The 55,314-nt window shown below is 32.9% G+C and overlaps 3 protein-coding genes across 5 annotated transcripts; 2 read left to right on the top strand and 1 right to left on the bottom strand.

Annotated features, from left to right (window-relative positions):
- The first annotated feature begins 9,272 nt into the window (after nucleotides 1-9,272).
- LOC122721821 lies at nucleotides 9,273-12,709 on the top strand. The gene is made up of 2 exons (XM_043950761.1): nucleotides 9,273-9,459; nucleotides 12,405-12,709. The coding sequence occupies exons 1-2, from the start codon at nucleotides 9,277-9,279 to the stop codon at nucleotides 12,642-12,644; spliced, it is 423 nt and encodes a 140-aa protein (XP_043806696.1). The 5' UTR covers nucleotides 9,273-9,276; the 3' UTR covers nucleotides 12,645-12,709.
- Nucleotides 12,710-15,392: 2,683 nt separating this feature from the next.
- On the bottom strand, nucleotides 15,393-39,061 carry LOC110599831 (protein PHYLLO, chloroplastic). 3 transcript variants are annotated; one of them, XM_021736411.2, is made up of 28 exons: nucleotides 38,718-39,061; nucleotides 38,432-38,632; nucleotides 37,158-37,372; nucleotides 32,868-32,985; nucleotides 32,582-32,698; nucleotides 30,878-30,979; nucleotides 29,910-29,969; nucleotides 29,684-29,752; nucleotides 28,484-28,588; nucleotides 28,224-28,418; nucleotides 27,676-27,774; nucleotides 26,919-27,488; nucleotides 25,444-25,668; nucleotides 24,494-24,793; nucleotides 23,874-23,941; nucleotides 23,451-23,609; nucleotides 22,850-22,975; nucleotides 22,615-22,746; nucleotides 22,399-22,516; nucleotides 21,498-21,653; nucleotides 21,100-21,339; nucleotides 20,776-20,943; nucleotides 20,318-20,461; nucleotides 18,112-18,573; nucleotides 17,333-17,632; nucleotides 17,094-17,251; nucleotides 16,887-16,994; nucleotides 15,393-15,852 (listed from the first exon to the last, which is right to left on the bottom strand). In XM_021736411.2, exons 1-28 carry the CDS (start codon nucleotides 38,880-38,882, stop codon nucleotides 15,564-15,566), a joined length of 5,169 nt encoding a protein of 1,722 aa, XP_021592103.1. In that variant the 5' UTR covers nucleotides 38,883-39,061; the 3' UTR covers nucleotides 15,393-15,563. The 3 variants fall into 3 exon arrangements, with proteins under 3 accessions (XP_021592103.1, XP_021592105.1, XP_043806137.1); XM_021736413.2 differs by lacking the exons at nucleotides 38,432-38,632; nucleotides 38,718-39,061 and having other exon boundaries at nucleotides 32,868-32,996; nucleotides 37,158-37,294; XM_043950202.1 differs by lacking the exons at nucleotides 30,878-30,979; nucleotides 32,582-32,698; nucleotides 32,868-32,985; ... (1 more) ...; nucleotides 38,432-38,632; nucleotides 38,718-39,061 and having other exon boundaries at nucleotides 29,893-30,787.
- A 13,841-nt stretch (nucleotides 39,062-52,902) lies between these two features.
- LOC110631318 (basic leucine zipper 43) lies at nucleotides 52,903-53,732 on the top strand. The gene has a single exon (XM_021779093.2). The coding sequence runs from the start codon at nucleotides 52,990-52,992 to the stop codon at nucleotides 53,587-53,589; it is 600 nt and encodes a 199-aa protein (XP_021634785.1). The 5' UTR covers nucleotides 52,903-52,989; the 3' UTR covers nucleotides 53,590-53,732.
- The last annotated feature ends 1,582 nt before the right edge of the window (nucleotides 53,733-55,314 follow it).

Here is a 55,314-nt window from a genome sequence, read left to right on the forward strand (position 1 = left end):
TGAAGCCACTAAAATCTTCTCTCCATTATCCACCCTCCACCTTGTACCCCTCTGAATCAACTCCCTTGATGCCATCACACTTTTCCAAAAAAAACTAGCACCATTACTTATATTGGCAGAAAATAAATCACCATTTGGAAAGTACTTTGCTTTAAACACTCTATAACAAAGAGTATTAGGATTTGTTAAGAACCTCCACAGTTGTTTGCCAAGTAAAAATAAAATAAAACTCCTAAAGTCCCAAAACCCCATACCCCCCTCCTTCTTCCTACTACACATCTTCTCCCACGCTAGCCAATTAATACCCCTCCCGCCTTCTCTTTTACCCCCCACCAAAAGCCATTGACCATTCTATGCAATTCATTCAAAATAGTAATGGAAATCAAGAAAATATTCATGCAATATGCAAGTATAGTCTGCAATACAGATTTTATGAGAACCTCCCTGCCTGCTCTAGATAGAAATCTACTGCTCCATGAATTAATCCTCTTCCACATTCTTTCTTTCAGAAAACTAAAAATTACTTTTTTGTTTCTCCCAATAAGAGAAGGTAACCCTAGGTACGCACTATGACTCAATGGTGAATGAACATCCAGGATATTACTGATATTAGACCTTACAGAGAAGACCACATTGGGACTGAAGAAAATGCCAGATTTGTTGAAGTTCACTACTTGTCTAGAAGCAGCCGCATAGGTATTGAGAATAGATTTAATACTACCTTCTTCCTCCAGTCTAGAATTAAAAAATAGCAGAGAATCATCTGCAAAAAATAAATGTGAGATCTTTGGGCATCTAGCACTTGCTCTACAGCCCTACAACCAGCTCCTAGATTCAACATCTTTAAGTAGTAACGATAAGCCTTCCGTACACACCAAATAGAGATACGAAGAAATAGAATCCCCTTGTCGAAGACCTCTACCAAGCACAATAGGACCAATCCAATCACTATTAAAATTGATATTGTAAGAGACTTCCAAAAAGCACATAGTCAATCACCTAATCAATTGAGTAGAAAAATCAAATCGTTCCAGCATGCCTTTTAGAAACTCCCACTCTGCCATATCATAAGCCTTAGAAATATCAATTTTAAGTGCACAATTACCATCATTTTTGCCCTTATTAGTTTTCATATTGTGTATCATTTCAAACGCAACCATAACATTATCGGTAATCAACCGATTAGGGATAAAGGCAGACTGATTCTCAAAGATAATCATAGGAAGGACCCTTTTAAATCTGTTCGCCAAAACTTTAGCCACAATCTTATATAACACATTACATAACGCAATTTGACGAAAGTCTTTGACAGTTTCAGGGTTATCCACTTTAGGGATCAAAACAATCAATGTTTCAGAAAGAGAAGAAGGAAAAGTACCTTGTTGAAGCCATAGACGAAAACTATCGAAAACATCATTGCCAATCAAGTGCCAAAATCTCTGGTAAATGCAGGATTTAACCCATTCGGCCCAGGTGCCTTGTCTGGATGCATCTGAAAAAGAGCAGCTCTAAATTCATCATTCAAAAAGGGAGCACAAAGATCAGCATTATAGACATCACTAATTAAGGGCGACACCAACTCAAAAATCCGTTCACAATTCATAGAACCGCCATAAAAAATAGACTGGAAATAATGCATAACATGATTTTTAATTTTCTGCTCAACCTCAATCCAGGTACCCGACGAATCCTTTAATTTAGTAATACGGTTCATTCTTCGCCTACCATTAATTTGTGCATGAAAAAATTTTATATTTCGGTCTCTATTTTTAAGCCAAAAGCACTTTGTCGGCTGTTTAAGTCTAGCTTCTTCTTGCTCAAGGAGAGGATTCCAATCTTCCTTTAAAGAGGCTGAGAAACATTACTGGGCCCATTATCCAATAATCTCTGTATAATCTTCTTCTTTTGCCAAAACTCCCTATTTCTACTCCTACCCCACAATGAAAGAGCAGAAACTAAATCATCACATTTCATCAAAAGGTTGCGTGGTATAGAATTAACCCAAGCTTCTTTAACAACCTCAATCAGACCCTCATCATATAACCATGCATTATCAAATCGAAATCTCCTTCTATCTCCCCTATTATCCTTAGGAGATGTATTAATCACCAACGGTTTGTGATCCGATCTAGAAACATGAACAACCGAGCAGACAATATTAGTGAATTTACGAGCCCAGTCCTCAGTAGCAAGGGCTCTATTAAGCTTCTCTCTAACCAGATTATTCAACTCCCTGCCATTCTTCCATGTGAAGAAAGAGCCAACAGTGGGTATTTGAACAAGATTATTGTCCTCAAGTGCCTATCTAAATCTCTGCATAAGATAATTTGGCAAAATTGCTGCTCATTCTTTCTCATCTCTCAAGCATAAATCATTAAAATCTCTCAAACAAAGCCACGGAAGAGAGTTTCTACGAGATAAAGATCAAATAAGGTTCCAAGACTGATGTCGTTGTTGCAATTCCGGAAATCCATAATAACCAGTAAATCTCCATTGAACATTACCTTCCAAAACAACCGAATCAATAAAATTTGAAGAAAAGCCAACTACAGAAACCGACACATGACTCTTCTACATTAACGAAAGACCTTCTCCCAATCCTTGTCTATTGACTGAGAAACAACCATCAAAATGTAAAAAACTATGAAAAAATTTCATACGAGAACTAAGAGCTTTTGTTTCCATCAAAAATTAAATGTCTGACTTGTAACTAGTAACCAAATCCTTCAATGCATTAACTGTCTGAGAATTGCTGAGTCCTCGGCAGTTCCAACACAGGACAATAATTGCTTTCGATTATCCCGACCTTTGACGGGATGAGCCGCTTCACTGTTACCTGTCAAATTAACATTCGCAGGGTGTTGTTAGAGGCATCCTGTCAATTGACGCAAATTATCTTCCATGGAGGAAGGAAAAAGAAGAAGTTAAGTTTAAGGAAGAGGAAAAGGCGAGAGCATCGAGGCACAGAGAGACCACAAACAAAAAATAATTTTAATTAGTTTTTATAAGTTAGTATTTTATAGATATTTTATTTTATTTTATAAGAAAAAAACATACCAATTGAATCTTGAAGAGCATCAATTTCAAAGAGCAACAAGAAGTTATATAAGCATCAACACAGTTGTGTCACAGTTTATATCGCTCAAACTGCAAACTTATTTTAATGTGCAGAAAATAGGCAATTTGTAATGATAACATGGTAGGCTCTTTTATTCTGCTAGGACAACCTAAATAGTCTTCCTCATTTCACGTGGAGAACACAAGGGCTGCCGGAACTTCACCAATAGAGATTCTTTGGGCATGAATTTCATTCTTCTAAGAGTTCTTCATTTGGATTTTTCTTCTCCTATATTAATTTTATATTTTCTTTGTTTTATCTTAAGATTTTTTTTATAACTACTGATTAGTGAATAGATTTTTAGATATTAGAGATGATGTATGTAATACTCTATTTTAATTTTGAATTTAAACTAATTTCTATCAATGGGTTTGTACTAATTTCTAATTTTGAGTTGGGTATTTGATCTTAAATTTTTTCTTTGTGCTTAATCTTTTGCTTTGTGTTTGGCCAATCAAAATAGTTTTTTAATCATTCATTAATGTATTTAAAAATGAAGATTAGTGGTGAAAACTTAGAATTAGAACTTATATTCTTAGAATCAAAAAATTAACTAAGAGTATATATTCTTAGAATCAAAAAATTAACTAAGAGTATGAGAGGATTTTAAAATTAATTAAATGATTCAATAGATTTTTAATAAATCAAGAGGCATGAAAGTAGAAATTGATTTAATTAAGACACAAAATTAATATTTTGAAAGAGAATTAATGGGATTTTAGAATTAATTCTTTCAATAAAATACCCATAAATTGATAGAAATCCGAGAAAATTTAAATTAATTGAAATATAAATTTCAAATACAACCGGAATGGACGGTGGTTTGTATCCAGTTTAAAATCAGACTTGAAAGAATTTTCATAACATTAAAAATTAGGTTAATTTCATTTTGATTTTCAAATCAAATCAAACCAGTTTAAAATCAAACTTGAAAGAATTTTCATAACATTAAAAATTAGGTTAATTTCATTTTGATTTTCAAATTAAATCAAACCATCGAATCCAAACCGAATCTGGCAATTTACTAGGCCTACGTAGGATTATTCAGTTTATATTCAACATTATTATAAATTATTTACATACTTCATATGAATTAATAGTATTAAATGAAATAAAATGTTGTATTTTTAATCTATAAAGTTTTATTTTTTGATATTTTTAGATTTTCATTAATCTATAATATGTATATGAGAATAAAAAGACAAATAATAGAATTAAAAAAAATGATATTGTTAAATAAAAATATTTATTCTAAAATTATTTTATTAATCAAATAAAATTTTATAAATTATATTATCATTTACGATTAACTTTTTAAACTTTAATTTAATTCTCTAATTATAATAATAGCAAATTAAAAATATTTGGTTTATTGTAAAGATTTAAAGTTTTTTTACATAAATAGAAATTTACTTTCTCATCCAAACGGCTTTATTTTTATTAGCGATTTATATTTATTTATAAATGATATCTATTAATATATACAATAAAATTAATTTATTTATATGTTCACATTAACCCCCTAATTCATATAATATTATATTATATATTTTCAAGAAAAAATATAATATATTAAATGTTAACTTGTTTAGAGAGAAACTAAATCTGACCATAATAAATTAAAATCCCGTAAATTACCAAATTATTATTCTTATTTTCTGAAATTAACCAATCAATTGATTATAACTATTATAAAAATCTAAAAATAAAACAACTATGGATTTTTCAAATGATTTACTACACTTAATATATATACCAACATATCAAAATTAGTTCATACCTACCAAATTTAACTATAATTTAATTAGAATAATATTTATATCCTTTATCTTAAAAATTAGATAATTTCACTATATATACAGTATGATTTTTAAAGGTAAATATACACTCCTTTTTATCAACCTAAAATTAACCTAAAATATCAAATGACATCCACTTTTTCAAACATGAAACTACTAGCTTTTGTAGTTGCTTTAATAGTGATAATCCTTTCATGTTGTAAGCATTTCTCTACTCATTTTTCTCATATTAATACATTTTTATAGTAATAATAATTTATCTTTATCATAATAAAGTAATTAAAATTTAATTTGTATATGCAGGTGATTTGCGTCTGCAAGTTGCTGCTCAAACAGATAGAGCTCCAATGTTTAGTCTCAGATGCAATACAACTGAAGAGTGCAAAAGCCCCACCAAATGCTTGTGCCCACCTTGTACATGTATAAGGAATATTTGTGAGTGCAATATTACTGCTCCATTTTTAAGTGGAGAAAAATTAGGCCGCTTAAAATACTAGTAATTTTGTTTAGTGATATGTGATTGGCAGTCCTCTTATTAATTAAATAAAATATGTAGACTAAATATATAGTCTAGCATAAATTGCATATGTTGAACTTGATATATCAAAGTTTAATATCTCTTTTGTCTTATCGTTGTAATTAAAATTATAAATAAAATAAAACATATTATCTATGTTTTATTTACATTAACAATCATAATATATTATTGGTATTGTTTTTTCTTTTTTTATATATGTATTAGTTTCAAAAGTAATTTTATAATGAATTAATATGAGTCGAGATGTATAAGTAGGAAAACATATAAAATTTATTACTTTTAATTGTATTAAATATATTTTCTTAATTTATGAAAAAAAACTAAATACTCTTTTTTTTATCGGACGTAATGAGTACTTAATAAACTTGTTTGTCAAGTGATATACCATAGTATATATATAGATTATTAAGTTATTTTATTTTCGAAAGGTGAAGAAAAGAAGTTACATGGTGAATCAAAACACATGAAGTATGTATTTCTTGTCATAAGAAAGAAAAAATATGAATAAACAAAAATCAACAACTTACGGTTATATTACAGTTTATGTCACTTAAGCTGCCAACTCATTTTAATGTGCATAAATCTACAACTTATAATGATAACATGATAGTCTCTTTTATTCTATTAAGACAACCTATCTCGTATATTTGCGGAATCACAACTAACGTCCATAGCTTTATTAGCTCACAATTAGCCGCTAGAATGCCTCTCCATCTAATTTTTACTTGGTTAAAATTTAACAACTAATTTTTATAAAACCTACCTTTGTATTACTATTATTATAACCTTTACAAAGATGTAATTATTTGTCACATGCAAGATTAGACTTGGTCAGACCGTGAATCGGATTAATTGAGGTGAGACCAATCAATTAGTTTTGATTTCTAAATCAAATGGAAAATTTATATTAAGAGAGTCAGTTACCGACGTCTTTTTTGAACAAAAATTGAGATTGATCGATGCAAACCGATAATTTGAATTGATTTTTATTTTTTTAAATAAATTATCTAATAAAAATTTTATCACTTAAAATTGATACAAACAATTTAATTAATTTATTTTTTTACTTATAAAGTGTATTATTTCCATTGAATATAATATCATTTTATTTTTATGTTATCCGAATGTACATCTTTTGTAAAATTTACTTATTTATTCAATCATTAATTTAATAGTATTTAAAATTTATGTCTTTTATTTTTTCTAAAAATTCCATCAAAGTAAAATTATTAATTATTTAAAATTTAAATTTAATCGAAACCATAAAAAAAATAATTTTACCCGTTTAAAACCAAATCAAAATAATTTTTTAACTTATTAAAAATGAAATTGATTTTAATTTTCAAATCAAATCAAATCAAATAATCAGTTCTGAACCAAAGCCGGTGCTTTACTAGGCGTAGGTAGGATTATTCAGTGTATAATTATATATGAGAGCCCCTCTAATTACTTGACGTTGCCATTCGCATCAAACATAAAACAACCTATAAAAGGATGTGCTTCCTAGTTAATATAGATCTGCTGTCATAATTCCAATGGCCATACGGCAAAGCTTGAGTTGAGATGATATATCACATGTTACTTGTTTAAAGGCAAGGCCATAATAAATTAGAATCCAGTAAATTGCCATATTATCGTTCTCACTTTATGAAATTAACCAATGAAAATCTACAAGTAAAACAACTTATGAATTTTTCAAATAATTTATTGCAATTCATATAAGGTAAGAAAATCAATTCCTCTGTCCGATCTATCAACATACCAAAATTAATTCATACCTATCAAATTTGACTGTAATTTAATTAAAAAAATATTTATGTCCTTATTTTAAAAATAAGATAAGTTCACTATATATAGTATGGCTCTTTAAGGGGAAATACACTTTCTTTCTTATCAATCTAAAATATTAGATGGCGACCACTTTTTTAATAGTGAAGCTACTAGCTTTTTTCGTTGCTCAGATAGCGACAATCCTTCCATCTTGTAAGTATTTTTTTATTTATTTTTATATATTATTTATATAGCGATAATAATCTATTTTTATTATAAGAAAATAATTAAAACTTAATTTATATATGTAGATGATTTACACATGCAGGTTATTGCTCAAGCAGATAGTCCAGTGATTGATCTCAAATGCAATACTACAAAAGATTGTAAGAGTCCCGCTAAATGCTTTTGCCCACCTTGTACATGTATAAATAATATTTGCAATTGCGGTGATAAGCTTCCGTCTGTAATAGTAGAAAATTAAGTCGCTTAAAATATTAGTGACTTAATTGATATATGATGAACATATATTATTATTAATTAAATAAAATATAAAAATTAAGGTATAATCCAGTACAAAATGCATATTCTGAATTTGTACAAACCCAACAAAAATTTCCCTTTTTCTTATTGATACAATTAATAAAAAATTATAAATAAAATAATCCATAATAGCTTTCCGTTATTTATAATAATAAAAGTAATATTTTTTTCTGATAATCTTATTTTTTTTAGTGTATATTAAAAAATAAAATTTGTTAGTTTAAGAATAATTTTATAATAAAGTAATATGAATAAAGAGTGTATTAATAAAGAAAACATAAAATTCATTGTTTTTAGTTATATTAAATGTATTTTCTTAATTTATGTAAAAAAAAATGGCTTTTTTTTTTTTGGAGGCTGAAGCTGTGGTTTGAACGTCTTGGACTTGTCCTAAACCTGGGTTGTTCTTCCTCTCCTTTGAATTGAAGTAATAAATAAAAATGTAAACAGTCAAAGGAGTTATGGAGATAGGAAACAACCACTTCATAATTAATTATAATTTTTTATTTTTGGATTGGGATTATTAGCCATAAATTTAGAATGCCTATAGTTATTAATTCACATTTTGCATCTCAACAATTTTACATGAAACTGATCTCATTTTTACTTGGTTAAAATTTTTTTTTTAAATAGAAATTAAAAATTAGAAAAATAAAACTTGAAATCTCTTATATTTATTCATATACACTTATAATCAGACTAAAATTATGAATGTCATTTAATTAAAATTTAACAATTATATTTTATACAAACATAACTATATATAACTATTATTACAAGTTCTAAGATGTACTTGTGGGATTAACAGGGAATTGTACGATTAATCGATAAATTTTGGTTTTCATTCTTAATCAAATTGAAATTTTTTATTAAAAATTTTTGTATTAAAAATTTATTATGAACGCTATTTTTAAATTAAAATTAAAATCGATTGATTAATTCACGGTTGAATTTAATTTTAAATTTTAAAATAATTTATCTAATAAAATATTTACTCTACTTAATTATCAATAATTATAATACAGCCAATATAAACAAAATAGTCATATTATAAAATTTCTGGACTACTTGCCATTGGCATCAAACATAAAAACAACCAATAAAGCTATCTGCTTCCTAGTTAATATAAACATCCTGGCATGAGTTCAATTGCTATACGGCAAAGCTTGGACCACTAAGAGATCTTGAGATGATTTCATGTTATAATATAATCAAGGCATAAATGCATAGCCGTAAGAGCCTTAATCTTAATTTAAAGTGTGTTCATTTTATGCTTTGGCTGCTTAGATAATGAAGTTAAAGTGAGGTATTCTTGAAACAATTACAGGTTGTCCGATGTCTAAAGGACAGCTAATTCTAAACATAAATTATTATGGTTGTAATTTCTATGTCAAATTTGTAGGATAACGTTGGCGATTATGTCTTATTGAGTGTTTTTATAACACTTGAGGCTTCCTATATAATAGAGAAAGATGTGCATTGTATGTCCTCCTCAGGACATGCATGTTATGTCCTCAACTTGGTTTCCTTGCTGTTTTAGCTTTTTCAGTTACACTTACTGTTTGGGATTTCTAATTTGGTTTTATGCTTCTCTAACTTGGTTTCCTACAAATTTTCATTTCTATATAGTTATTTTTACAATTTCTACATTGCTTCATCTCTCAATCACATCATTTTCCAAGGATGCAAAGGTGCTAAATTTTCTTTTCCAGGAATATAAAGATACAATTTTTCCATTTTTGTTTGTCTGATATTATAGGTCAATTTATTGATTAATTTTTTAATATTCATATTAATTAATATGTACTGAAAAAGTAAAATTTATTAGTTTTAGAAATGAATTAATGATGAAATAATTAATATGAGCGTATGGTATATCAAAAAAAATATATATATATATATATAATTTATTATTTTAACTATGTTAACTATATTTTTTTTAATTTATGTGAAAAAATAAATTTATTTCAATATATGACCTCACTAATAAATTTATTTCAATAAAATTGGAGTTGTTTTCGTTGCTACAAGATTTCTAACGAATTTCAGTTAAAACTAATCACATAAAAAAAGATATAGTGTATTTTTCTACTCGATTAAATTAAAAAAATTAAAATTAAAATTTTGAAGTATTTGATTTAGATATTGTATTGAATACATGTAATAGTTTTTGATAGATATCTAAACGGTTAGATTAAATATTTGATAAAATTTTAAAAAAATTATAATGAATAACAAATAAACAACTAATATGATAGCTGTTCAGGTAACAATTTTAATTTAGATCATAGTACTCTTTTATAATTTATTTATTATAATTTTTTAAAATTAAAATTTTTATATTAATATATTATTTAAAATTACAACATATAATACATAAATTAAAAATATTTTGAATAATAATTAAACTAGTTATAATATTTATTATTATATAATAAAAATTATACATGTACATAAAAAATAATTATATTTTAAAATTTACTTTTAATTATTACATAATTTAATATAATAAATTAATTTTTTTATATTTATATTATTAATATAATAGATTAATATATATCCTTATTAATCATTTTACGTACTAATAGTAAATATAATTTATCAAAACATCTAAAATATATTAGTTAATATCAGTTATCATCTATCGGTTATAATCAGGTATTTGCTATCAGTTATCAGCTAATTGTAACGACTATTCAACAATTAAATCAAATAAACAATTTATGATTAAACATCTATAGATCTCAAGTTAGAAATTACATTCAAATATTTTTTTTACTGAAATATCACTTTTAAGTTTTGGCTGACTTCAACAGCGTACAAATATATATGTATATACATATTAAGTATACATCCTTCTACTACAATTTAAATTCGAGATTTAATATAGTATTTGCTAAAAAATATGAGCAGAGAAACAGGAAACTGAACACTGTATATTGATAATTCTTCCTTATTTCAAAAGATTTCAAAATCAGACACATTCCAAATATTAAGCCATACAATTACTTCCGAGACGAACTCCGAATCCACAGGTTACTGAGCTGCGTGAAGATGACATGTCCATTTAGTACATATTTTGAAGACACTTGCGAGACAAACTCCGGATCCAGCTCCATGGTTGGCAAATACACTGGTAAACCAGGGCTCCCAATGTCAGAACTAAGAAAACCCACGGAAACCAGTTGAAGTGGGGAGGTAGGAGTCTCCACGACAGGACAGTGAACGAGAGGACCAAACCCACAAGGGATAAGCAACTAAAGATTTTGGCAATACTAGGATGTTTCTTGCTCAAGATGAATCCAATGACAGGAAAATAGAACACCATATTGATAACCATCAAAAATAGCAGATACGACCACGAGTTCTTAAATGTTTGTGGAAAAAATTTTCCATGAACAACTGAAAAATAGGAAACGCTCAGGAGTGCAAGCAGGGCAGTAAAAGCAAGAACAATAGCGATTCGATCCCATTTTTGTGAGTCTTTTTTACTGAATAAGCTCATGTCTGTGTCTTCAGTATCGTTTCTTGATGAATCACAGTAACTGGACTCCATGGGAACCATTTCAATCTCCTGTTTATAAAATCTGTCCTTAGCAGAAACAAATGAGTCGACAGTGCTTGCAGAATCCTGGAAAAGAACAAAAATTCATTTAAAGATCACTGTGACAAGAAAGGAGCAGCTTAGCTGGGCTTTCTTACCATGTAAAGCAGGAAGGAGGGGATGCGCCAGAACCCTGGAGAAAGAACCAATAACCAAGATGCTTAAACGCACCGCTTCCTGTGAAAGATATAGAAGGTGGCAGACAAGTCTGCAGCGTTTATCACCAAGCAGAGTTTCAGAATCAGCTGGTTTCTGGTCGTATAAAACAATTAATGTCATGACAACACTCTCACAATTTCCTGTAACTTGCATAAGCCAATATTGAGCGTAGGATAACATGGACAAATTGGAATTGAAGCCTCATAGAAATCGCACTCTGAAGATTCTGTCTGAGAGTTCTGTAATATATTTGAAAGCAACAAATTGCACTTTCTTAGAATTAACGACAAGGATCTTCTTGTTCTATACAAAAAAGGGTATATATCTGTAGGGATTTTAAATCAATAGACTAATTAATAAAAGGACTAAATAGTTATTTTTCCAATAATTTATTATCCTTCTCACCTTTGGCAAACAAATCAAACCTTTCTTATGATTGGTATACAATCTGACATTAAAATCAAATCTTTGTTATAATTGGTATAAAATCTAACATTAAAAATTATGGATTTCCTTAATCATTTACCATGAAATATAACGTAAGAAAAGTTGTCTTTCCATATGAGAATACAATGCCAACCCAAAACTTTATGGCATCATATATATATATATATAGCTCATGAACAACTTCATCAACATATATAAAATTCAGCAACTTGGATCACAAAGATATACACATCAACATGTCTTCATTCAAATTGGCTTTCGTTCTTTCATTTCTGCTGATTGGTTCTTGTTAGTCTCTCCTCTTCTTCTTCTTCTTCTTCTTCTCTATCCATGGTTATTTTGCATTATTATTACATCTTTTTTTCTTAGTATCCATCCAAGTATAATTTGATTTATCTTATGATGGGTATTAATTTACTGTTGCAGGCATGTCATTGTCCAGGGCGTCAGGGGGAAAACGGTGTCTCTCTGATGCTGACTGCATATCAGTTAAGTGTCCAGAAGGGCTCAGTGATGCTCGTTGTTTCCATAACGGCTACTGCACCTGCAAGCCAACACAAGAAGGCTCTTCTCAGTTTATTGATGGAAGGAGCTCCAAAGATGCACAAGCTTGTAAGCGGGACAGTGACTGCACCGGATTTTGCCCTCCAAAATGCAAATATGTAAACTGCGTTGGGGGTGTATGCTTTTGTAGCTGTTAAACCTGCTGGAGAAAGGCTGTATTATATATTTAACCAATAAGAAAAATTATAATAATAATAAAATTTGTATCCATACTGGATATGTTATCTTAATTGATTTGCAGGCTGCTTCTAATTAAATTTCTGCTCCGCTTGTTTTAAAAAAGTATTTTTCATATTTTTTAATATTTAAAAAATTAAAAAAAAATTATTAATTAATAAAAAAAAATCAGACATTTTAAAAATAACGAATTTACTCTTTTTAAAAGAGAAAATTATTTTTAACATTTTAAAATTTTTATTAAAATTTTTACGTATAAATTTATTAATATAAAATTAATTAATAAAAATTAAATTATTTTGTTAAAATTATTTTCTGAAAACAAACTGAAGCTAAAATTCCAAGCTAAAATTCCAAATTATTTGCAGGCTGCTTTTTAATAGTAAAAATAGCTTCACAACAACAAAGTCTAAATATGTTTCGTAATTGAAAAAGAATAAAATAATCTTTATAACATATTTAAATTAGAATAAAAAAATTTCAGTAATCGATGAGTTCTCGTCTAATTTTAATCTAAATAAGAGGATTGAATTAGTTGTGGACAATTAGTGTAACTATACTGCAAACATTTCGTGTTAGATGCTAAGAGAGTAATAAAAAAGAGAAGTTTCAAAATACAAGTCATTTAAAAATGAAGGAAAATATGAAGAAGAACCTGGAAGGGAGATTGCCCTAGTAGATTTTATATAAAATGAATATATAAATGTTACATTTTTATAAAAAATGAAGAAATTAAAATTAACATATATTAATATAATATATTATAGTAATTTAGATTTAATAATGTGATTATTTAATATTTTTTAATTTAGAAAAATAATAGGAAATCAAGAGATCACATGTTAATAGTGATAATAAAAATAATATAGTGTGCTTATTAGATATATAGTAGTTATTATTTTATATTGAAATGAAACTAAAAATGTATGAAAATTTAAAACTCATTTGTGTTCGGCAAATTTAATGGTACACTTCGCAATTTCTAAACTTAATTAATAATTTTATAGTTAAGAAGATAGAGATGTGATAATTTTTTATTGGCATTTTAAAAATACAGTCAGTTTTTAATTTTAGATTTTTTAATTATAATATATTTAAAATTAAAATATAAATTCATTTTTATATAATTTTGAGTTTTTATATTTATATCACTTGGAAAAATGTGATGACATTTATTATTATTATTTATAAACTAAGTATTTATGTTTAGTTTAGAAATATTAAGAATAATAAACAAAATAAATTAATTTAAATTTATTATTAATATTTATAATAGTTAAATTTAATTAAATTCATTCCAAACAAAAAAAAAATTTCTTTTATGTTTCTTGCAAGAAATTTATTTTAAATAAGGGCTAATGGATTGGTTGATGTGCTTAAAAATAAAAATGCCCATCCATAATGGGCTGATGAGATTGGAAATGTCCATTTAATAATCTATTATCCTTTTTTCTCATTTTGTCGAATAAATGAAACCTTTATTATAATGGGTATACAGTCTAACATTAAAAATTATGGATTTCCTTAAATAATATGTAATATAAGGTAAGAAAAGTTGTCTTTCCATATATATAATTCATATGTATATATATATATAGCTCATGAACAACTTCATCAACATATACAAAATTCAGCAACTTGGATCACAAAGATATACACATCAACATGTCTTCATTCAAGTTGGCTTTCCTTCTTTCATTTCTGCTGATTGGTTCTTGTTAGTCTCTCCTCTTCTTCTTTCTCTCTATCCATGGTTATTTTGCATTATTATTTCAACTTTTTTCTTAGTATCCATGCTCATATTAATGAAGCATAAATTGATTTATCTTATGATGGGTATTAATTTACAGTTGCAGGCATGTCATTGTCCAGGGCGTCAGGGGTAATGGAAGCAAATGGGTGTCGCTCTGATGCTGATTGCACATCATTTGAGTGTCCAGAAGGGCTCAGTACTCCTCATTGTTTAAATGAGGGCTACTGCACTTGCAAGCCAACACAAGAAGGCTCCAAAGATGGAAAAGGTTGTCAACAAGATAGCGACTGCATCGGGTTTTGCCCTCCACATTGCAAATATGTAAACTGCGTTGCGCATGTATGCTTTTGTGGTTGTTAAACCTGCTGGAAAAAGATTGTATTACATATTTAACCAATGAGAAGAAATAATAATAATAAAAAAATTTCGAAATCGATACTGGATACGTTATCTTGATTGATTTGCAGGCTGCTTCTAATTAAATTTCCTCTTTAAGACGATATAATATAACCCAAGCTATGTCGATTCTATTGTCCGAGTTCCAACAATATTGAACAGCATAAAGAGAGCAAGCATACACCATTTAAAAACAAGTGAATTGGATATGTTTATGTTTCAAGGTCCAAACAGGAATGAAGTCATCTCTAATTTGATTATAATTTACAACTAAAAATTTATACTGAAGCTATTATATTAATCTTAGTTCGGTTAGTAGTTTACGTGATTTAATAAAATTTAATCATTTGCAAATTTGATTTGTTTGGAAATATGATTTGATTATATATAATTATTTATAATTTAATTGAACTAATTAATAGATTTGGGAAAAATAAAAGAGTTATATAATTTTGAAATTTTGATCTGAAAATTTTATAATTTTATAATTTTAACTTGTTTAACTTTACTACTATATCATTGAGTTGGAGTTAAGAAGTTAATTAGTAAAATATTACAATCCATACATAATTCATTCAATTTTTGCCAGTAGTGAATTAGTAGATGATTCATTCAATACGATAAGACCTCAGAAGGGCTTAAAACATGAAGGGACATGAATTGCATTACAGCCATCATCTTTTACCAGTAGTGGATTAGTGCATGTTTTCAGTGTGCTCCAGAGTGGAAAACTTTCTCAGCTTGGTCAGGAATCGTCTCAATTCACCGATAACAGGAAGAGGATTCTCCAAATGCACAGCATGCCCACAGTTGGGAATCTTAACTATCTCAGGAACATTAATTCCCATGTCATCTTCTTTGCCCTTTTCAAATTGACAAATTTCAGAGTACATCTTTTCGGCAATTGCCTGGAACTTCTTGTCTTTCTCCCCAACCATGAGTAAAAGGGGTATATTGCATTGCTTCAATTCTTCCCACAGTGGCCTGTCATCCATGTATGTAAGATTTAAATAATAGTAACAACTGAAATCAACTCAAAATAGACAACTGAAAATCCAGAAATGCAACCAATAAATAGTGTCCTTTAGAAAATGTCTGTTTCAGTGTCTGACATCCAAGTTACAGACAAACTAGTGGTCATGCCAAATTAAGTTCACTCACAATCTTCCAACAGCTATCCTCCAATGTTCACAGGGCACAAGCTTGTTCCAGAGTACAGGGGAAGTAAACGGGTAGCTTAAGCATCAAGGCCTCAATCATGAAAAAAAAATTTTCCCCTGATTTTATCACTTGTAATTCCAAAATTACTTTCTACCCAACAATAATACGTTCCACCTTACTGATTCAAAGAATTTTACTACGTGCGTACTTCATGCCAAGTCCCTCTCGGCCTCTCCAATAACATGGTATAAATACGAAACCTATGTCCCATAACAATGAGCTGAAATATTTACCGATAGCAACATAGAATAGTTTGCTTGCAAACCCTCAGAAAATGATTGATTAACGACAACAAAGGAGATGGAGGTGTGGTTTAAGATGAGGAAAGTCAACAGTAAATGGACATGAAATTTTGATTGATGTAACACTCCACAAGATGTAGTTGAAATACTAAAAGAAAAATGCACCATACCCTTCGAATTAGAATTCAATAAATTTAAGGCTCTGAAAAATTGGATCCAGACAACTTGACGAAAAACGGCTGGCCTAAATGATGTCTAGTAATTGGGTTTGGGGCATTTGGGCTGCTGAAATTATGATTCCCCATTGATATGAATTTCTTTAAGCAAGGATATACAGGGTAGTTCTTTGACATAAATGGTTTCTGGAAATTGCCTTGCAATGAAGGGTTGCATTTATAGAGTCCTGTAGGTGCTAAGGCCAGTTATTTACGTGATCTTAGCTTGATTACAGTCTTTCGTTGTTTCATCATGCAACAAAAGAATATCAAATTAATTACGTTCACCAAGAACCTCAAACCTTGCATGAAAAGGAAAACTAATTCAAGCCCAACTTACATTTGCCTACCAACACTGAGGTCAGACAGAACCTTTGCAAGGCTGTAAACATCATCATGCAACATGCGGCTGGCAACTATTTCCTTGAAACGGGAATGGCTTCTCAAGCTGTTATCCAGGTGATAATCAATGCAACCAGCTAGTGGCTATTAAGCACAAGGAAAGCTCAGAAAGTAACAACTCAGAGAAGGAAAACTGCAAAAATACCTGTTCCAAAGCTCCCCAGCGTACCAGGAATCAAGAAAGAGTTGCAGCCCATAATCCATGAGTGTGCGAGACCTAGAAAAATCTCTAGCCTGACGAATTTTTCTTTCCTGTCCATCTTTCAATCCGGGGCTACCAGATATTATAACAGCTCCACTGACCTGCACAATTAGAGCTTACTTCAGTTAACCAAATAAACATAAATGCTCAAACTCGAATAAAATGCCATGCAAACATTCTACCTTATCAGAATGTCTCAGTGCCATCCGCAAAGCTATCCTTGCCCCCATTGAATATCCAACAATGGCAACCTTTTTAGGAGTTATGTCTGGAATCAACTTATATAATATATGTGCAACCATTTCAACTGACAAAGTTGCTTCCTCTTTGGCTTCTTCACAACCACAATTTTGAATCTTTGATCCCCCATGGCCAGGAAGATCAATTGAAATGCATCTTGCGGATCCTGAGATGGCCTTCATGATAGAGATCCAGTCTTCACCAGTTCCAAGAAAACCATGAAGAAATATAACAACATTATCCTACATGGAAAAATTATGAAGTGAGCAATTGAATAGAGTACACACTGGAGGTGTTATATTAATCCGTATACCATGGCCTAGTAATTAGAACACTGCCCTTGTTAAGTAAAACCAATAGCAAATAAGTTTTCAACTGAAAAATTATCCACCGCACATAATAAAGAGGTTTTTGTGAGATTGAATATAACACCCAACAAAGGGTATATGGATTAAATTCACAGTGTGCTTACAGAAAACTGAAAACAAAATAATCAAACTAAAAATTCTAATCCTGTATTGACAATTTACAGCTATTCATGCTATTGGTGCATCTTTCAAATCAGGAAGAAAAGTGATTCAAGTATAAACAAAATCATCAATCAGAAATACCATCCATGGGACTCCTTATTTTATGTAAGATCCAACAGAAGGATACTATATGAGCAGAAACAGAAAAGAAAAACTAAATGAGAAACAAATGCTTGACTTCCTGTACTTACATTGTTTTTTTCTCCAACCTCATGCACTTTGATGGAGCAAGTGAAATCCATTGAACTCACAGCTAAATTGTATCTGTGAACTTGATCCCCTGTAGAAGTTCTGTAAATAACATTGTGATTGATTTGAAACATCTGCAAGAGTTGAATGTTATCAGCAACAGATGCCCCCATGAAGCCGCTATGTGGATGACGACGGATCTCCAGAGGTTTAGTTGTTACGTCTTGTTTAAGCCATTGATAAGTTCCGAGACCATGGGCTATAGATGGCCTCAATTTATAGTTCATAACTCCGCAAATATCTGCATTCTGCAGCTCTAGGTAATATGAGAACTGAATATATGTTAACAAACTTAGACCACTTTCAAATGCAGCACTGACAACAGCCATCTTTCCCTGCCGATGGGCCCACTGTGCAATTAATGCTGCTCTTTCAAACCCACCGACAACACTTGGTTTGATTACCTAACAAGACCGACAAAATAAATCCAAATGAGCATCAAAAAGGAAAGGTACTTCCTGTGATCATATATTGTTCTATAGGGGAAAAACATCTCCCAGATGATTATGGCCTTTTTCTGCAGCTGACAAATTTTTAGTGATTTCTTTTATATTATATGTAAGCTGTACTGATGATTCTAGCCTGTATGGAAAGGGAGATGGTGATGCACTCAGTGGCGGAGCTAGATGATAATATTTGGAGGGCCAAACAAAATTATAAATAATATAATAATTATTTTGATTCACTCAAAATTTAAAAAATATGTTATTTATATTTATAAACACTTAAAAGTATTTTACACAAAGTACTTTTATGCTAAACTACACTTGAAAATAATACAAATTCACCATGTTACCAATTCAATTAATTTTTTTTTTTATCAAGTAAAAATTTAATTAATTTGATAATGGTTACTATAAAATATTTATATTGATTTATACTTATAAATTTATAATTACTAAAATAGATTTTTATACATTAAAAATATTAATAAATGTAATTTTAAAAATTTGAACTAAAAAATTTAAAGGGGTGGAGAGGCTTTTTTTTTGGGGGGGAAGGGGTCATGGCCCCTCTAGCCCCGAGCAGCTCCGCCATTGGATGGACTGATATGATGATGGTGATGGCAGTGGATAAGTAATGATGAGGATCTAATTGAGAGATGAAATGAGCATAAAACAGTCTAAGAACCAGCAACACTCACAAGAAGCTAGCAGCTGATATTTAGAAGTTAGCTATTCAACCATTAACAAATTGACTTGAATAATACCAAGTGGACAAACATGCATTTGAGTGGTGTCTGCTGACCCCACTAAAAATTGAGAGGAAAAAAATAAATATAGGTGTCACAAAAATATTGAGGGGTATTTACTAAATAGACCCAACTGAAATTATATTAAAAAAAAACACAAATTTATGATCAACTCTATACTTTTGAAATAAAATATGTCAAAAGTATTCAAATTTAGACTTTATAATTCTGTATGGTAAACTTAAAAAACTGACTTCAAATCTTATCTTTTGTCCTTTAAAAGGTATGCAATCTAGCAATTTTTTCATTGTTCAAAAATGATTTTATGAGATAAACGTATTCTCATTCAACAATCAAAAGGTTTATTGCATTATGCTGCCATATTAAGTACAATCTTACATTTTAATTACCTGACATGCTCATTCAATGGTAATCTAAGCACTAATGTGGAATTGGTTTGCCAAAACCGCACAGATTAGGTTAAAAAGAGGCAATTAGATATAAGAACATCTAATGCGTTGATCACCAATGAATAAGTAACACACATGAAGTGGGATCCATAAAAAAATAATTTAAAACATTACCATGAAAAAAAAAAAAGTATCTAAGTTTCTACTAATTTATACAGACAGATTAGCTGCAAACGCAGGTTAGCATTTATATCAGCATCAATAGAACATATAAGATGCCCAACTTCTTAACTTCAGCAGTTGTTCCGGTGACAAGAGATTAATTATTTAACTATTCGTTGTTCAAGTTCTTGACTACACAAAATTATCATCTGGAGACCACAATGGAAAAGCTGTTTGGGGGGAACATCTATACTTGTGCCACAAATATGCCAATGCAGACAATAAACTTTGATAAAAATGCAAACTTGTGCTGCTAATGCCTCCACTGGCACTGCCACCACAAGAAAACACAAAAGAACCAAGTGATTATTCAGTATCACTTACCACAGCAACTATTCCAGGGTGAGCATACTTCATGAGCATATCAAGTGGGTTTTCACAAATTTTGTCAATAGTTTCATCAAGTGCCACAGGTAAGCCACTTTCTTCACAGTACTTTATAATATCATTTTCATCCTGAACAGGTTCCTGAAGTATAGGAGCATTGTAGGACTGTCAGGAAAAAATGAAACACCCAACAAAAAATGCTTGCATCAATAGCTCACTAATATGCATAACTACCTAATTCATATAAGATCCAAATGGCAAAAACTGAATACTAAATGGTGACAATCAAAACTTTATATAGACAGCTTACACGGATTTCTTAATAAATGTCTTTTCTGTCCCTTTTGGCTGCTTAAAAGAATTTGTATGCAATTGAATTTACTAAATCTACAATTAAACCCCGAAAACCAACAAGCAATATAATTGTACATTGCCAATTTTCCTGCAAATTATACCTCAATGTACTGGAGGTCACAATCTTTCACCAGAGAGCCAAATCTGATAGCTTCTTCGTAGGACCAGTTTCTATTGGCATCCACACGAAGTTCGATCTGCCTGCCAACCTTTTTTCTTACTTCTTGTATAGCTGCAGCATCTTGAATGGGATCTATCCGACGTGCAACCTGTAACAGAAGAATTTACAGAAATCCAACTTACCTCCATAGCCTAGTGGGAACTTATATTCTAAAATGAGTTGCTTCACAAATGACAATATAATGGTAGAGTAAATTAAAAGAACCATGGAGAGTATTGCAATTTTTATTCCTCATCAGCCTTACTTTCAGCTTTAATGCAGAAAATCCCTCTTCAACAAGAGCAGAAGCAATAACAGCAACCTCAGCTGGAGTCCCAGTAGAATCAATTAGGCCACATATCTTAACATTTGACTTTTCACAAATCTTTTCTGTTTCTCTCCAGGGTTGGATTATGTTTAGTAAACTGCAGCCTTGCCTTTCTGCAATAGCATTGAGGATGGCCATTTCTAAACCACATCTGACACTAGGAAAGATTGAATTTTCCTGTGTAGTATTAATGGATAACACTGATGGATTAAATTTTACTCATACAAAAAGACAAGAAATATAAATAATTAATAACTTTTCCTTCTGGAATTTTTCACACTCGACTCATCAAGCCTATGAAAAATGTTATAGAGAAATGCGATGCACAAACTTACTGGGATTCCTAGGTTGTTCCATATCCAAGAAGAAAATGAGCCACTCATCAGAGGAAGGGATAAACTAATCTTGGTTCCTTTAATCACATGAAGGAGAAATTGGAGTTGCTCTTCTACATCCAGCAAATTTTCTTTGTGGATTTCAAGAGGTGCAACCTGTTCAAGAACAGTGATGCAGCACAAATTAACCCTCAAAACTGGGAAGTAGGTAGTTGATAAACATCAAAGAAGTACATCAATAGGGGATTTAAGCAGCATTTATTTATTTTTGAACATTCAAGGTATCTAGATAAATTTACTCTCATCTAAATGTACTTTATGCCATTCCCACTTTTTTAGATAGGAATAAATACCTTTTTGGTTCACTTTTTTCCGCACCAGAGACCTATGCAGGAGGCCTTTTGCACAGACAAACTCTTTACCTCTTTAACCACCAAAATCAGTAAATACTTCCAAGAAAAATAACATAGCGTTCCAAAAATTGCAGTTATTTTATTCTTCATATCATCAGGGGATAGCAACTGAAACAATAAATTAATGCTGAACTGATTGCACTTAATCCATGTGTATTCCATTACCTCCAACTGTGGAATAGAGACAAGTCCTACACTGCTAACAATTCAAATCTATTTGTTAATAGATTCCTAGTAAATGAAAAGATCTCATACAAGAGAGTATGCATGTGAAAATCCAAACCCAACATAATTAAAAATTCAGAATGAAATTCCACCATTCAATTTAGTAATTATTAAAAACTGGGATGATGAAGCACAATTGGGCAACAGGAATACTTCCTAGACTCTTAAGTGTAGTGTTACAATATCATCTGTCCAGTTAATGCAGGCTAAGAAAATAACAGGAAAATAACTGGCAAGAATTAAAAAACTTAAGTAAAACCAACCTCACCATATCCGACACTTCCATCTTCAAGAGACAGTGATAAAATGTAGCCTTCCTTATGGAACTTATTACAATCATGGTCTACTGAAGATGAAGTAGGAGGAGCAGAAAGTTCAATTCTGTTGCAAGAGATGCATGAAGGTGAGAACTAAATACCCCATAATTAGTTAGGTTGAGGTCATTTAAATTTAATTTCTTTGCATAACCACAATCCAACCTGTAGAGCGAGTATTCCATTTTGAGGATCTTGCAAAGAAAGAACCTATCTGAAACTGAATATGGAACAGAAAGCCTTGAAAGAATGCTTAGAGCCCGATCTGCTGCTTGGCATCCAGATTTTCTTAAAGTACTGCGTAAGAGCCATAATTTGTCAGCAGACCACATTTGTGATAGACTGGGAACTTTGAAAGGCACACTCACATATATATAATTGAAAGGCAAATCCAGACAACCTGTGGAAGATTGCATTGTCACTAATGCTGCTCTCCACTTCAATTACACAATCTGTTTTCTGATGCTGAGATGCTACTAAAGCATCTTGAAGTTCCATTTTTGTCTTCACATGTGAATGTTGCACACTGCACTCCATTTAATCAGCTTGTATTGAAGTAAAAAAGAAAACATGTTTGTGGCAGCAAAAAAGATAAAGCTAGTGAGACTCATATTCACTCTCTCTAGTGTGCTCAAGGTGGATTTGTATAGAAACCATATACAAAGTTGATTCACTACAGTAAAACCATCAAATCTCATAGGCATATTATAGAATAACTTTCAGCAAATACATCATTAAAAACTTTCGAATATAACAGATTTTTACTTGACTTTTTATAATGACCATTACTTTATAAGCCAAAGTCTTGGGACACTTTTTTTTTGCAGTCACAAAATCATATAAAATTTAAGGGGTTAAGGCAGCAATATTTTTTTTTATTTTTTATTTGTTAAAGAAGGCAGTGATTTTCATCTCACATAAAATGTAAATCATATGGCTGCCATCCATCACTCTCAATTAACATATTTCAAATATAGCCAGCTAAAGGATGAGGTTTTTACCTGTGCGCCATACATAACTTTTGAATTGAAATGTTATGGGAAGTGTAGAAGTACTGATTCAGTGTCCTTTGATCAGTACCATCTGCAATAGGAAGGAGGCTGAAGATTGCTCCACCATGATTGTTTATCACAATTATTGTCATTGGCTTTCTTGACATCCTTCAGACAAAGTGAAACTTCATAAATATTGAAGTATAAAAATCTATATGAACCGTGTTCTGGTATTAGGCAGTAAAGATAAAGTGGTGGGTCAAATAGCATATAAGATCGTATAAGGAACAGAAAACATTTAGCTGTTTATCTAAGGCATGCCATCACCTGTAATTTTGTCACTTGAACATCAATTATTGAATATTAAGAAATTTCAGAAAAAAAAAAGGTTGCACAATTAGGGACCAATTTAATATAAACAAGATTATCTACCTTGGATTGAGAATCGACAAGCCATTCGAATCATGAAGGAAGGAAACATCTCCAATCACACAAAGTATCTAAACATAATAACAAAGAAGAATCATGTAGCTAGAAATTTGTAATTACATAGATATATCAAGTCAACTGATGCACCATACAGGATTATAGAGTACAGGAAAAGATGAACAAACTTAAATTTATAAAATTCATAGAAAAGAAACATAAGGATAACTATTCAAACCCCTGCCATTCATCAGGTTTCTAGAAAACCTAAAGTATGAATAGCACACCTAAAATATGGCTAGCACAGAAATTTTGTTCCTAATCAAAAGGAAATTATTTCCAAGAAAATGAAAATCAGTTTTATTGACTGGTTTTGCAGAATTTCAAGATTTTACTAACCATGATTGTTAATCCCTAATCTTGTATATAATAAATTTATTGAGGTTGTCTTGTTAATAATAACAACAACAACAACAACAACAACAACAATATTAATAATAATCACATTTATCCCCATAAAAGATTAAAGTAGAATAATTGATAAAATAAACACATCATTCTCTTAATTCTTGAGTGAGAGGGATATGAAACTAGTGTAGAAATCCAAACAAATCCCAGATTCTTACTCTCTTGTTGCATCCAACTGCAAAACCAATTGCTGTGCTAAGTAAGCCATCAATGCCACTAGCTCCCCTGTTTCCAACCACCTGAATCCCAAGACCATGATGTTCTGAGTTCAATATATCTGCAATGCGATGAATATGGTGGTCATAACTATATCCATACATGTCTGCGTCACGTATCACCATGCTGTTGCCAATAAAAAGAGCAGAGCCAGCTGAAAGTGCTCCTGAAATTACATGTGCAACATGTGGCTCAGTCAAAGAGTTCTCTACATGAATTTGAAAAGATATGTCCCGTGCAACCTACAGGATATGGCAAGAAAACTTAGAAGGGTACAACCAGAGGGATAGATATTCAGTATATCTGCTGCAAAAATAAATATGAATAATTTTCAAGGAAACAACGTTAACAGCACCTAAACAGCTGGAACCAAAAGCTATCTCTTATGAAAGAAAAAACACTGTAATTTGATTGATATACAAGGTAAACAATATTAGAGAAGCATCAAACTCTAAATCCTCTATTTTCTAGCAATGCACCAGTAGACTGCAAAAATGAGCATGAAACCATAGAGTTGTCTCTCTAGGGGGAAGAAAAGGGAAGAACAAGGACATTAAAATCAAGCCTATATTAATTTGGTACATTAAAATCAAGCAGAAACCACGCAAAAAAATCTAATACATTCTCCAGATAACAAAAAAATGAACCAAATGATTGCTAACATTTGAGAAAACAACAAAATATTATACAGCAAGCTGGAAAAGTGTGATTACAGCATACTATACGGAAATTAAGGGCATCAATTATCGATTGATCTAAGATGAAGCCATATCTACATCTAAAGAGCTAAAATACAAGGGCACTGTCATTATATTCATCATAGTGGAGAAGGGATTTAAGTTACTATGCTAAACAACTAAGACAATAGAAGTGTGTCATAGGGCTCAAATACCATCTTGTCTAAAGCTCCCAGATAATCACACCATATACTGCTCCTACATGGAAATTGAACTTTGTTTAAACTGTCGACGAACTGAAGAATGGAGCACTGCACCCTGTGAGATACAAAATGTGATGGATCATGACGGCATGGATGATTGTCAACTAAGATATATGAACATGGGCAACAATCTTCCAGCATCTGAGAAATGCGTTTGCTTGTTATTCGACTTCCAATCTGCTCATAATTCATAACAAGATAGTAAAAAGAATGCAACACATTATAATAAAATGTAGATACTGCAATCTAAACAGGTTAAATATCTTAATTACAAGAACCGTATACCATAATAGTGATAACTTGCTGTTTGCTTCAACTTGCTGTCAGAACATATTTCTCATTTCTGGTCAAGGTCTGGTGGCATAAGACAAAGCAAAGACACAGCAACCATGGATTTTTCAGATATTTTTATTTATTCATGCTAAGTCCAAAAGGTGTTTCTGGCTACTTGTGTTTCTTCCTCACATTATACTAGGAATAGTCTATAAATGTTTATAAAACCCTTTTGCTGAATTTAACATTTCTCTGCATAAACGTTTCTTCAGTCATTAATCTACCAAAGTGTTTTTCAAATAGGAAAATAATTTATGTTTAACCACTTTATTGAAAGTTCCAAAGTTCTATGCCAACAAAACCTCAAAGTTACTTAAGAAAATTGTCAACCACTTCAAACTTTTAACTATCATCCAAGTAGGTTAATCAAAGTTTTCTTAATGCATAATAAAATTTACAATTTTATAATTAATAATATTTATAATTAATAACAATTATGATAATATATAATTATATAATTGATCCATCATTGAATTATTAATTCAAAAGAAGCCAGCAACGACTACTTCCATATAATTGCTGTACAACCAGGCATTAAAGTGCAACTTATGGTTTACCATCTGATATTTTTTCTAGACATCAACAGTTTTACCAAAGCTAAAGATGCAATGCTAAAAAATTTACATGTTGATCCAGCTTTCATTAGAATGTCCTATCTCTAGCATCTTTCAAGGAAGTTCTCATATGATTTCCTTAATAGGCTACTTATCAAAGCATCATATTCATGTTCTAAAAAAGCATCACTACCTATCCTTTCCACTATGCCTTTTTCACCTATGCCTTTTTCTCATATCTGATAACGACATATTTTAGATTATCCTCCATAATGGCTAGTTCAAATTTTACTCATAGAACTTATAATGAACTCCTTATTAATGGGAACCATTAGAATTGGGACTTAGGCTGCATTCTAGTCTCCTGGAATGCAACTCAGGAACTCGGAAAAGAGTTCAGATGTCATGTAACTTAGAGCTGAAATATAGCCTGCCATCATCTTGTTGAACAACTTAAGATATGCAAGACATCTACATAAGCAAATCACATGAACACCTTAGGCAATAACTGAGAGAAACACAAATATAAATAAGTTATACCTGAATAACTACTTCAAACCGCACCCAACCCTTGACAAAATCTGAGAGCAGAGCATGGTCTAGATGATCAATAAATAAAACATTCTCTTCATCTTTGGGAAAATAAGATGAAAGCCTTCTTAATCGTAAACCTGACAAGATGTCAGCTACAACCGGCCAATTAAGGTGTTTAGCCAAGAGAAGAGCTGCCCATATCTCATCTTCAGTATGAATTGCACCAACAAGGAGAAGCCCTCTTTTAGCCTGCTGAATTATTTCAATAACTTGTTTCATTGAGATAACAGTATTTTCATAGCATGCAAGGGAATTTTGCATTTGAATATATTTAGTGAAGGGCTCCGCACTAGACATCCATTTATCTAAGCCCTTCAAACAACTTAACATCCACTTGCTTGGAGAATTATCCAATGGCTCTCTAAAAGGACAGTTAATATGAACAGGGCCATATGGTGAAGACGTTGACCAATGCACAGCAGAGTCAAGTGTCGTAAGCACCATCCGTGCAGGAATATTATCAGTAGGTGCTGGAAGACTGAAGAAGAACCTTACAAAAGAACCAAAATGGTTCACCTAACATCAAAGTAGATCAATATGCTTAGTAAGTGCTCCAACAAAAATGTTATTGCAACGCACACAGCAACATGCACATATAACATAAAGCATTCCTACAAATACATAAAATGAGAGGGAAAAATGATGAGCATAATCAGTTGCAAGCATAAAATATCCTTTTTGCATGAATTTCATTGTTCCATACCTGATTGATAGATTGATTTGCCCCAGCATTTTGAAGCTCAGGAGGACGATCGGCAGTTAGTAAGAGAAGTGGCACAAAATCTTGACTGGCTTCCACAACCTGTGGATTGACAAAAATCAGTACCTAAAAATAATTTCATACATCATCTAAAAAGTTCATAAAACATTCCAGGTGTCTGCATACCAAAAATAACAATCAAATAACCTGAAAACGAAAATAAAATTACAACAATGAGAAAAAAGTTGCTCGTGCATACAAAATTCATTTTTTTAAATCATAAGAGGGAATATGCAAGTACATGCACAAATAAAGATGGGGGAAGAGAGAGAGAGAAATTCTCCGTCAATAGCCTTTGGTAGCTTAAGTTATATGCCACAACCATAAACTTGTTAGACAGAACTAGCCTAGAAGATTAAACACAATGCATATATCCTTTAGGCGTGAATGTGAAAAACATAAATAATCCTAAAAAGCCATTAGTTTGCAGAATGCCTTTTCAACACTGATAAATGAAATCCTCAGTACCGTACATATTGTGCAGAACTTACAGCAGGAAGGAGATTTGACACTGCAGTTCCTGAAGATGTTATAACAACTGCTGGTCTATGAGAACCTCTTGCATAACCAACAGCATGAAATGCCAACGAGCGCTCATCAAAGCAAGCAATACATGTTGTTAAGGGATGAGTGGAAGCAGCAATGGCAAGAGGGGATGATCTTGATCCTGGAGCAATGCAGAAGTACTAGAACAAGGAATTAATCAGACTCTTGGAAATTTTGAAAAGTAGAAGACCAATTAGAGTCTTACCGTTAACCCAAGACGTGAACATTCTTCCACTATTAGTGATGCCCAAACTTCATTGATGTTTGCACAATCTAGCAAGGAGCAACATGCTTCACTGGCATGATCCAACTGATGGTCAAAAGAGAGCACTTGGATAATCATCATCTAACTTTTTGCCTTCCTAATGTTTTCAAACTATTTCAATATCCAGGTCATCTCATGCATTAAGATGGTCCCCAAATGTTTCACAGAGACAGAATTAAGTTGTCTTTTGTGAAGCAGACGAGAAGAAATCAAGAAAAATCAAGTTTAAACTTAAAAAAATAAGAATTATAATCTAGATTATAGGGCTTATTTGGAACATTCTTAGATATTTCTAGTCTCTTCAGACTTCAGAGCTCTACAAGGATTTCAGTGTTGTAAGTATGATGCTGGTCCAGTACTTTATTGCTCCAAGATTAAAGGGTAATTTTGTAATTTTGAGCTTTGCTAGAATAGATTTGCTAGATGTTTTTAGGCATTCTTTTTTTTCTGCCCTTATTTGGTCCCTGCTGATTATATGAATCTAAATTCTTTATAGCTAGTTCTAGGAGTCCAATATTTGTAAATTTAGAATTAGTTTGAGCGAGAGCCTATAAATACCCTGCTTATATCACTTGTCATCAGTTTTTAGGTCAAATAAAGTTCCAAAAATTGTTAGCTCTTGTATTGTGCGGGTCAATTCAATCCTAAGTGTGAATGTGTGATCCTGGTGCCTCAAGAATTTAAGTGTGAAACTCAGAATCTTTTTTCTTCCCCGAAGCAATCAGATCTGAAGCTCCAACATCATGAATCTGATATAGAGTAGTGATAGGCAATTTTCTTTTTTGGATAAATTTATTGGTTAGCGTTCTAATATAACCCTATTTAGTATAAATTGGAAAAAACTTATTAGTTTCAAGAATAATTTAGTAATGGAGCAATATGAGTGGAGAGCATGTTAGTAAAAATAATATAAAAGTTATTGTTTGTAATTCTATAAACTATATTTTATTCACCCATGTGAAAAAAAAAATAGGCCCTATTAACACCCTACACAAAGACAAGCCAGATTCACGATTTGCCAGATAGCATATTCATTTCAGCCTTCTCAAACACCATCTTAAATATCCACTTAAAACTGATGTTGAACAAATGGATAATTTAAGAACATATTTTTACAAAATTAGCAAAACTGAAACATACCATGTTATGGGAAATGCCAATAATTGGTGAAATCCTGAAATAAAATTGACAGAAAAATGCGGTCCCTCTCTGCAAAGTAAGTTTGGCAAATTTAAACATTCAGAAAGTTTTATTAAGAGTGCAGAAGTGTAGTGAGTGCCTTAGCTTGCACAAAATCAGGCACAACAATAGTAAAGAAGATTGAGAACAAGAAAAGGATGAACAATTACCAGGGAAAAGGAGATACCAGTTCCAGGAGGTTATTCTGATAATCTCTTCTGTCCAACAACACAGCATTAGAAGAAACCTAGAAGAACAAATTGCGTAAGGACTAAACAAAGAACAAGCATATGTTTCTTAATCATTGAAATTTTCAGGTAAAGTAACCTAGCAGTCTCTATTCCCCCTCCTCTCCACCCTTACAGTTACACGTAAGTTCTTCAAACTGAAGACCAAGGAGTGGTTACCTATTAAAGAATCAGTTACACTGATTATCCAATATTAGAAGAAAACAGAGCCCAAACATGTTGATTATGTGTAGGCACCAGGAAAAAAGCAAGATAACTAGGAACAAGTTAGGCAGAACCAACACAAATGAGTGCAAACTTTTACACAGTATGGGCACAAGAGAGAGCAAGTTCGGAGAGATAAATGAACCTATTCAACAGCAACTACATGACTGCATGAAGCCAATTATGGAAGGTTAGAACAGAATCCCCTCTAGCCACCCTTCCGAAGCCCACTTGGGAGCTTAATTGTGGCAGTCTAATGAAATCAAGCCTCTTGATTACTGATAAGACTGGATATTGGTCTTCAAGTTCAATTGAGAAGTAGGATTTGCGTTTGATAACTTTCAAAAGGTTCCTTTATTTCCTCCATCAAACTTAGGCATTGATGAGCAAAGCAAATAACTCCACACCTTGCAAGATCTCAATTGTGCAACATCCTCAACTTCTTTTTGAAAAAAAAAAAAGTAGTAGTAGTAGTAGTAGAAGAAGAAGAAGAAGAAGAAGAAGAAAGCAGCCCAACCTCAACTTAATTTACCAGATGTGCAGGGCATCTTCGAATTTTTTTTTTTTAAAAAAAAAAAAAAAGAACAAATGATAGAACACTTAAAATTAAAATTGTAATAAATTTGCACACTACTGAGTACTGGAATAAAAAATTTAGACATTGAACTACTTGTATACCTTGAAAATAGTGTACAATACGTACCATTCTGAAAGTTTTATCCTCCACCGGATTGACCCTATTGAGAGCGGACCTTATGTTATTAAAACCGCATTTTTCTCCAGTTGGGCAAAAATGATAACCCACCTGAATGAAAATTTAATGACAAAAAGAAGGGTACAGAATAAAGTTCAGAGAGAGTGAAGGCACAGTGGAAAAAGAAAGGCTTATTCAAATTATATTACATCTGAATGGGATGCTAGAAAAAAAAAAAAGGGTGCCATGCAACGAGAAATCACCAGAATAATAAACAAATAAAATATTTTAACAATCAAATCATGTTATATTATGATATTTAACAAATTTTGCAGAGAAGCACTTCAGACAGCATGGCTAAACAATGCTAGCACTCAATCAAGGATGGCATATCTCAAGCAATACTCACAAAATCACATGTGCTGTAGAACCAATAGAATAAGAGAAACAAATTCCAAAAAGATGCTGAGAAAAAAAATCCCAAGAGAAACCAATTCTCAACTTTTATTAATTCTCAATTTAATTCACAAACATAGAGAAGGTATTTTTCTAATACAATAGCCAGAGGACATAGGTATTTATAATATACCAACTACTCCTATTCCTCATAGAATTAGGAATCCTAAAATAAGAAAGCACTAATAATTACTAATGAGTATTAAAACAATATTACTTCCTAATTTAATTTCCTAAATAATAGAAATATAAAAAGCCCAGTTTTACAATGAAAAGATATCGTAATTGCTAAATTGAGTTGGAAGACTGCATAATGCTCCTTTCCCCATACCGCAACCCCTTATATACTGCATTCCAGGTAATAATGGTTTTGGCTTGACCTGGTCAATACTTAGGGTCCTCAGAGTGGAATTTCGACAACAAAAACAAGGGCAAAGATCTGGGAAGGTCCAGGCACTGGAATCAATTGCATGTTCTAGCAGGTCCCAATATGGGCAGAGATTTTATCCAAATGAATCTTGGCTTCTAGGCAAGCGTAGGTAGTCAGATTTGCACCATTGAAGTCAGCTGGAGGTCACCTATGGATGCCAGTGATGTTGTGTTTTAATGAGGCGAAGGTTGCAGGCTTTGTAGCAACAGAGGTTTTGTTTGTTTAATGGTAAATTAAGAAAATTTTGAAGAAAAAAAATGCAGGTACGATTTTTGGGCTCTTATACAAATTTGAGGCAAAACCAATAGAACAAGAGAAACAAATGCTCATAAAGAGATCAAAAACAAATTCAAAACTTCTATTAATTCCAAAATTAATTGTCAATCATAGAAAAAGTCTTTTCTAATAAATACCTAGATGATATTGGTATTTATAGTAGATGAAGTAGTCTTATTCCTCACAATGAACAATTAAATTAAATAATTTGCTAAATTAAGTCTCCTCGTATTGCGTCAACATGTTAAACAAAGAAAAAAGACTAAGAATCTAAACTAATTGCAATAATACTTGCTACAACTCATATAATATGAAAGAACATCAAGCATTATATAGTTCACATCTAGCACTTTTAATTTAAAGGTTCTGAAAAATAAGCACAGACATCAATTTTGAATAAATAATTTAGAGCCAATGAAGTGGACAATGTTATCTTGGTATCATACAAGCTCTTTCATCAATATCATATTGAACTATTGATGCTTACAAAGTTAATAACCAAAAGAAAAACCACACAGTACAATATTGCAAAAAAGAGGACATCATATTACCTCATAAATAGATGACTCAAAAGATTGAATTGCTTGTTTAAATGTGCAAAACAAGGCAGCATCCCATGCTAGGGTCGCTGATAAAATGGAGAAGTCCTCATGTTCATCTAATTCAATCTGTTAAAAATTCAAACTAGATTTACCACGAGCATTTAACATGTAGGGTGGTGTAATCAACTGAACTTAAAGATATTTACACACCAATTATTGGTGATCATAAAACCATAATCCATAGGAAGACAAACACTAAAAGTTGCCTTGAAGAGATACAAAAGAATGTAAGCACCTCAGGAATTACAAGATAAAACGAACCAGCCTCATGCTTAATTGAAGATGAGAAAGTATCAAACTTAGCATCCACGAAACCATAAGTTGCCATGTTCACAGAATCACTTGAGACATACCTGCAGACAAACTACATGGGCATTACTTAGCCACTACATCAAATCAAAGAAAATGTTGAACTACAAAATTTTACTACATTAACATCAATCATAGGTGTTGTCCATTTCCTTCTTGATTCAAAAAAGAAATGCCTGAAAACATTCTTGAAAAGCCCAAAGAATACACATGATTAGAAGGATTCTATCACCATTTTATCCCACAGTCATAATGGCCCAGTGTCTATTCCTCTTGTATCTATGAACAAAAATCTAATGACATCAACTCAACTTACTCAGGGAATGAAACAATGAAAACAAGCTGAGCTTTGAATAGTTTAGAATCAAGCTCGATTCAACCTTTAATATGAAGACTCAAACTCGGCTCATTTATAATAAAAATGAGCAGGCCTATTTATATTATAAACCAGTTTACACACTTGTTTTAAGCTCAATAAACCCATATATTTGAGCTCTTTTATTAGCTCATTTGGGCTTGATAAGCTCCTTCTCACCCTAACTTCTGTTTCCTCCATTTCACTTTCCTCAAAGAATATGAAACCAACAAAATCATCAACAGAAAAGTGAACTATGAAAATGCACATAGAAACGAACTTAATAAATATTAGCAGAATAAGAGAAAATTTAGTGCATTTCATCAAGAGATTAGGTACACTTGTATAGACAATTACTTATTAGGATTAAGCTAACTAATTAGGAACCTATACGAAACTTTCTTGTACATTGTTTTCAATATTCTCTTTCTTATTTTAACTGCTTTTTGTACTAAATTTTTGGTTTATCAGAATTATCCTTTTTCAATACCATTGACAAATCTATATGAGTAATTTATGATAGTATTGTAATGTTGCTTCTTCTTTTTTTCTTTCAACAAAGACATTAACATGCTTTTTGAGTAATATATTTCTTGATCAAATGTCATATATGCCTAAAGGAATATATATATATATATATATATATATATATATATTAACATGTTATTTAGGTCCAATGCCTATTGATTACCTAAAATTGCATTTTTACTAAATTTTATGTGTTACGCCTTGCTCCATTCAGGCGTGGATGCGCCTAGGCCAAGAACCACTTTTGCACCTTAGTACGCCTTAAGCCTTTAATAACTATGCAAGAGGCAACGCGAGGTGAGGGCCTTTTTGATGTGTCATCATAGCCAATAAAAATTAACAAGCAACTAAACAATGCCCATCTAACAAAAAAAGCAATCAACAAAAAAAAGAAACAAACAATTAGAAATAATCAAAACTAACAAAAAAATAAGAAGAAAAAAAATTTGCAGCTAATAGCATTAGAGAGGGAAGAATGAAGAGAGGAGAGAGGAGAGAACAGAATAAAGAGAGAATATAAAAAAATAATAACAAAAATATAATAAAAAGATGGGTGAACTGCCGGCTGCTGCACCAATCATTTTAGGAGAAAGAGAGTAGAACAAAGACAGGAGAGGAGAGAGAGAGAGAAAGAGGAGGAGGAGGAGGAGAGAAATAGAGAAAAAAGATGAGATATATAACTGATCAAGCATAAATTAGCCGCATTTTTATTATCCTTTTTATTGCTTATTTACGCATTTTTTAGTTTAATTTATGGTTTTTATCTTGTTTTTACAGAAAAGGAAGAAATTGGAAAATTGGAGAAAAAGTGCAGAAAATTGACAGAAAAGTGATTGGGTCAGTGATTTGCCCAAAACACTCAAATCACCGGGCAAATCACTTTGACAGCAGAAACCTGGAGGCAACAGGCAGAAGTGATATGGGTAGTGATTTGCCTAAGACACTCGAAGACACTGGCCAAATCACTCGCAGAAGACAGAGAGCAGAAAACTGGACTGACTCACAGAAAAGTGATTGGGTCAGTGATTTGCCCAATCACTTGAAGAAACTGGTCAAATCACCGGGCAAATCACTTTGACAGCAGAAACTGACAGCAGAGCGGGAAATTGGGCAGAAAACAGAAATCCGAATTTTCAGATGTCCAAATCCAACCCAATCACTACCAACATAAAACCAAGAGTCACGAAAGAGCTTCTCATCCAAGGAATTCCAATTGCAATTAAATTCAACATCAAAAGAGGAGTCAAACACCAAATCAAAAAGGGATTTCAAAACCCTAGATAGATAGAATTCTTCAGCTATAAAAGGAGAGCCTCCAAACCAGCAAAGGCATCTTCTGAGGAGCTATTGAGCCTCCTCTTCCTCTCGCCAGAAACTCTGCAGCTCTTCCCTTTTCTTTTCTTTTCATCTTTTTGTGTATTTAGTCCACCATGAGTGGCTAAATCCATTCTTTTCTAGTTGAAATTGGTGAATTTCAGATTTTGTGATGAATTGGGAGATTTAAATCTCCATTGTTAAACTTCTATTTATTTTCAATATTTATGCAATTTGAGCTTTCCATAATTATTACTTTGCTTTTAGAATCAATAAGGGCCCATTGCTTTTAAATTGCTTGAGTAACAAATTGTTTGAATGGTTTAGGTCCGTAATTGCTTAGATTATTTAAACACACATTTAATCAAGTTGCATAATCTAAACTTGACCACGCGGTTGGCAAGGTTAGAATTAGGTTTCTCTAAGTCTTAATGCAGTTAAGAGTTGTTCGATGCCAAAGGCCCCAAGGACGTTCCTTGGCAACTTGTTAACTAGTGATTTGATTAGCGAACGTTTCCTAATCAAACTAAAACTAAGGAGGAATTTGGATTGTGAGAAGCGTCTTCCACATCCTAAACTAATTTATTGGAATAAATAGGAGTGTTAAAGAATCAATGATCAATTCTAAACAATCTGAAATAAGATCCATACTTCAACTAGAAGCTTTTCTCTTATTGATTTACTCATCTTTAAATTATTGCTTTCTTTTGCTATTTAGTGTTAATCCATCAACTCAAAACCCCCTCTTTTAATTACTTGTTATTTACTTGACCTAGTCATTATTAGGAAAATCATTGGTGTCAATTCCCTGTGGTTCGACCCTATTGCCACTATCTACAAGTTTATTGTTGATTGTTTAATAGGTTTATTTTTGACGGCTTCGACAAACGCCTATCAATAACTTTAAGGTTGTGGAAAGAACTCCAGCTGCTGGCTTGCAAAAGAGAAGGCTAGGGTTCAACTTATTCTTCTTCTTTTGTTGTTTAAGAAAAAAATTATTTCACGAAGGCATAGCCTACGTCGCCTCACACCTCGGACCTGTTAGGCACTCACTTGCTGCAACCTAGGCACGCATCATCCAAGCAATGCACTGGGTTATCACCTAGCCTTACCCAGCGCCCAACGTTGTGAAAGGTGCAAAGCGAGCAACATATAGAAGGCCCTGAAAGGCCTCTAGGCAGGCCATGTTGCAAAGGCGAAGCAAGTCACGCCTCTGTACTCCAGGCACACCAAGCCCTCAGGTATGGGAAATTAATAAGAAAGTGAAACAAGTACTAGGCAGATGATTAAGAAAAATTGTTTAATATGGATATTTTAGTCAAAAAATACCATTAATTTAGTATAATGAAATTCATTTCAAATTTATGAAATTTGATAAGAATTGATTTTAATTATTACTAATTATAGGATAAAATTGAATTCTGATTTTGTTTTTCAATATCAAACAAACAAACAAAATATGAAACTCAATTAATTTGTTGAACCTATATAAGAGCATGCTTTCATTAACTGTATCTGACCTACTCGTAGCCAATTTAACAAGCATGCTCGCAACCCTACAAAAGATCCTAAAGAGAACCTATAAATAAGCCAACTTGTGAGCTTGTTCAACAAACCAATTTGCGAGCCTATGAACGATCTAGCTCAGAAACCTTAACAAACTGAGCATTCATGAACTCCAACTTATTCATTGATTAAATAAACTAAAAAATTAGGCTCGGACTTGGCACATTTAGAAACAAACTAAGCTCGAACTAAGCTTTTATCAAGCTGACTCATTTATAGTACTACCAGGAATGATGTTAGATGCAGCTATCCTAGATAGACGCAAACAAAGTTATCCATGAATATGATGTTCTATTCTTAGAAATCCATTCTGAGTTCAACTCTGTTCATATAGTAGTAGCAAGCTACATACCCACACATTATCACAATGTACAATCTCAATTGGCATATCAAGAACCATGTCATAGATTGTTGAAAAAAAGAAAGTCACTAAAGCAAAAGAACAAAATGAACCTCCTTATTGATTTATGCTCCCCCACTGTATGAGAGGACTGAATAAAGTAAATTGCAGCTCCAATTCCAAAAACTCCACGTGTTCTGTTCAGATAGAGAGATTTACATGATGGATTTTCAGCCTCCTTAGAAACAAAAAATTGAGGAAACACTCTAGATGATTCTAGTTGACAGCAGAACCAATTCAAAGCTTTTGGACCAGGAGGCACAGCAACCTGTAAATGCATAGTCGAATTGCAAAAACTAATCAAATGATCTGTTTTTCCCATAAAATTCAAAAATAAATTTTGACAACATTGAACATCTGTCAATCTCCATTATTTCCCCTGATATTCATTTTGCAGTGGAACCTTTCATGCATGACTTACTGCAGAAATGTGAAGGCAAATGCTAACAAGTTGATTCTCATATACATGTAAAAGGCATCAACAATGTCACTCAATCATGATATCATGCAGACACAGAGAAGAATAAAATCCAACTCTACTTTATCAGGTGCATTGTTCTCAAACAATGACTGAAGCGAGGAAAAAAGAAAGTTTAGCACTAGACTATAACCTGGAAAAGTTCCTGCAACTTCTGCAGAATTTTGCTGCGACTTCTTGAGAACTTTGAAATCAAATTTGAGAGAAAATGACCGACTATTAACGAACCAAAATTATTTCTAAACATCACATATTTATAGGTTGCCCAAAACAGAGATCCTAAACTGGCTAGGAATTAAGTGAACAGTAATCTTAAAGGAAATAGGCAGAGAAAAGTTAACACACAGGTTTTGACTAATATAATCTCAAATGCTATGTTTTCACTTTAATCAACAGATATGGTTTCAAAGGAACAATATAAAATTTGGAAATTAGCAGAACACATATTTACAACAGATATGGTTTCAAAGGAATAATATATAATTTGGAAATTAGCAGAACACATATTCACATCCTAAATTTTATTAGATAAGCCTAGTGGCTCCCTAAACTTTAAAAATTTCCTAAAAGTTGAATTAAGATGATCTCACAATCCCAAATCAACAGAAAGCATGAATATTTTATAGCATTCTTGTCCAATATTGTATTAAGCTAACAATTTGAGTTTTGCAGATACATGTCAGCGTGTTATATTCCATGCTACCTTGTCCTAAAATTACAGGTCATCTAAATAACAAATTTGAATAGTTCGGGTGTGTTAAGATTTCAAAGTTCCAAGCGCTACAAGGTTTTTTTTTTAGTAAAGTTAAGGTGTAAGTATGTATTTGGCATTTGGAAATTCCTAATTACCTGGAATCTCAAAATTCCACTGCTAGAAGGAGGATGATTCAACTTCAATTCTTCCACAGCCTCTCGAATGCTCTGAAGACCGCGCTCCAGCGTCACAACCGGAGACAAAGTACGCGTAATGCAGGTCTCTATCACCAACTCACAGTCCTCCAAACCCTCAATAGTGATTATCGGGCCATCAAATCTCACCGCTTCCACAACCTAACCAATCGACAGCAATGCGCATTAAAATCACGCGAGCACACTCATAAATGAAATGCAGAAGAAAATTTAATAGCAAACAGACCTTGAAATTAGGGCTTAGAATTGCAGGGCGGCGAAGAAGATTGAAGTGAATGGCAGTGTTCCGGTTGGGGAATGCGAGAGTTGGTGGAGACCTTCTGATACGAGAATGAAGATTTAGAGACGGTAGAATCCAGAGATTGGTTGCGAGTAATATGTGAGGCTTCATCTGCGATTTATTGATAAGAGTATTGATAGAGAGGAAGGCTTGGAAGTGAGCGGGAGAGCCTTAGAAACGAGCTGGTAGCGAGAGGGGGAGAGTGATTTTTCAAGTCTCGAGACAAAAAGATAAGCAGGCGTCAATGATTGGGATTGGCCACGTCAGGTCAGATAGTTGACAAGGGCACACTGGTACAGTGAAACGCTCTGGTGTGTAATACGCACACGCTAACGACAAGGTTTTCTAATTCGAACACCAAGCTTCCCCAGAATACCCATCTTTATATCAAAATTTACGTCTCTCTCACAGCACTGTAACCAAACCATTCGATGTTCTGTCAAGGGTAGTTTTGGCGTTTCAGGATTCTGATTACTGCTCGGAAGTTTGAATTCTCCAAATCAGGTAGTGAAAGGCCAGTGGTTCTACGAGACGAGAATCACCAAGCCATATATAAACGAAGGCAGCTTCCAGGAAAATCATTCGCCATTAACGCACACTGCGCTTGTAGCTTTCTTTAAGCTCACTAGCTCTAATATAATTAGCCATGGCCTCGCGTACAAAGCTCAATGCAAATATTGCTATTTCTCTCCTTCTCATTCTCTCTTTCACATTTCCAGCATTTGCCGAGCCATGACAAGGAGAAATCTCTGAAGCTCAAGCTCATTGCAATAGCTTCAATTCTGATCACTAGCATTATTGGGGTGTGTTTACCATTGTGCTCGCAAGAAGTCATCCCTGACCTTAGGCCCAACAGAGCTTGATATTCTGATATTCAGAAAAATAGTTTTTACAATAGTCGGTTAAGTTTGGTGTAAGAGGAGGGTGTTGTGTGCTTTAATTAGACTGGACTGCTAGGTCTCTTTTCTGTTAAGTCTCATGGCCGAACTTGGGGTGGGGAGACTGAGACTCAAGGGAGGCCCGATCCGTTGAATCAAGTCCGAATGGGCTAGGCCGGCCTTGGACTAGTGCTGCCATTATGGGCTCGACCCAAACCCAGCGATCATCAATTGCTTCTTTACCTCCTCATCAATTATTGCATGAGTGATGAGGGAGTAAATATCGAGAACCCATTATGACCATTATGACCGCATGGCCCGAGGATTGTTCCCATCAAGACGACTCTTCTTCACTTCACTGTTTCAAAATTCAAATTTTCTTCTCTGTCTTTCTGCCCCATCGTCTTCAAGGTACGCTTTTTATTAATCAAGAGTCTAGTATTACTCCCTCCACCTTGAAAATTTTCTTTTCTCGGAAGTATATGGATACCCCTCTCTTCCATATCTGGGCTCATTCCTATCGTAATGAGAGGATCGTTCTTCCCGATCCTCCTCCTTCTGGTCTAATTGACCCTCAGAAAGACTGCAGTTTGGTCTTCTTTGTTAAAGAGCGTGAGTACGGTTTAACTTTTCCCTTCTCCCCTTTTTTATTGAGGTTTTCTGGTATTTCGAAATAATCCCTCGGATGCTGGCTCCCAATTCCATTCTGTTCATGTGCTCTTTTGAATCTATCAATCTGAGCCCCGATTCACGCCCATAGCACATTTATTTGTTACCTTTTTTCGGCTGGTTAGGGCGAGTAAGGGCTTTTACTATTTTGCCCCCCGAGGTGGGCTGTCCATCTTTTCGGGTCACAAGGACCCAATCAAAGGCTGGGTAGAGGAGTTCGCAATGGGTAGAGCTGAAAAAGGACTCCGGGTTGTCTTGGGAGGTGGACCTCTCTTGGAAAGATGTCCCTCTAGGCTGCAACGATCTGCCCCAGCTAAGCCTTTCTGAACAGGTCGGCTACCTTTGTCTGACTTCTGTTGAACAGAAGTATGATGTCGAAAAATGCATGTTTGTGTCAGTCTTCAAGACTACAGGGATGCGGGTATTTGACTTCGTTTAATTGCTTTGTTTTTCCCTTCTTGATTTTCCTCGAATGCCTTCCTAACTTGTTTTGGTTTTGGGTCTCTGCAGCTTTCCAAGTTCCCATGGACAATATCAAGCCTCCCAAGAATTTTGCTCTATCTCGGGAGAGCATGAGAGCGGCACTGGACGCCTTCCGGGCTGGGCAGTCAGTGGCCGATGCTACTCGAGAAGTGGCCTAGGGGCCGATGCTACTCGGGAAGTGGCCCAGGTCATCTCCTCCAGATCGATGGACAGGACCGTTACCCTTGTCTCGACCTCGCGGCCAAGCACTACAGGTCGTCGTTCGGGGACTTCAAAGACCTCGGGTCATAGCCTGTCACATTCGTCTTCCAGTCTTTCACGGTTCCGAAGCCCAAGCCGACCTCGGTCCCGTTGTCCCAGGAGTTGCTCGCCATCGAGGAATCCCCTGAGAAAACTTTGCCTGGAGGGGGTGAGGCTGGTTTTGTTGCTGAAGGCGTTGTTGAGGAGAGTAATGAGACCCTTCCGGCCGCTGAGGATGCTCCCGTGGGCTAGGCGGAGGTCGTTCCCATTAAGCAAAATGTTCCTAAGGACAGGACGGGGAACAAGTCCTCCATGGGTGCCGGCATTGCTTTTAAAGAGGCCGTAGGCAAGCGAGCCTCTTCTAACGAAGCTTTCCCCGTGGCACCAATCTCGAAGAAAGCCCGGGTTTCGGAATAACCAACTCCTGTTCTTCCTCCTGCTGAGAAGGAGAAGGCTTCGGTGGAGCCACTGTGTTCTGCCTCGAACAACGAGGTTTTAAATGCTGAGAATATCACCTACCAATCTCCTGCAAGCGTCATTGCTGAACTGCTACGCTACGGGTATCATTAAATAAATATATACAACATTATTAAATTATTTTTATATATCTAATTACAACTGAATTATTTTTATATATCTAATCGCAGTATAATATTAATTTTATAATTATGAAATTATATATTACAGTAATTTTTTATTTAAAATTAATAATAAAATTTATTAAATATTAATATATTAAAATTATAAAAAATATTTATTATTATAAAAATATCTAATATTATCTAATTACAATGGAAAGTGCTTAGATCGCTAGTACGAAAGTGTCAGGACCCCCTCTTCACGTTAGGCGACCATTTAATTCTTTCAGTACGCATGCGGCAGAGCTGTGAATTGACTAGGCTTACTGTCCTTCTTCAAGTCACATCACCGGGCTGGACTCCTCGTGCTGGACCCAGACTCGCGGGCAGTTCGATCTGCCTCGTGTCTGTCTGAGTCAGGATCGAAGATGCTGGACCGACTAAATGAAGTGGGTTTCTGAGACCTTAGACCTATTTCACTTTTTCGGGTTTAGCTTCCCCTAAAGTAAGAAAAGTCTAGCAGTTATCAAATTATATAATAATATATTTCATAACTCTCCAAAATATTAGGACATTAATATTATTATATTATTCTGTGATTATATACGACTGCATAATAGCATTCTAATAAAAATAAATTTAACTTTTATAATTTTAAATATTTATACATTTATATATTAATTAAATAAAAAATAATAAAAAAAATAATGGCCTGGTGCCACTTAGAGTGGCGCCAGGCCATTCTTAAAAAATAGCGCCACTCTAAGTGGCGCCAGGCCATTCTTAAAAAAAAAAAAAAAAAAGGCTGGCGCCATTTAGAATGGCGACAGGCTCTGACGCCTGTCAAATGGGCGCTAGACTCTGGCGCCTGTCAAATAGGCGCCAGACTCTGGCGCCTGTCAAATAGGCGCCAGACTCTGGCGCCTGTCAAATAGGCGCCAGACTCTGGCGCCTGTCAAATAGGCGCCAGACTCTGGCGCCTGTCAAATAGGCGCCAGACTCTGGCGCCTGTCAAATAGGCGCCAGACTCTGGCGCCTGTCAAATAGGCGCCAGACTCTGGCGCCTGTCAAATAGGCGCCAGGCTCTCTTTCCGGCTGCCACCTGGCAGTCAAACCCCAAATCCGCAAATAATTTTTCTCTAATCCTAAATCCACAAATATGGCGCCTGTCAAATAGGTGTCAGACTCTCTTTTCGGCTGCCACCTGACAGTCCAACCCCAAATCCGCAAATAATTTTTCTCCAATCCTAAATCCACAAATAATTTTTCTCTCACCCCTAATTTTGCAAAAAGCCCGCACTTCTTTGCATCTCAAGACATTAGAGAAGTCCGGAGTTGCATGTTTTCCAATGTTTTAATTTGGAGTCTCTTTGTATTTGGTGTCTTTGTTCATCTCTATAGGTTTTCTGAGTTGATTGCTAATTCCCTCATATATAGTGGTTGTGGATGGAAAACTTGGCTGCGGCGGAGAAGATGTGGTGCAACTTTGATTGCTTACTGTTTGCCAGATTTAGGGTTTTATAGGATAGGGGTGGGTTTGATTTCATGGGTCTTTGATTTGATTCCATTGAGTTGATTTTTTTTGAGGAGGTTTTGATTATGTTCTCTGGGTTGGATTTTTAAGATTCTCAGTTAATAATTAGTGTCCTTGGATCTAAATTAATTTGGCCTTAATGTCTTCATGTATAACTTTGCCCATTTTATGCTTTAATGCAAATTTGCATTAAAAAAAATAATAAATAAAACAAAACAAAAAAAAAAAAAAAAAAAAAAAACGGAAGAGCAAAAGTCGTTTGTCCAATTCAAATGGTGACGCCGAGAGAGTACGGGTCTCCAGGTGTCTGAATTCTCAAGATTTAATGAAAATGATCATTACCACTGATGACCATTAACGTATGGCCTTGGTTTGCTCTGTGAACTTTCACTTGTATTTTATGCTTTTCAGTCGACATTTTACACTGCAAGACCCAATTTCTTGGTTCGTTTGGGTAAAGCATTTGGTCAACATAAAAAGTATGCACTGAAATCATTCAAGAACTTTCCCAATTCTTTTAATTTGGATGAAGCAACATCAAATTATTAATTCTGGAATCTTAAATATAAATATGGATATAGAAGAATTGGATATATAAAATAAATTCACATATTTAAGAATTTATTTAGCAATAATTCTAATGACTAAAAAATCATAATTTTACAGATTTTCATATTTATATGTAAAACTTTTATTTTTAAATAAAAAATTTCAACATTTAAATTTATTATAATTTTTACAATTTTTAAATTAATTTTAATTAGATTTATATTAACTCACGACACTCACCATGTATTATTATTTTTACTATATAAATAACTTCATTAATTTGAATTAAATTTGAATTAAAATTTTAAACTTTTAATTACTTAGATTTCAAAAAAAGCTTTTAATTATTTAAAATTCTCCATTAAAATTATTATTTAAGTAAGAGAAAAATTAATTATTTTAATTGTATAATTTTAAAAAGTTAATATATTAATTAAGGTTCAATTCTAATTAATAAAATTGTTTATGCAACAAAAATATTGATATATATCATACGATATAAGTTTATTTAAATTTAATTAAAATTAATTTGAAAAGTTATTACTATTACTATAAATTTAAAATTTAGGATTTTTTATTTAAAATTAAAAATTTTAACTAAATGAAAAATAGTAAAGTTGTAATGTTTTTTAAACCAATAAAATCTAGAGGAATTGGATATATAAAGTAAATTTACATATTAGACATAGGGATTTATTTAGCAATAAAAATAGTATTATTGTCAAACTATTATAATAATATTACAAATTTAGGACAAAATTATAAAACATCTGATATAGTTGTGTAGACGTATTAATAGTAAATGGATAGAAAGCTTAGTCTATAGCTTTGATCACCTTTTTCTTTCTTTGGCTATAATGGGGAGATTTACAAATTACCTTTGAAGATGAAGGAAATAAAATTTTGAAGTGGTTCCATAGAATGAAAAGAAAATCAAAATCTCACATATACATTAGATTGTTTCAATATTTTTGTAACTATCAAAATCATTTCTTCTTGCAAGCCTTAAAAAAAAAGAGTTAAAATAATTTTATTTTATTATTTATTTATTTATAAATTGAATGTAATAGTTAGTGATGCAATTAACTTCCTAATGGAGAAGCCAAAAGCTTTGAAGTTGACATGCATATGCTTACGCCAGTTATTTGGTTAGGTTCAAAGATGATGATGATGGGTAATGCATTGTGCATTTTCCACATTGCCTGTGTCGAGTATATGCTTGAGTATTGATGTCATTACAGAATTGGCTTCCTAATGGTGGGCCTAGCTTACCCAATGAACCATCAAAGTTAAAGGCCCTCTCTCATTTGTTTTTCCTACTTCGCAGAATCCTCATCAATCATTCATTCATACTTCTCAGAGAGAAAGCTTCAACTATTATTATATTTTGACCCCTAATTTTTAATTGTTTATCAATTATCATCCTCATTCCTTATTGAAAAAGATGGCGTGCGATCACTGTGATCACTATTAAAGGACTATGGAGGCAACCTATCAATTAACCAGAAAGAGAACTTTAATCTGCACGATTGACAACACTTGTCGACTCTCACCATCTCATAATAATAATAATAATAATAATAATAATAATAATAAAAGTAAAGATGGGGATTGATCACTGTGGCACGTCTACTGGTTCCAAGTTTGGCAACACTGTAACTTTTGTGCCAGTACGTACTAGGAAGAATTGTTGATGGTGACCAATCCTTTCATCCAGAAAATATCCAATGATCGTCTGTCTTTGAAGTTCTCACACATCGACACGTCACCATTAATTAAACAGTGATTAATTAAGAGATAATGAAGATGATGTGTTATCTAATAATATAATTATTTAATGAGTAAAAAAAGCCAACTTGACTCTTTTAAAGCACCTAAACAACTTTAACCTGCACATTATTTGTTAGTGGATTATGACCTTAAGCAAAAACTAGACATGCGCGCAAGTTATATTTTATAGTTATTATTTTTTCTAAATGCACCATCCACCATTGTTATTATTATTATAAGACAAAGTTACAGAGAGATGTAGAGAGGTATTGGGTTTGTTTAAAAAAATGAAGAAATTGGCTGAAGTGGAAAGATTGTAGAATAATTATATGGTGCTGGTGAGGAGCTTATCCTCTTGCAGCCAATCATTATAAAGTTTGGATGGATGACCTCATAATGGGGATTTTTCTTTTTTCTTGAGGGAAAGGAAAGGAAAGGAGTTGTTTGGGTGGGGATAGAGTGGAGACAAATGCACACAGCTTACAGGTTTACAAATGCTAAATTGCTGACTCCACGACGGGGAAGCCTTTAAAAAGGGGGGGCTTGAAATTAACGGAGGGACTTTGATGTGGTGGCCTGTGGTCTTACAGAGTTTTCAAGTGTGTCATTTCAGGTGGTGAGCTGACGAGTCAAGTTGTTATTTATGTGGCTCAAATTTACATATATTTTTATAATTAAAATTATGACACGATTGAAAAGTTTAGTGTTGTAAGATAAAAAAATATATTTTGTGAAATTTATGATAGTCGAGGATAATCCAATAACTATTTTAGTAGATATTGGTGTTCTGAAATCTAAAAAACAGGTGTGAGAGTAAGTTTAATTAGGAAAGATCACATCTCTCCATTTTTATCTCTTTTCCTTTTGTTCTCTAAATACAAAACCGTCACCTTATTCCTATCACTCAGGTCCATACGTATGGACCTAAATGATATGGTCCGTATGTACCAGTATACATCTTTCTATCATACGGTCATTTAATTCACTCGGCGCGCATGTTGATAAGACTATGAGGTGATTGGGTCTGCTCTCCTACCTTTCATCACATCACCGGACTAGGCTATCTCCTGGTGAACCCGCGTGTGGGTCAATTCGGCCTGCCTTGATCACGGACTGGAGTACATGATATTGGACGAGTCTGCTTAGGGGGTTCTAATAAGTTTTGATCTATATCCTTCTCCAGGGTTCAGCTTCACTCCAAGGTATAAAAAACATGACGATCATCGACCAGTATAATTAATTTTTGAAAAACAAATTTGATAATCTTTCTATTTGAGAATTTTTTTTTTCATGTTATCAATGAATTTTTTTGATAGTTTAATAAAAATTCATTAGTTGCTATAAACTTTATTTGTAACTTTTTTACTAGCAAATTTTGATTTATTAATAATTTACTTTGGTATTAATTAAACTTAAAAAAATAGAATTAAATTCACTAATAAATTTATTAATGGGTTTCAAATTCATGTAAATTGATAAATAAAAAATAAATAGTAAATTCATTAATAAATTTACCAATAGATTCAGATTCATCGGTAAATTTAAAAAATAATAAAAATTATTTTCTATTAAGATAATAATTTTATTACCATCCTTTATATTAATTTTGTAAGATTAAAATTATATTTTTATTTATGTATAGTAAATATTTGAACTACATTATAATAAGTGAAAATAAAGATAATGAAGTGAAATGTGCAAGATATAAAATGAGCCAAAACAAGAAATAAAAGAAAAGTATAAAAAAATGAAAATGAGAGAAAATATCAGAAATGATGAGAAAAAGAAAACATATTAGAAAAATAAAAAAATGAAAATAAGAGAAAATAAAAAAATGAGAGGAAATGGTAGAAAGGAAAAAAAAAAAGAGAATATGCATGAAAAGAGAGAAAATAATAAGGGAACAAAGGAAAATGAGAGAAAAAGAATTAAAATGAGATAAAAGCATAGAAAAGAAAGAAAATAGGAGAATGTATTCTTTTCTATAGGAGAATATTGAGACAAGAAAACAAAATGAGAAAAAATGGAAAAAAATGATGGGAAGAGGGAAAAGCAAATTAGAGAAAAGGAAAAGAAATTGGGAGGCAAATAAAAAGGAAAAGTAAAGTGGAGAAAAAGGAAAGAAATTGGAAGGTAAATAAAAAGAAGAAAATGAGAGTTACTAAAAAAATATAAGAGAATAAAAGAAAATATGAGAAAATAGAAGAAAAGTAGAAAGAGAAAGCAAATGATAGAGAAAGAGAATAAAATAGGGAGAAAAAAATAATAGAGTAAATGGAATGATAAAAGAAAAAATGGTTAAAGCAGAAAATTTTAAAATAAGAAGGAGAAAATTTTATCTTAAACTAGCCGATTTTAAAAAGTTCGTTGATAATTAAAAAAATAAAAATTTAAAATGAAAAAGTGAGAATTTTTCATGTGATATATACTAATGAATTTTTAGTAATTTTGAAAATTAAAAAAAATATATATATATTTTTAAAATTTAGGAATGAATTTTGATGTTTTGAAATTTAAAAAATAGGATTTTTCGGTATATGTAAATTTAGATGGAGAGATAAATGTCTCAATCATTTTATTCCTTTTCTTTTATTTAATAATTGCGTCCAACTGTTTCTCTACCATCCATCTCTGTCACACAGGTTTGTATGTACAGACGTGTCAGATCTTCTTTTTACGCCCGGCGGCAATTTAATTCCCCCGACGTGTATGCAGATAGAGTTGTGAAGTGACTGTACTTACTATCTTTCATCAAGTCACATCACTAGAATGGGTATTTTCTCATCGAACCTGGGCTCACGGACGATTCAGACTGTCTCGCATGTCTGGGTCCAGACTTAAAATGATAAATCGATCAACTAAAGATTACTCCATGTATTTTGGATTAACGTTATTTTCTTAGGTCCGGTCTCGTCTAGGGATAGTGAAGTCCAGCAGTTATTAAATTTTATAATTGGTAATATGATGAATTTTTTGTCTTGCTCGTGATGTAAGTTTTATAGTCGGACTATATTAATCTTGATTGTGATAATGGGACAGTGTATGTCCAGGGAGAGGTGAGAAAATGGGTTCTTATGTAGTGAGTTGACAGGCGCAGTGGCAGTGGTACAAATTGGTGGAGCGTGGGTGGTGCGCGCGGCACACCATGGTAGCAAGAAATATGTGTGACCCATGGGGGCCGTGTGTGTATGCATGAGCAAGTATTTTATTTTATCTTATGTGTTGTGTAGTGTTGGCTCATCCAATATATATGTTTGTTACCATATGGGAGCTGTTAAATCCAGTCCCCCTCTGTGCCAAGCACTTTCGTCATTTTGTGGTGCCTTCCCCCTTCTGTCTCTGTCCCTATTTTAGCTATGACTAAATTTTAGACTAGGCATGTTTGAGGATTTGTGGATAATAAAAAAGCAAGTGCAGCAATAGAATTGATGAGATCATGATCTCTCTCTCTCTCTCTCTTTTTTTTTTTTTTTGCTTTTTCATGTTTTTTGTTGTTTTCTTCATTTGGTAGGACCCTGAGAATTGGTCCTTCTTCCAGTATTTGTCAATGATTAATCAAATCAAACCATTTTTATGAATTTTAGCCTGGCACAGTTCCTTCTGTTGCCTGTGGTTGAAAATTTGAAGTGCCTTATACTCGCTTGGTTTTCAATCAATCTCTTGAGTCTTGATCAGTCCAATTTCAAAAAATGATTGTTATGTGGCTGAGTCTCAGCACAAATTCTAATTATACATCCACTAGAATTCGTTTTTCAACCATACTCATTAGATATATAGTTTTATATTAATAGATATATTGCTGATTTCATAATATTTTATTGAGATCAACTGCATATTTTTCAAAAAAATAAAAAATATATTTAAATTTCAAAATACATTATTGAGTCAATTCTGTATTTAAAAGGATATTTTCAAACATGTTATTAGTTCTGTTATTTAAGAAAATTATAGTCCTCATCAAATATTTTATGAACAGAAAATTTTGAATATATTAAGTAATTCAATTTTTTTTATAATTATAAACTTATATTAAAAATTTTTTACGGACTTAAATATTGAAGTGGTTATATATAAATGTCATCTGCCTATTTTAAATTTTTTTTTAATCTCCACAATTATAATACCTATTTACAATAAGAAGATAAATAAAAAATAATTTGAGAAAAAATAATCTTATAGAATTTGAGAAAAGAAAATCTTGCAGAATTGTCTCAGACGTTGTAGTCAAATTAATCTTCTTTTGCAAATTTACCATCCACAAATAGCATGCACAAGAGTACAAACATTTTATAAATTGCAGACACTGTTTCTATATACCTTTTCTCTGTCTATCATGTCTTGTCCAACTTATTTTGGCAGGTTTCAGTGCTCTAAGATATACTTCTTCTACTTCGTAAATATTATTACATATACGAATGGAGGGTCCACTCAACATCCTTCATGGTAAATCAAAGCAAATTCCGTATCTTCATTTTGTGTGGCTACAATCAAAAGTAACCAACAATTTTTTACTGCAAATTCCTTTTCTCTTTTCTTTGATTCACACTGTAGAACCTGTAATGCCTTTTCTTTTTTCTTTCATCTTTTCCAACTTCGTAGATGACTACATGTCAAGCATCTAGCGGTGAAGCTGTCACCATACCTAATTTGCATATAACCACATAATATTTTACAGGGTTTCGGCTAACAGCTAAGCCAGCTCTTATCCACGTAATAGTGCAACAAGCACAGTGATCAAAATGCACCCAATAAATTAATATGCATAAAGAAACAAATCAAAGGCTGCCATGTGATATCCAAGCACGAGTTTGTTTAATCAGCAAGGTTTCTTTTCTATGTGTATGGATGAGTTTTAAGGAATCTTGTGCTTTTAGTTATTTGTCATTTTGACATGCAAAGAAAGTTCTGGGAGTTATAAGGTATAAAATATGAACCGCTTAAGATCATGATACATATATACATTTATAATATTCTCGATTTAATTATATGTATAAATAATCACTTAAAAAAATTATCTGAATTTCTTTTTAAAGGAATTTGGAGAATATCATAATAGTTTAGATACTTTAGCGCTCTGATTTTTAATAATTGATCTCTCCGCCTTTCAGATGCAGCATTTTACATGTTTTAATCCTGACCGTATGTTAAAAAAAATATAATTTTAGTCGACTGAATATCAATAATTCGATTGAAAAGTTTATATTGAAAGTATAATGACTTATAAGAGACATACACTAGAGGTATCCTGTATGGATAGGAGTATAAATACCTATCTTCATCAAAAATAAATTTTAATTCTGTTTTCTTCAATCTTATAGGATAAATTTCCTCTTATTTCATTATACAAATCTCACAATGAGCAATTTTAGCGATGAGAACCTGCAAAATAAAGAAAATGAGTTAAGAATTTACTAAATAAATACCTTCGATGAGGACCATCTAATACTTAAGTTAGATTTTTTCATCTAATACTTAAGTTAGATTTAAAAAATTTTTATGGTGAAATACCTATAAGAGTTGCAAAGAAAAGAAAGAGAAGAAAAAGAAAGAAGAAGAAAGGAGAAGGGGAGAGGCTCCAATGAATAGAGAGTGAGCTGGAAAAAAGACTTTTTTTTTTTTTTTAGGTGAAATTAAAATTTTATATTTTTTTATGTGTTATCAACCTCATAAATTTCAACAACGCTCCAACCTTAAAAACTCTAAACACATCAATCCCAGAATCATTGCTATCCTTTGCTAAGTTTATTCTTCGTACATTTACTATTTTAATCTCTTAACTGGACTACGTGTTTCGATCAGACCATGTGTCTCGATGTGGATTTTTGAGTTATTAGAAAAGAAGGGAAGTTGTATAGTGGGGATCACCGAAACCCAGCAAAGTTTAATAGTGAAGATAAAAGAAAAAGCTCTGAATAGAATATTCAACTCTATTAAACAAATAACTAGAATGTAAACCGTTGCGTTTTCAATTAGCTTCCTCTGAGATTACGCTAAGACTTTTTATGATCTAATATTCTGTTTCTATTAATCCTCTCGTCATTATGGTCCAAGTGGGCCTTAAGGATTCTATATTAGCAACGTTAGACTAATTATTAAACAAAGAGAATGAACTGATTGAACAATTAATGCCATATGCCGACACATTTTTGTTATATAATATTTATGATAAATGTATTTTTTTGTACTTCAACGGAGACGTGCCTGTTTCTGATATGGCATGAAAGAACATCAAGAGTTGATGATCTTGAAGGGTCAGTGGGACACTTACTGCCTAACATCATAATGATGCAACTGAACTTTTTATATAAAATTAATGAGTGATCATAGGAGAAACCAATTGGTAATTAGCTATCTTCCCTTTCTTAGTGAGGTCTTAAAAACATGTGTTGCAATCTTAAATGGGTGTCGGAAATTGAAAGCCAACTGTTAATTTTGGTCTTCCAAGTGCTATTTCAGCTATTCAAGGCAATGGTAAAGTTGGCGGTTGGAGTACGCAACGCAAGTAGCTTTTTAAAATCAAATGTTTGTTTTTGGCTTCTAATTGTCAATTGCCAAGCACCAACATCTAACCGTTGACCACCACTAGTCAATTACTGCCGATTAAAACAATGCCAAGAATTTTCCAATATTTAAAACAAAGGATTATTTGAGGCTATTGAAGTTCTCTTTTGCCTTCTTTACTGATAATAGTAGAGACCCCACATCTTATGAATGTAAAACACGTGGCAAAGGATATATTTTCTTAGTAAATAAAGTGTAAGAGATCATCGGTGAAGATGATCGGTGATAATAACTGAGAGATTACAGATTATGAAAATTTTAGATTTTTCAGATGATCGATGAAGATGATCTTTATCCCTTTTTTATTCCCTTCCTCCATTCACATCGATAATGCCTTGGCGGGCTAAAGGGGAAAAAGTGATGTATGAACACAATGAGCCCAATTTTTTCTTGACATAGACCTGATGTAAGGCACATATGGGTTTATCATTTACTATTGTGAAAGTATAGGACTATCCGTTCCATTGACATTGCTACAGTAGAGTATTGACAGGGGACAATCAAGACCCACCGTTCACCCGAGGCTGTTCAGAATGGTGAAACTGAATGGAGCTCTTGCCTTGACAAGATACTACACATAAATGACTGGGACAAAGGAACACAGGAGGAAAGTGCCAATATAAATTATCACAAATTAGAGAAGAATCTACATAAGGTGTTGCTTCCCCAGTTAGTCCAGTTAAAAAAAAAAGAGCAGGGATGAGAATTAGGTACTTGATGTTAACTATTTAGATAATTCCATTCTGGTGGACCCCTCCAATGTCAAATTTAAAAAATTCTGCCCATGAAGCATTTCTGATACTGTTTATCTTGTTGAAAATTGGCCCACTTCATTAGCTTTTTTTTCTTTTCTTTCTCCTATAAAACCCTCCTCTCCTCTTGCCATTCCCTCCTACTACAATCTCTGAATACAATACAAAACAAAACCTTCCAGTATCATCACAAGAATTTCAGCCATGCTTCCAGGTGAGCTCACAGGTATTCACTATCTTGCCGCCGAAAACCAAATTCCATTTTCAGCTAATCTTGGCCTGATAGAGCAGAGCAATATACCAGCCTTCCATTTTAACAGAATCTTGAGCAACTTTCACAGCCCTCCATTCTCTCAACCTGTCCATGAATTCAACCCTCAATCCTCATGTCTCAGCAACAACTCAACTTCTGACGAAGCTGAAGAAAACCAAGTCAGCATCATCGATGAAAGGAAGCAACGGAGAATGATTTCCAATAGGGAGTCTGCTCGGAGGTCGCGGATGAGGAAACAAAAGCACCTGGACGAGCTATGGTCTCAGGTGGTTCGTCTTCGAACTGAGAACCATAATCTGATAGACAAGTTGAATCATGTGTCTGAGTGCCACGACCGTGTTCTTCAGGAAAATGCAAGGCTTAAAGAAGAGGCTTCTGATCTTCGCCAAATGCTTACTGATCTCCAAATTGGTAGTCCTTTCACCAGCAGTGCTTTACGAGACCTGGAAGAAGTCCCCTGCAACACAGCTCATCTCAGAGCTGAATCATCAAACCAATCCATCTCTAGTTCTGTAGAGTTCCTTCATTGAAAAGAGATGTTTTTGTATAATAACTACTTTAGTCGTTGTGTTCTGTGGTTGATTATCAGTCTTTATCTTTACCTGAGTTTGTATGAGATCAGAAACAGGCTGCAATAACAGCTATAACCATATTTTTCCTAAGTTTGATCATCATTCCACAGATTCCATGAACAATCAAATCCCATCAAGCAACTTGTTTTGGATCTTATCGCCGCATATCCTTAGACAAATCAAAGACTCTGAGTCTCTGACTATAATTTCACCTGAATTATCAATCATAGACTGAACATGAAATAGCAGTGGAAGATGAAATATGAAAAGAAAAACACATAAAGGAGATAGTGTATGATATGTAATTATTTCATTTCTATAAGAGGAAGTAAAAAAGTTTCTCAGGTGTACTAAAATGTGGTGAAGAAACAAGTAAAATTTTGGCAGTGGTGGACCTTGTCTGAACAGGCACCATTCATGGCGAAACAAAGAGGGGAGGCCCCATAACCAGTCAGATATTGCTTACAATTGCAGTGGCAAGAAGACAAATAATGGTGGAGGCGCTGGTGATAGTGGCTCATCACACAAACAACAGCTACTACAAGATGCGAAAACATTTGAAAAAGGGTATCCACCAATCACACCCACAAGTACTATTCTTAGCTTTTCGTGAGGCTGCCTAACTTTGTTCCCCTGAATTTACATTGGTTTCGCCAATTCTGATGGCATCACAAATCACAAATCTGCCTATCCTCAGGTGCTTCTTTTTCTTCCTTGCTTACGCATTCTGCAGATGCAGCTTCTGTATAATTTTCTGTTCCTACAGATAATGTACAAGATTGAAACATTTCTTAACGTTAATGTTAATCCTCTAGGATAACGCATGTAATATTTAGTATTATTATATAGTTACTTTGCAGTCTCAACTCACTTTAAGCTTGCTAGAACAAATTCAACGCCATCTTGACAAAAACTTCTATTCTGTTGGATTTTATGTCATTTCTGATGAAGCTTGAATCTATACTCAATTGAAAAGTTGCAGACATTGTGGAATTCTGAGCATCATATCTTTTCAGAATCGGAGAAAAAAAAAACATTAATAAAAATCATTTGTTTTTATTATATGCTTATCCTGAAATAATCCCGTGGCTAATTAATTGGGTTTTGTTTCTCATCATTTTTTTTTTTTGAACTAAAAATATAATTGCATTCAAATTTGTAAGTCCAACATCAAAGCATGAACAATCAATTGTGGAGGGGTGCTCAGCCACTCCATCCTGTCTGAAATAGTAGAGGTAGCTCTAGCTATAAGATGTGCCACACTATTGGCAGATCGAGGAACAAAACTCACAGATACTGAATTCATCTCTGCTATTAGAGATTTATAATCATCAACAAGGGACCCAAAACTAGAAAAATCAGAAGTTGAAGAAGAAAGCAAAGCCTTCACTACCATAAGAGCATCTGATTCCAACACTATCTGATCATAACCCAGCCTCTTAATCCAACTCAGAACTTCTCTAATGGCAATTAGCTCAGCTGTTTTAGGAGAGAAGTAACCAAGGAGTCTATGTTGACAAGCGCCAACAAAAGAGTCATCATATGAGCGAAGCACTCCACCAACTCCAATGAAGCCATCAGGGAAGACTGCTGCATCTACATTAGCTTTCAAGAATCCTTGAAGCGGTGGAACCCAGAAATGTAACGGCGGAGGAGCTGGCACAGCATCAGAAGAACTGTCAT

Source organism: Manihot esculenta, chromosome 14 (genome assembly GCF_001659605.2).
Source record: "Manihot esculenta cultivar AM560-2 chromosome 14, M.esculenta_v8, whole genome shotgun sequence".
Taxonomy (NCBI): Eukaryota; Viridiplantae; Streptophyta; class Magnoliopsida; order Malpighiales; family Euphorbiaceae; genus Manihot; species Manihot esculenta.

Coding starts and splice junctions, on each gene's coding strand:
- LOC122721821 (XM_043950761.1), top strand. CDS start 9,277: ATGTCCTCAACTTGGTTTCCTTGCTGTTTTAGCTTTTTCAGTTACACT. Junction 9,460..12,404: donor CATTTTCCAAGGATGCAAAG/GTGCTAAATTTT, acceptor TTACTGTTGCAG/GCATGTCATTGTCCAGGGCG.
- LOC110599831 (XM_021736411.2), bottom strand. CDS start 38,882: ATGAAGCCTCACATATTACTCGCAACCAATCTCTGGATTCTACCGTCT. Junction 37,373..38,431: donor GTGGAATTTTGAGATTCCAG/GTAATTAGGAAT, acceptor ATGCATTTACAG/GTTGCTGTGCCTCCTGGTCC. Junction 20,944..21,099: donor TTTCTGCATTAAAGCTGAAA/GTAAGGCTGATG, acceptor CTTCTGTTACAG/GTTGCACGTCGGATAGATCC.
- LOC110631318 (XM_021779093.2), top strand. CDS start 52,990: ATGCTTCCAGGTGAGCTCACAGGTATTCACTATCTTGCCGCCGAAAAC.